Genomic DNA, 61,353 nt, shown 5'->3' with positions numbered 1-61,353 from the left:
GCTTAGTCTACTGAGCTGCTTTGCCAGCCCATGTTTCTAGTTCTTGTGCAATACATTCTCTTAATGTGCTAAGGTTATTCATCGTGATATATATCCTCTGACTTGCTGCTTGCATTGTTCTTTCCCATAACTATTTTAGGTTTGCCTGTTTGTCTTTACCTTAATGATTCTTTTCACTGTATTTGGTTATCATTTTGAAAAGATGTTTAAAGATAGTGCTTTTTAATATTTCAAATACTTTTAAAAAACAATCTCATAAAAATATATCACCTTAACAGTACTTCACATATGTGAAATTTCATACCTAAGTTTGATATTATTTTGACTTACTTATGGCTAGTTACAATAAGACCCACAGTGATGTCCATTGGTCTGAGTCTTTTTGTTCAGTAAAGCCCAATGATACTGGGCCGATGGGCTATTCTATGCAAGTAAGATGGCTTACACAAACTCATGCTAATAAGAATTAGAAGGGTTTTGTTTAATGATAATGAAACTTAGAAGGACTTCTACATTTGTGCTCTTTGAGGCTCTGGAAGCTTAATATCCTGTTCAGAGGTTAAAGAGTTTGAATAGCTTGCATAGTCCCATAAAAATCACAACTGACTCCTCTTTAATATATAAAGTCATTGTAAAAATTACATGAACAGAGTGAAAAGTTAACACATGGCATTACGAATTCAATTTTGGAAGTATTAATGAGTTCTGATTCACAGCAATATACACTATTTTTTAACTGTCCATAATTAACACCAATAAAGACTCAACAAAATTGCCTTTATTTCCACACTTCAAAATAATTCTTCAATTTCTTAATGAGTTTAACTATAGTCACAGAACTTCCATGTTCACATTGTCTTCTATGTCATACTGAAAATAAGTTCACTACTTTCCTGGATATTATTACAAAATCTTATTGAAATTCCTGATGTTATCCCCAACTATACAGCAGCACAACCACCCTGTGCCATTTCGCATGATAGCTCTGCAGAGGTTTCACACTTGAAGCATCTAAATCACCAAGAACATGACTCTTCCCTCCTTCATCTGGCTCTATGCTGAATTCTATACTAGTCCTTGGATCAGGTACTGCTGAAAAACAGTAACTGCATCAAGATCACCATGTTTGGGCCCAGGGAGATAGCCCAATAGAATAAGTGCCTCCCTGGTAAGCTCAGGGTCCTGAGTTCAAACCCTGGTACTGGAAAAAAAAAATCGCCATGTTTGTGAACACAATATTGTGCCACACAGAACAACAAAGTTGTTGCATATAATGACAAAGATTACTAACATTATATAAGAGGACAAAGGTGAGGGCATGCTACCTAGGCAAAGTCTCTAAAAAGAGGCTCCTAATATCCCAACTTCAAATAACATTGATGAAATAAAACACACTTATCTTAGATAGCTGCTAAATGAAAGTAGAGCACTGATTAGACTATTATTTACAGCCACAACACCTTTGAGTAAAGTTACAACTGTGTAAGTATCGATGGTTGAATCCAACCCAAGTAAAAAACACTCAAGAAGGCCAAGATTTACAACATAATAAAGTCAAGATTAGCTAACAGACAGTAACCATACTACTGTATTGAAAACTAAATGTAGGGGCTGGAGAGATAGTTCAGTAGAATAAGCACTTGCCTGGCAGGTGCAAGGGCCTGAGTTCAATCCCTGGTACTGAAAAAAAAAAAAACCAAAAAACAAAAAACCAAAAAACAGACAAAAAAGAAAGTTAAATAAAAGCAAGTTAGTCCATGATTCTATCAGGTGTCAGCTGACTGTGCCCACTTTACAAGAACACGCTGAGCTGCACAAACACACGGAAGGCCTCCGCTAGGGGCTCGCATGGAGGCTAATCTTTTTGTTCTAGAGCTTCCTGATGGGAACCACACTCTCTAGATACAGGTACAACGCAGTCAGTGCTCTTTTCATTTATTATTAGGATATAAAAGAATTAAGAGATTATAGGTTTAATTTTATTTGTATAAGGAACAATGCATTCTCCTGAAAAAGAAACATGACATCACACACAAACACGCTTCAGGGGAGGAGGCTATCTAAGAACATTGCATCATTCTGTTTTTCTTCTTTCTTTTTCAATGTATTTGGTACAGGGTCTGCAGGGTCTCACTAGGTAGATCGCACTCACAACGGTTCCCCTGTGTTCAGCCTCCCAGGCGCTGGGATTCCAGGTGCTCGCCACCACGCCCAGTCTCAATCACCGTGTCAGCGCGCCCCAGGGGGTGGCCAGGGGAACGCCAGCCGCTCGCTGCATATGGCATCATCCTGAATGTTAAAGGAAAAATGATCCCTGTTTACTGTTAAAATATGTAGTGTTCAAGTTCTTTAAGGAAAAATTGTAATTCTTCTCTAGGTAAGTTTTTGTGAATTAAGTTTTCAGACCACACTAATCCACATAGTTACTAACAGCTGTTTGATACTGCAACAAGATAACAAGCATTTCAATGCACTTCGCATCCAGTTTATTTATTTACTTTTTCTTCTTCAGGCCTTCAGAAATTAGGGGCCATTACAGCAGCCCGTTTGGTGAGAACCTCTGAAAGCAAAGGCTGAGCGCCTCGCGGTGTAAAAGACCACGATGCGCGGCTCTGCACACTCATCTGGTAGTGACGCGTCCCTCTGCCTGCCGCGGTGATCCTGGAATCTTCAGTTGCAGTCAGTGGTTGGAGGGAGCAGGGGTGTAATGCTTCCATGAGCAGACTTTAAATACGTGTATTCTTGCCGAAGCTCACATTCTGGGCTTCACACTGGTGGCCTTTCCTGCAAATGACTAGGGTTATTTTCATGAGTTTTTGGGGGTACCTTATAAACCTCATCAAGTCACCTTTTCTTTTCTTTTTCCCCCACAAACGCTTTGCTTTTCAAGTCCTCAAACACTGGACGATATGTTATCTAGCTTAGCTATTAGTCTGGGAAAATTCATAGCTAGTTTTCTGATTCACCAAACTGATCTTCTGTAGCTGCCATTCTCTCTTCTTTTGAGCTGTTGAAATTATAGCCACGTTAATCAGATTGTGTAGCTTTGCCAGAGCCTTGTAAGCTGGAAAGGAGCTCACTGTTCGCAAATACTTTCTCATTCCAAGGAAAATTCCAGAGCAGAGATTAGCACACATTTTCTGTACAAGACAGGGGTCATAATTTCCATCGGAACCACGCAGCTCTGCTGTGGCTGGGTGAAATCCGACACAGACGATGTGGAGAGCGGTGAGTGTGGCTGTGTTCCAAAAGAAAATATTTACGCCACTGAAATGTGCACTTCAGGCAATTTTCATGTTCACAATATATTCTTCTTTTGAATTTAAAAATCACTTAAAGTAAAAAAAATCTTCTTTTTTCAGTATTAAAATCTTTAACTTTGCTTTATTCCTTTTTTATTAATTTTATTGAGAAACAAATAGTGGGGCTAGGGAGATGGCTCAGAGGAATAAGCACAAGGGCCTGAGTTCAATCCCCAGTCCTGAAGAAAAAAAAAAAAAAAAAAGAGAGAGAGAAACAAATAACAGTGAGACAGTTTCAAAACCGATTTGTGGGACAATTTCAATAATTAATACATTGCATATTGTTGTCTTTGTAGTGGGCTGACACTGACAAAGGATCTACAAACTGCGATACAGGGCGTCAGGGTAAATCCTGAGGGGATTTGACTGACCTTGGCAGACACAAAAGTTACATTTCTTGTTATATAGGACTTGCTTTATCTTGGTCTTAATCATCCGGCAGAAAAGTATAAAAATGGGGTATAAAAAGTAAAGCCATATTAATATGCTGAGGTGTGAAAGGCTCAAGTGAACAACTTCTGACATTGTCAGTCCTACGGATAACCCACTACTGTTATGGACTACTGGGCTATATTGGATTATTTTGCTGAATTCATGCACCTACAATATTTAAATGTCAATAGAATACTCATCTCTAACAAAACTAAACAAAAAAGGGGATACAAAGGAAGGACCATTTTGTACCTGTATTTACAAAATAGTTAGGATAGATATACAGCTACTTTCTCTTAATTCAGTAGAAGAAAGATTTGTAGTAATAGTGTTTGGACAGGATATAATGTCTGGAAAATCATCTGAAGCAGATGGGCTCTACTGAAATGGGAGAAGGCAGAGAGACCAGTATATGGGTTGCAGCTTGTTGGCCGTGTGAGACCATTCACCATTTCCGTGAGGCTTGCAGAAAGCGGAGACACTTCCTGCTGGCGTCAGCGAATCACCAGGCTTCTCCTGCACGCGGCTACCAGGAAGGTTGGGAAAGGATTTCTTTGGGACCTGGCCCAGTGTGCTCCCCACTTCCCTACTTCTCACTGGAGGGAGAAGCGCACACTCCACTCCTTTCAACACAGTTGGAGGTGTGTGTTTTGGAGTTGTAGTTTATATCAGATGTACCCCTGTACTCATGTACTCTTAGGGGTGGCTTTTGAAAGGTGATTGGACCACAGGATGCTGTAGCAAAGATGACGTTGGAGGGAGGGGTCTGGTTGGAAGAGGTGGGTCACAGGGGTGGTGGCTGAGAGGGTGCATCTCTCTGCCTAGCTCTCTTCTCTCTGTTTGCTGGGTTCCCTGAGGTGGGCAGCTTTCCTGTGCCCAGGTCCTTCTTCCAGGGCTTCTTAGTGCCAGCTGGCTAAAAATTTGAGCCAAAATGAAACTCTCTTTCTTGCATTCATTGATGTAAACCCCTTAGTCCCCCCAAACAGAAAGTGCACTGAGGCAGAGGGAGTTTCAGATGCCCCACAAGTGTTCAAGGAAGGTGACTTTGGACAGAGATGTCCTCAAAGGACAGAGGGGAAAGAAATGCACTGGGGGTGAAGCTGTATCACCAGTGCTGGAGGCTGAGTGCTTGGATTCTGGAACTGGAATCAGATGCTTACAGGGATGCCTACTTTGATTGGCTTAGAGAGGACCCCCAACCAAAGAGAACAACTGTAGAGAGGAGGAACCTCATATAAACAGCTCTCCAGCTGAAACTCATTCCTCTGCAGGGTGGTAAAGCAAACAGACACATGAGCTTTCCACATCAAGGAGTCATTATCATCATCCTTTGGTGGCTTAACCAGTGTGAACATTGCAGGAGGGAAGGAGCCAGCCATGGTGCCCCTGCCATGCAGGTACAATGCTAGTTAGGGTTAGAGCCAGCTGGACAAAGCTTCATCCAGGGCTGGCTCTAGGTGGCCATGATCATGTTGTACCCCAGGCTGGTCTTAAACTCAAGGTCATCTTCCTGCCTCAGCCTCCCAATTCTTGAGATTACAGATGTGTGGCACCCCACCCAATTGGGAAGTGAGGATTTCTACTAATAACTTTTGATATCCTAAAGGGTAGAATATATACAAATGATTTAGAATTCTTAAAATGTATTTGTTTATTCTTTCCAACCTATGTCATTTATTTGTCTATTTTATACTTTGGGATATATTCTGATACCTTTACTCCTCAGTATCCCTAGAGCCTGGTTTCAGCATATTCAATTCCCTTATATAAGATGCTTCAGAGTTTGCATTTAACCCATGCACATCCTCCCTTGTACTTTAAATTATCTCCAGATTACCTGTATATAATACTTAGTACAATATGAATGCTACAAAAATGGTTGATATAGTGTATTGTTTAAGAAATAATGACAGTAACAAAGGCTATATATGCTTAGGAAGATGTGTTGTTTTTGGAATATTTTAAGTTTATGGTTGGTTGAACATGCAGATGTAGAACTTGAGGAGGGGGAGGGAGGACGACTGTACTAGTTTATATTTTGCTGCTCAAATGGTTCCAACTTGGACTATTGACTCTTGTGTAATAAACTATCATTGTGGCCTGCTTTCTTTTCTTCCTTCCTTCTTTCTTTCCTTGCTTTCTTTTGCCTTTTTCCATCTTTCTTTTTCTTTTTAGGTGTTACTGAGGATTGAACCCAAGGCCTTCATATTGAGCTGCCCTCAAAGACATTTTTCTTTTATACTTTGAGGTAGGCTCTTGCTAATTTGCTAAGCTGCCCGTGCTGGGCCCAAACTTGTGATCCTCCTGCCACAGCTTCCCACATGGTAGGAAGGCTTTGCTATGCTTCCCACATGGTAGGAAGGTTCTTGAAAGCCTTCCAATCATGTATCACCATTCCTAGTTTATTTATTTCTTAATTTACAACAATTTTTTTTAGCAATTCTTTACCTCCTGAAATGCAAAGTGCTCAAGGGTCACCTTGTATATTCTTGCTATAATCATAGAGTCATCCATTTCTCCAAGGATATTGAGTTCTTTTCACTGGAAATTAGTACTAAAAATGATATGCTGAGAGCCAGGAGAGTTTTTTGCTACGAGGATATAACAACAGGTACTTTTCAGATAAGATATATATATATATTATAAACATATGTATAATTTATATATATATAATTCATATGTAAATGAATGTATTCATATATATGAAGATGCTTTATTTGAAGCAAATGAGTAGTTACACTTTTATATACATAATATTATCAGTAATCATGTACATGCATATAAAATATATGATATTTCCATGTGAATTTGTGTGTCCCTTTGAAGGTGGCTGCTCAGCATGTGGGGTCAGCTCCCCTCTTGACCTGAAGGTGTCCCCAGGCACCAGCTAGACATCCTTCCTGCCTTGGGCTGCAGTGAGTTGGAAAGCCTCGGCCTCCCCTTTGCTGGAGGGAATTCTCTCCTGAGCTCTCTGCCGTGCCAGCGCATGCACTCTCCTTTGGATGCCTACGTAATGAAGATAGAGATGTGGTCTCATTCCAGAACAGGATGGATTTTGTTACTGTCAAGCGTGTAACATCTCCCACTGCGGCAAAGTCTATGCAGCTCTGCTTGCAGCCCATCATGCGAGATCCAAGATCAGGGTTCCCCGAGCTCAAGGCTCCCTGGCTGGGATGCAAAAGCCCAGGAGCATCAGGTCTGCTGTCAGCCTCTGTGCAACTGACCTCATGCACTAGGGTCAGACTCTACATGTTTGGAAACATTTCTCTAAATTTAGCCTCAGCACTGCCAATATTCTCATCTTTCTCAGCTCTCTTGAGGTCCTTTTGAGTTATCAATACTAGGAATAAATTTTATATGATTTTTTTTTTGGTGGTACTAGGGATCGAACTCAGGACCTTGTGCTTGCCAGGCAAGCACTTATTCCACTGAGCTATCTCCCTGGCCCAAGAATAAATTTTAAGGAGAGATAAAATATAATAAAATAAAATTGTATCGTGAAGAAGCAACTCATGAAGAAGGAACCTGTTAGACATCACAACTCATTCAGAAAGAGATTAAAGACAAATGTATATGGAGTAAAGACATCCTTAAATCTATGTAAAAATGGATAAAGCCAATGTTTTCCATAGGAAGACACTGAATAAGGGTGATGTTTATTAAATAGAGTCTTCATTCTGGTAAGAACTATTTGCATAGCCGTCAGTTTTCCACAGCACAGAGCTGAAAAATGACTCCGAGACAAGCAAAGGCACAAGAACCATAGAAATAGGTAACCTAGAAAGATTTGCTGTAAACAATACATGGTTTTCCTATTACATATAGTAATCTTGTTTCCATTAAACACACACACACACACACACACACACACACATAATTACTACAAGAATCTTTCCAAGGTTGTTGGTCAAATATGGGAAAAGCCAAAAGAGGACTGAATGAGATTTCAAAAAAAGAACGCTGGATACATAAACATAAAAAAAAGATATTGGCCATTTCCAATCTTCTGACTTGGGAATGTGATCCGACTTAGAATATTTGCTCACACCCTGTTGAGAAAGTTCTAAGCGATGACACAGATTCCATCTGTTCCCCGTACTGACCACTAGGTGGCGCTAAGCAGGCGCGAGGCGCTCTGGCAGGATAGGGAGGGGCCACGGTGTTCACGGATTACCTACCAACTGACTGACACATCTGGCAAATTTTGTGGTGGCAAAACAAGTTTTAATCCTGTAATTATGCCATAGTAAAGACAGATTTATATGGAGGGAAGCAGGGGTTACTTTTCCTCTGTGGGCGTTAGCAACAAACCCATAGCGTATGATATTTCTGTGTAAAGGTTCTTGAAAGCCTTCTGATCATATTAGGATGAAGGCAGAAAACATACCAGATAAGAAGTCAGTTGGATGGTTAAACAAAAAGAGATGATTGTGCCGGGTGTGGTGGCGCACACCTGGTGGTGCACACTCAGGAGGCTGAGGCAGGAGGATTGCTGTGAGTTCGAGGTCAACCTGAGCGACATGGCAAGACCCTGTCTCACAAAACACAAAACACAAAAAACAAAACCCACCCTACACCAGCCACAAAGAGAGGATAAACCTCGCTATGAGAGGGCACTACGGTAGAGCTATGAACAGTGGCCTCCGCTGCTTGTATAGCTTAGCAAAAGAAGTGCTTCAGGTCAAACACAACAACTCACGCCTTGGAGCTGTCTTGCTCAGGTGCCGTCAACGTTGCCCACTCCATCCCATAGGTTTTACTTCCTTCTAGTTAATTTCAGGGCAAGGAGAAATGGGTAGCAGGCCATCGATCATTTTATGTCATCTGTATTAGTGTAAAGTGAAAGAGCAGTGGTGAGTGCTGATTGGAAAACAGCTGGAAGGAAGAAAGACAGCGTATTGGTAGGTGCTCAGAGGACCTCAAGAACAGAACTTCTTCCTCCCCTAACTTCCCCAGCTCCTTAGATGTCTTTGCAGAAGGTTATTGCTTACCCAGGGAACTTTGGCTCCACTGCTTCTGCTACTTGACAGTATCCGGACATTACTTTGGGGGCGACCCTTCTCCCAAGAACCTGGTCTGCTGAGGCTGTCAGTTCCCATGCTGCACCTGCGGATACCTGAGAGGCCTAATCAGGCCTCCAGGCTTGAAAGGGGGCATCAGGCCTGAACACCACAGGAGTATTTTCATCATGGCGCCTGTGAGAGGTCATCTCTTAGTTCTTGCTTTCTGGAACCCCACAGCTGCCCTGGTTCCTGTCCTTCAAAGAGCCAGCCTTCCTTTTTCCTTGAAGCCACAAACTACTCTGTTGTCTTCTGGAAAATCCCTATTTGCCTGTATTGGCTAGGTTGGTCTCTGTTGATTGACTCATTCTGTTGATGTCATCACTTGGAGAACACTGACTGGCGTAAGGAGGAAAAGGAACTAGTCAGAAACCCAGCTGTATCACTGTTTCTGTCTGAAGTCTCCATGGAAAGAGAAGGATTAGCCCGAGGATAAGGGAAACTTGCTTTGAAAATGAAGAATAACCAACATTTATAGTCTCTGGACACAGGTCTAAATTTGTATTCTCTTGTCTAATCTTCAAAAAGACCCCATGAAATAGGTGCAATCATCTCTGCTTAAAAGATGAGAAAATTGAGACATGGAGTAATTAAATAACACCACGGTCATGGGATCAGATTAATAGTTCTTAAAAGTTTATTTCTGAAAAAAAAAGAGTTTATTGCCAAACATGATGCACATACCTGAAGTCCCAGCACTTGGGAAGCTGAGGCAGGAGGATAGCCATAAGTTTGAGGTCAGTCTGGGCTACATAGTGAATTAAAGGGCGGCCGAAGTGCGTAGTGAGACCTTGTTTCAAAAAAGTAAAAAAAATATTTTTTATGATATGTAACCTGGTGCCAAGGCCTTGGGTTTGATTCCCAGGGTCGAAAACACAGAAAAAGTTTATCCTATAGAATATCAAATTTTTAAAAATTATACTAGTTTTCTAGGGTCTGTTAAAACAAAGCACTACAAACTGGAAGGTTTTAAGATAACAAATTTATTTTCTCGCTGTCCTGCCAGCTCCAAGAGGAAAACCCTTCCAGCTTCTGGGCGTTGCCGGCAGGCCTTGGCATTTCTGGGGCTGTAACTTCATCACAACCCTCCTGTGTCTGTCGTGATGTGGTAGATTGCCCTCAGAGGGCTTCCGTACTTTTCTTATGAGATGTGTCATATGGACCTAGACCTACCTCCTCCTGTTTGACTTAGTTTCCACTTTACTTATAGATATTCACCTTACTTCCAAATACGTCACATTCTGAGGCACAGTGTCTTGGGACTATTTTTTTTTTGTGAAAGGCTTAATTCAATCAAGTAACAAAAGTGTTACTAGAATTTGTTCAGTTATTGTTATTTTTCAGTGATACTGGGAATTGGGACTCAGCACTTGTCTTTCCCCCTCCCCTTTTCTGACACAGGAACTCTCTCAATTGCCCAGGCTGGGCTAGAACATTTCATCCTCCAGCCTCAGCCTCCCGAGTGCTGCGATTCCAGAGACGCACCACTGTGCTGCTAGAATTTGTTCTCCAAAGATTTCTGCGTTCAGACAACTTTGGGAAGCACAGTACAGAAGTCTTCGCTGCGCTACGCGGTCTTTGCTACTACTCTGTAAGGGCCTGAGGTGCCGAGCCGGGACTATCTGCGCCGGTTTCTGAACACGTTTGGTTGCAGACTGCTTTTCCCAGCTCCGTGGTGGACCGGTGCTCAGTGTGAGGCACGGTTCTCAGGCCGGGAGGAGGCGGTGGCGCCCTGTCCCTCCCCGAGGCCATGCGTCCCCGCTTACCTGCTGTGCTTCCTTGAGAAAACTGTTCTGAGACTGCACGTCCTCATCTCTAAGACGGGAACAATAGCACACTGTTCTCTCTAGGCTTCTTGCAAGGACTAAATTAAACAAGATAGACTGAGCACAGCACAGCCCAAGACCCAAAAATAGACATTTCCTTAAAAGTAGGTAGGTATTTGTTATGCTGCCCAGATGGTTTTTAATTTCTTGGTGGTTCTTACCAAGTATTTTTAGGATCTCAAGAATAATTTCTTTTTTCTTCTTTCTTTCTTTCTTTCTTTCTTTCTTTCTTTCTTTCTTTCTTTCTTTCTTTCTTCTTTTGGTGGAACCGGGAATTGAACTCAGGCCCTTGCCCTTGCCAGGCAAGCACTTATTCTACTGAGCTATCTCCCCAACCCCTCAAGAATAATTTCTAAGCAGGACAATTTCCAATCAGGTTTTCGTATTCATTTTCTTAACCATCATTTTTCTTTTCTCTAGAATTGTTTTCTTCCTGGTAACAACACATTGAGTCTGGTGTCCATACTCTCAGCTGCTTGGGAGGCTGAGGCAGGAGGATTAAGTTGGTGAGATCCTGTCTCAAAATTAGATTTTTAAAAAAAGAGCTGGGAACTGTGTGGAGTGCTGCCTGCCTGTAACCCCAGCACTATGGGAGGCTGAGGCAGGGGGCTCACAAGGTCAAGTCCAGCCTGGCTGACTTAATGACTTAGCAAGAGCCTGTCTCAAATTAAAAACCAACAGAGAAGAAAGGTCTGGGTGTAGCTCAGTGTGTAGTCGGGGCTTCGATCTCCAGTCCAGAAGGAAAATGACCCTGATCAAATAGTGAACAGAATTGTGTTTCTAGGAGCCCCAGAATGAGCAGAGCCGAGCTGCTGGGCTCGCCAGTTCCTTATTCCGATCCCCCACCCCAGTGAGGGGAAGAGGGTGTGATCATGAGATCCGGGCGGCAGAAGGAAATTGTGAAAGAGACCTCGCTGTCAAAAGGGCAGCCCGCAGTCTCCTCCGCCCAGAGGAGCGCCACCTGAGAGGACTCGCCGGCCGGCCGCTTGTCTTCAGCGTGTCCCTCAGACATGGAGCCCAGGAAGGTCAGGGAGGGTTACCTCGTGAAGAAGGTGAGTGCCGGGGCCGCTTGCCTGGGACAGACAGCCCAGCAGAGGACCGAGGCCCAGCCTTCACTCTATCATTTTCTTTCTTTTGTTTTTTCTCATTAGGTTTATTGGTACATTTTAGATATGCATAAAGAGCACATTCGTCATGGGAAGTTTGTACCTGTACGTGACATAGTTTGATTTCTCTTTCCCGATGCCCTCTCTTCCCTTCAAGCCATCTTCCCCTTCCCTATTTACAAAATTTTGATTCCACTTTGACCTTTTATGATGGCCTTTTTCCCTTTTCCTTTCCTTCCTTTCCCCCTTTCCTCCACCCAGTTCTTCTTTCCTTTTGAATAAGTTCTTTCTATTTCATAATATCTAGTGTATATTTTGGTTCAAATTTACTCTTTCAGTTGCTCACAGCACAGAGAGGGTGTGATGTTTACACATGTGAGTCTGACTTATTTCACTCAGAGTGCGCTAAGAGTATTTCTCAAGTTGAGTATAGATCTCAAGTTGCATCCATTTACCTAGAAATTCCTCAAATGTCTCCTTCTTTATGACTGAATAGTATGCTATTATAAGCAAAAATATTCCTTATCCTTTCCTTGGTTGATGGATATGTGGATTGTTTCCACGATTTAGCTATTACAGACTGTATTGCTATACACATGAGTATGCATATGTCTCTGTGGTATGATGTTTTTAATTCTTCCAGGAAAACACACCAAAGGGGAATGGCTGGAGCAAATGGGACCTCGAATCTTAGTTTTTGAGGACTCTCCACACTGAAATCTACCCCTTTCTTCTAGGAATGTTTGGTGCAGGGCTGTTGGGTTGAAATGGGAGAATGCTGCAGAATGGAATGTTGGGGCCGGGAGTGATCGGTATGCACTCCACTGCCTTCTGTTTCTAAAAGTGAATTAATCCAGTTGAAACAGTTTTATCTAATGGGCCCAAGAATTCTAGACTACTTAATCTGGAAGGTAGGATCCCTGGTTAATCCCTGCATGATTTAGAACAGCAGTTTTAGGCACCATATATGTATTCTACAAACAAACGTACAAACTAGTGCTCCAGCTGCAGAATTAGTTAGAGAAACTGTTTGTTATTAAAATGTTCCTCCTTCAGGGTTTTTTGGGGGGTGGAGAAAGGAGAAGGAACTGTTTAAAGATGAGCTGATATGTGCTACCATAATTATAGCTTATTTCTTGGGCTGTCTTCTTAGAATTGATGGACAACAAATCTTTTTTTTTTTTTTTAATGGGCTGCAATCACTTAACACACAACTCAGCAAATTTGTGTAACAGCCTGTCAAGTTGGTAGATGTACCACGTTAAAGACTTGGAAATAGAGCCCCCAACTTACTAAAAAATGCTTAGTCTTATTAATGTGGCATCAAGAAAATTGAACATGGTGAAGGCTGTTGGTCTTTCTTCTCATGCTGGGTGTGTTCTGAGTTGTGAAACTGCCCAGCATGATGAATTCACACATAGGGCCTGTCGGCATCCTGTGGGCAGCACCTCCGTCGACAGCATGTTCACACTACACCACGGGGGCTCAGCGCTCCAGAGATGCACTGGGTCCAGCGCGTTCCTTCAGGGACCAAGCTTTTAACTTCATTGTCACCTCATATAATTCTGCCTTAGGGAATTCATTTGTTGCCCTTTCTAGCCTAAAAGGTCCTACTTTGAAGAGGGTTAAATGGCGTCCTCTCTCAAATCCTCTACCTCTATTTTATTTTATTTTGTGGAACTGGGGATTGAGCTCAGGCCCTTGTGCTTGCCAGGGAAACGCTTATTTTACTGAGTCTCCACATCCCCTTCTATCTCTCTTTTAATTTTAGACTGGAAAGGACCTTTGGCCATTTGTCCTAATGGCTCATTTGAGATCTTGGATCTTAGAGCAAGCTGAGAACCAACCTCACATGACTGACTGTGACAGAGTTGGGCCCAAAAGACACTTTCTGACTCCTGGGTTTCTAACTCATGGCACTGAGCTCTGTTCATACCCAGGATTTTCCTAAAGCAAACTCACTCTGAGGCAATGTTGGCAGCGTTTGCAATGGTGGAGTTATGTCCACTTAGCTGGTGTTCTGTGTGACCAGCTGTAGTTTGAAATGTGCTTTAGAAAAGACACACATTCACACACAGAAGTGTATGTAAGTTCCTTGCAAGAGGCAGAAATACCCACTAAGGGAACCAATAATAATTAACGTCGACTGATTTCAGGCTCTTATCTGTAAAAACAAGTGAGTGGAAATGTTTTCTGCGAAGCTTTTCTTATTTTTATTTTTTAGACATCTAGAAACATTTTGCAATAAAATTGCTGTTATGAAGTTGTAGACTTATATTATAAATTCCCCAACTACAAAAATATAGGATATTAAATCTATAATAAGGGATGTGCTTCACCAGAAAATAGAAATGATAGAGTTGTCAAGGGTAGGGATTTAAATTAATAAAAAGTTTCTAATGGAAGCAATTCTTTCAGATTATGCCCCATGAATACCAATGTAGATGTGCCTAGAAAACACAGTAAAATTTCATATTGAAATTCCCACAAATTGTATCTTCCATAAGTTTTATGTTTATAGTATACATTCTTTTATTATTTGCATTTTTGTCTGGGACCACTTGAAATTCTCTGTTGTAAGAGTTTCAATTTTGGTATTTTGTTTTTGAATGATTTTTTTTTCACTGCTGTAGATCAAATTTAGGGGCTTGCACATGGTAGGCAAGACCTGTGCCACTGGGCTAAACTGGCTAAAATGCCAGTCCTCTAATGTGGCTTTTAATTAATTAATTTATTTAATTTTGTATTTAAGTACAGGCTCTACAGGGTCTCACTACATAGACTTATAGTGATCCACCTGTTTTCAGCCTTCCAAGAGCTGGGATTACAGGCTCGTGCCACCACGCACAGTCTCAATCACCATCTCAGTGCACCCTGTGGGTGGGGCCGGCACGGCAGGCCAGGTATCGAACCCTGGCCCCTGGGTCTGCCTAAGCAGACGCTTTAATCTGCTGAGCTATTTGGCCAGCCATTATAATGTGACAGTTTAAATGACTTTCTTCCAGAAATATTCTTTGAGTGTTGAAGCTAAAAATCTTTGAGCTCTTACTACAAGCTAGCCACTGTGCTAAGCCCTTCAAATATATAATCTCCTTTGATCTTTATAAGGGGAAGTAGTGCATACTTTATCTTCATTTTACAGTGAGAACACAAGTGGTTAGAAAAATTTAGTAATTTGTGATTTGTCAAAGTAGAACCTAGCAGAGGCAAAGTTGAAGTGTGAACTGAAAGTTAAAATGCCAGAAATCATGCTAGCACACTGTGCCATTTCTGTATTGGTTATTTAAGGTGCTTCAGTGGAAAAATATCTGACTTGGAAGAGTTTATGTATTTAAAAGCTTTCTATTAAATAGACTAATGTTCTTCCTTCCAAAGAGGCATAAGACAGCCATTTGCTTGGGGTGCTACACAAATAGGAAGGTACGTGATACAATGTACCACCCAGTGGGAGGTGGGGCTTAACCTAAGCAGCACCCATTTCAGATAAATGTCCCACCAGTGTGGGAAAATAGGTACTAATAACTCCCAGTTCTGCTTCAATGACATAGCTGCGTTCATAATGAGATTTTCCTTTGAATTCCAGCCATATGTCAGCCTATGTAAAGAGAAGTTCCTGAGAAAGGGGAAGTCAAAGAGGTGTCTTTACTCTTTGGGAGGGGTGATAACACAAACAAACTCCAGTTGCCCCCATTCTTGGCCGTCAGTTATGGCTTCTCTCAGCAAAGCTGAACATATACAGGAAAGCACCTTTATTTTGGGCCTCTGTCACACTGTCCTCAGATGATGGACTCTGAGCCCACAGGCTGGATCTCATTCATTTTCTTCTGCTCTCAGTATCCAGCTCGTGTCTGAAGCCTAGAAACTGCTCTCACAATCGTTCGTTATCACAAAGTTTGAACAATTAGAAAAAGAGGATCATTTCAGATAGCATATACGTTTTAATTAAGCCATATAAACAGGCTCCTAAGATTTATTACCATTGTTTTTTTTTTTTTTTTTTTTTTTTGGCTTGAAGGCGAGGCCCAAAGGTTGGCAGAAAATGTAAAACTAAAGGGACATAGAGTTTCTTCGAGGCTGATGCATAAGATCTCAGGGTAGAGATGGATGCTGTGTGTTTCATCCAACTTCTCATGTGTGGCTCCCCAACCCCATACTGGAGATTAAACTCAGGGCTTTCACACTGACATTCCTATCCCTTTTTATATTCTTTTTAAATTTTGAGATGGGCATGCCATGCCATTCAACTGTCCAGCTGGGCTCAAAGAGCATGCATTGCTTGAATTAACCTATTGTCAAGTATTCTTGGATACTCTCTTGTCAGGGAATTCATTATTTTCCTCTGAATTATGCAGAAAACTTTTTCTCAAAAACCTCTATCTCGCAAGGCTTTCAAACAATCTAGGCAGCACAACTTTGAAGACAATTCTGAGCTGCTCCTCTGTTCCTTTTTGGGCTAACCCCTGCCAATTCTTTCAGTAATTTCAGGAGAGATGGTGCCACCTTGACATTCTCTTTTGAACAGGCTCCAGGTTGTCTGCAGCTTTGAGGGTCCCTGGACTCAGTGTCATTCTCCAGGGCATCTGAGATGCATAGACTTATAGGAAATCAGTATTTAAAGAGTACTTACAAATTGCTACCTTTTGATTTCAGCAAATCTACATGGACAGTTTTATTTAATTTCCCCTCAATTTTAAAATCATGATTAACAACATTGTTGCTTGTCAGACATTAGTAAATGAGGTTTAAATTTTTTTTAAACAATACAAAATAGTGAAAAAAAAAAGCATTAGAGATGTCATAAAATTTCATTAAACGAAGTAATAGGAATTCAGCCATGGTTGCTGTATTATGTGATATTCAAATTAGTTGTTTAGGTTACCAGATAGAAACCTGCAAAATTAGCTAAAAAAAAAAAGTTATAAGAAATTTAAAGAGGGGGCCTGCCCCTTAGCTCATTTCTTTAAGTGGCTGCTTCAACAAAGCAGTCAGGCTCAGGTTGCTGTGGTTCGGTCCCCACAACTCAAGCCAGCCAAACCTACCCTGAAGGCATTCGGGGGGGGGGAGAGAAAGAAATTTAAAGAAAAGAATAAAAAGAAAAAGAAATTAAGCATTAGCTGCTCCTTTCAAAAGGCCAGCAGAAAGGGCCAGCGAGATAGCTCAGTGGTCTAAGTGCCTGCTTAGGCAAGCACAGGGACCGCAGTTCTATTCCCAGCACCACATGCCACGCCTGCCTGCCCCCCAGGTACACTGAGCCGGTGACCTCACCACCAGGGGTGGTGGTGCACACCTGTAATCCCAGAGCTGGGGAGGCTGAAAACAGTGGACCCTGTACGAAATACATTAAAAAAAAAAAAAAAAAAAAAGACTAACAGAAATCAGCAGCACAATTATCCAAGAGATTGCTCCAGTTACATTTTTATGAGGTGTCAGGTCAGGATTTAAGTTTAAGCCATTCAGCCCCAAGGCTCTTGATTGCCTCTGGCTGTGTTCTATTCAAAGTTAGGGTGCCACCTGCCTTGTTTTAGATCCTGTACCAAGCGATCCCGTACCATCTATTCAGCCCACAGTGCACAGGGCTTTTCTTCTTTTATTTATTTATTTTTAATTTTAAAGAGACACAAATGATAAAAATAATGATACAGGATTTTAAAACAAGAGAATGGGAGATTAACAGTGGTTATTCTATTGTATGTTACCTTTAAGGTAGTTACTCAGGTGTCAGCCTGCAAGTTGGACAAACAGTAGAAGTACAAGCCGTTCCTTTCTTTCCTGACAGCACACATTAACCTGCTAACTCACAGAGTGCCTCCCCCTCCCCTGTATACTTATTTCCCCCAATCTTCATCAATACATTTTACAAATTAAAAAGAAAAACGTATGAAAGAAAAACACTGCGTTGTATTTAATTTCAATTTGCGTTTCTTTGATTGCTGTTGAAGTAATACATTTTTACATGTTTTTGGAGCGAGGCCATTCTTTCTTTTAAAAGTTGCCTGTCTGTATCACTTGACTGAAAAACCTGGGAATATATTTGTATTTCTAATGAATTTTAAAAATACTGCTGAGCGTTAGTCATACTATGATATAAGTATTCATGTATTGTTATTCATTTTTCAGTTGTTGCAGCTCATTTTCCATGTGCAGAATTCATGTTTTATGTATGGTTAGGTGTTCTGTCCTTTATGATTTCTTCTTCAATGTCATCTAATGTCAGACTCTGGTTGCTAAGTCCTAGCAGTCCTGTGCTGTGACGAATAGTGATTCACCAAAAACTTTAAATCTGGATCAGGACCTAAAACCCACCCATTGTGAATAAGTGTTTTGGTGTATGATGGAGGGGAATGGATATACAATACACACACGTGCACACACACACACACACACACACACACACACAGAATATCCCTATTGTAAAAATCTGAAATGCTTCAGATTTGAAAAATCTGAAAGCTCTGGATGCTGATGCTACACCACAGATGCAAAGTTCCACACCATGAAACTATTTCATGCACAAAATTATTAAAATATTGCATAACATTACATGTAGGCTGTATGTATAAAGTACATAAATATAAATGAATTTTATGTTTTTGGAGGTTCTAGTCCCAAGATGCATCATTATGCAAATATCCAGGACTTGAAAAAAATCTGAAACCCTTTTCATCCCAAGCATCATTTTGGATAAGGGTGACTCAGCCTCCAATTGTCTGTCTGTCTATCTGTCCATCTGTCCATCTGTCTATCTATCTGTTTACCTACCTATAATCTCCATTAAAATAAGATTTCTGGCTAAGAGGTATAAAGAAATTGGCACAGATTCCAGAATTACCAAAAATTATTCAGAAACCAAAATGAAGATGATATGTGAAGAAGGGAAGAGGGTGTAAAACCGGAAGTCAAGACACTTCGATTCTACTCCCAGTTTTATGTTAAGCAGGCAGATGTATTAGACCGAGTCACCTAACAGGCCCTTCATTTTTAACTTATATGGCAAAAATGTTGTTAGGTGATTTTACATGTCTTTCTAGCTTGGACACTGCATAATCACATTCCAGATTTTTTTCTTGGATGATCACCGTGTAGGGTAAGAGCAGAAGGAGAAAATACAGGAATGGCTGAGAGGCTTCTGTATGGAGAGCTGGCGGCACAGCAATTTCTGAGAGGCACACAAATCAGAGTGAAGTCTGTCATCCTACCCTACCCTCCTAGCCTGAGAGAAAATTCCAGCCACATCTACCTCCCTATTGAGCACAGTGGTCCTGCATCCCACCCCCCACGCCTCCTCCAAAGAGCCAGCTGACAGTGGCTAAGGCTATCTGCGAACAAGGGAAGCACAGTGGTGAACAGAGGCTTGTACTGAAGGAACTGGCAGGCCTCTACCAATTTCTCCCAATTCCAAGGCCAAAAACCCTGAGTGACTATGACAGGTATCAATCTTAGAGGGGCCTGAAGTTGAATATTAAACTTTAAGCCTGAGTGATTTTAGCAATCATCTAGTACAACTTCTATTCCTAAAACTCTGTGAATGCATCCTCTTTATCTTATTTCTAATTACTTTAATTCTCACTGAGCAAATTTCCCTAAACTTAAATCATAAATTTTAACAAATCATTGTGTTGAATGTTGGGAATTTATCCATTTCCTCAATTATTTTAAAAAAATTCATATCCTTAGAAAAATTGGGCAGCAACCACCCCTAGCCATACACCTAGATTCATCAACCAACATGGGCAGGCACATTGTCTCTCCCTCACCCCCATCTGTATAATCACACAGACACACACACACACACACACACACACACACACACACACACGTAATTGGAGTGTAAGTTACAGATGTCATTCTATCTCATCTCTAAATACTTCATCATACAACCTCCAAAAACAAGAACATTCTCCTGTCTGAATGTCATTGTCACGCCCAAGAAATGTAACTCTTCTTTGCTTTCTTTCTTTCTTTCTTTCTTTCTTTCTTTCTTTCTTTCTTTCTTTCTTTCTTTCTTTCTTTCTTTCTTTCCTTCTTTCCTTCTTCTTTCCTTCTTTCCTTCTTTCCTTCTTTCTTTCTGTGGAACCAGGGATTGAACTCAGGCCCTGGTGCTTGCCAGGCAAGTGCTTATTGTACTAAGCCATCTCCCCGGCCCCAATCTATCTCACATATTGAAATAACTTCAAATGATTCCATAATATCACACATAGCTGCCTTATAAGTTCCTATTCAATTAATAAAATGTGTTTTGTTAAATTGAGAGAGGTCACTAAGATGGAAGAGTTCCTTTCTATAGAAACAACCTGAAGGGTGACGTGACCCTGTCATTGTGTATCATGGCCATAGAATGAACTCCTAGAAACTTTACATAGTCAAGCCCCAAGAACATTATTTCTTTTCCTTTTTTTGGAGACAGAATCTTGCTATGCAGATTCTCTATGTAACCCAGGCTGACCTTGAACTCATGACAATCCTCCTGTCTGAGCCTCTCAAGTGTTTACACATGTGTATCACCGTGCCAGTCTGGAACATTTCCCTTAAATTTTAGGATAGTATAATACACCAAAGCTTATAAAGCATGCATGTAATTTTACATATTTATGTTGTATACACAGCACACCGATCTCTTTGCCAGCACACCATAAGTAGTCCATCCGTCCCCTTCCTGCTGTATACTCCCGTCCTAGGTAACCTCTATCGTAACTTCTCATCAGTTATGCCTGTTTCTGAACTTCACTTAAATAGAGTCACATTCATAAGTATATTTAAAGCCTTTTTTTCACTCAACAGTGAAATTTATCTAGGGCGTTACAAGAAGCAGTGGTTCATTAAACTGCTGACTTGTATTCTGTTGTATGAATTTACTGTTGCAGTACGTGTTTAGGCATTGCGTCATGCAACTTATTCATTTCCTGTTGATAGGCATGTGATGCGTTTTGCGCTTTTGGTTACTATGAACAGAGGTTCTATGAACAGTGGTGTAGGTAACCTGTTCTGGGACACACGTTCACTTCTCCCAGGTGAATGTCCCCGTGTGAAAGTGTTGGTGTGAAGAGCTTTTGTGTGTCTAGCTTCAGTACAACTGCTGAGCACTCTTCCAAGTAGGATACAACATCTTACACTTCTATCAGCCATGCCCAGGGGCTCCTGTTATTCTACCTCCTCGCTGAGTCTTGTTCTTCCTAAACTTTATAAATGTGAGGTATTTGCTTGCAGAAGTATCACATTGTTATTTGAATCTGTCTTTCCTTGATATGAGAGTTGGTATTGTAACACTTTATTAGCTTTTGGATACCTTCTTTGTGACATGCCTATGTAATACTTTTTTGCCATTTTAAATGGAATATTTTTGTACTTTTCTTACTGATTTGCAGAAGTTCTTTATATTCTGGGTATGAACCTCTTTCAGGAACAGGAAGAAATTTGATTACAATGATTCTGTATTTTGACATAGTGTCTATTTTTGAAAAGGCAAATAATCCAGTTACAACTGAATTAGCTTTCTGTCCAGACAGATTAAAAAAGGCACTGTGTTTTAGTTGAAAAAAAATGTCTTTGAGGACCTAAATAAAGGAAATGTCTAGATGAGAGCAAAATGATAGTCCCATTTATCTTCTTTGCATAAATAGTCTTCCTTTCGGACAGCTGGGCCTTTATTTAGAGGCCCTTTGTATTTTGAGATAAGCAGCAGGGTCTGCTGGAAGCTGAGTGATAATTCTCTTTTGTGGTAGTCATGACAGGGCAAAGAATTTTACATTCTTCCTTTTCCAAAACTGCCCTGAAATATAGACCATAAAGGAGAATTCCTTCATTTAGTTAGAATGGATAATTTAGTACTAAAGGGGCATTTGGCATTACTCCAAATTGAAAATGTTTTAAGTACAGTAATGATTTTCCCCAAGAGCCCCATTGATGTGGGTAGGGTCTTTGCACTACAGGCTGCTTGGTCAGTGTTTTTCACACAATTTAGCCACACCAGCATATGAGACTGTTGTCTGGGTTTCTTCCTTTCTTTTTTCTTCTCCTTCTTCCTTTTCCATTTTCTCTCCCTCCTCTTTCTCCTTCTGCTCCTCTGCCTTCTCCTTCTTTTTCATTCCTCTCTTCCCCTCCTCCTTTTGTACTTGGGATAGGCTCAGAGGTTCTCTGCTATTGGGGCACATCTCCAACCCTTTTAATGTTTAAATAAGGTCCTGCTAAATTGCCCAGAGTGGCCTTGAACTTGTGATCCTCCTCCCTCAGACTTCCAAGTAGCTGGGATTATCGGTACAAGTCACTGCCCGCACATGGCTGGGTTCTTCTGGACATCCATATTCAGAGAACATCTCACTGGACTGTGGGGTGGAAGGACCTGTGGGCACGCACTGCCAGTGTGGCCTCTGTGCCCCCAGGGGACACAACAATGGGATTAGGACACTTTCTCAGTTTTCCCAGGTTTGAGAATTCACTGTTACACAGTTTGATTTGCCGTTTGGGATACCGTCTATTCAACCCTGAGTGAACTGAACACAGCGGACAGGCATGGAAGCATGAACTAACCTATAGGAGATCAGTTTTCACACGTGAAGCAGAGAATAGGTCTATATTTTATTCCTTTGGTAATGACCCTGTGAGTCTATGGGCTGACTACAGATGTGAATACATTGTATCTTTTTTTTTTTTTTTTTTGTGGAACCAGGGATTTGAACTCAGACCCTTATGCTTGCCAGGGAAGCGCTTATTCTACTGAGACATCTCCCTGGCCCAATGCGTTATATCTTAATTTAAAAACAAATCCAGCAAAAACCCCTCATCTCCTGTGAAGCTGCTTTCCTGAGCAGCTTGAGCTTACAAGTGTGGGTCACCTCTTTCCACAAGGACCAAGACTGTGCTGTCTGTTGAGTCTTAAATATCTGAGAATAATTTCAGAAAACATGGTTGTACAATCACTTTTTTCTACTCTTACAGTAATCATTTCTTTCTATCATCCCCATTTACTACTCCTTATTCATCATTTCATAATGTATTTTTAAATTACAATCATTTATACTATAAATTATTTATTAAAAACTTGGCAACATCGTTGTGTAGTAGGTTTCTTCCCTCCAGAAACACACAGTTTGGTGCCAACTTATCACTAACAGAATGTTTTTATACAGTTTGCATGTTAAAATATATATATGCATAATATATGTGCATAATGTATGTATACGTTGTATATGTATAAGTACGCATCATATACATGTATGCATATTTTATCCATTCTATCAGAGTGATACTTGCTAATTTACTGAAAGATAGAATTATCTCCCTATTAATAAAAAGAAAATAACTGGTTCAGAAATTAAACATTTTAGGATTGGCAAGATAACTCAGCAGACTAAGCACCTATTTAGAAAAGCGCAGGGGCCAGGGTTTGATCCCTGGCACCACATGCTGTGCTGGCCCTGCCTCAGGATGTGTGAGCCACCACTGAGAATGTGAGCTGGCGCACGCCTATAATCCCAACGCTGCGGAGGCTGAATACAAGAGGATCACTATGAGTCTGAGCTGCCTTGTGAGACCGTGTACCAAACGCATTAAAAAAAAAAAAAAAAAAAGGAAACGAAACATTTTTTCCAGGTGCAGTGGTGGGTTCTAGTACTCCTAATAGAAAACTGAGGTAGGAGGATTATCATGAATTTGAGGCCAGCCTGGGCTATATGGTGAGTTCAAGTTCAGCCTGAACCATGTAGTGAGACCCTGTTTTTTTTTTAAAAAAAGTTTCCCCCAGAATATATAAGCTGCTAAGTAGTCAACATTAGGCTCAAATGTAGGGCAGGTTTAAGGTCCGTCTCCAAGTCATCACACCTTCTAAATGCAAACTGGCCGTACAATGGTAGGTCTAAGAGTGCAGGTCTAAGAGTGACCCCTGAACCTCTCTGCACTGAAGAGAAACTAAAGACAGATCTCTTGTTTGCTCATACACGTTTGTCGGAGCCCCCAGCTTTCCCATTTGTTACTGGGCAGTGCAACTGGCTAATACTCTTGAATGTCTTCCTCATTAACACAGTGGTGGTAATACTGGTTTATTGACATTTTCCAGGAATTTGAGGGAGAACGAAAGAGCAACAGTATTGTGTTAGAAACCTAAAGCATTGAAGACATTCAAATGTGGCCATCTTTTATATTTAATAACACAATCTCAGGGCTTAAAAGCCCTGTTCCCATTATTTCAATTAACATGTGTAAGAAGCCTGTGGAGTAGTTATTTTTAGGGTGGGGAGCAGAAGTTAGGAAAGGCTACAGGCCTTGCCCATCTGAGAGGAAGGGAAGCTGTGGAGGCTGAATTAGCTCAGCCAGCTTCTCTAGGACTCTGAGCTCTAAGACTCAGCTGCCTCACAACATGTCTGGGGCACTTACAAGTAAAAGCAGAGTTGTGGTGTGACCAGATCTTATTTATACCCATCTTTGGTGAGTCAGACAAGGTGGTCTACAAACCATAATTTGTGTAAATGCTGCTGAAGCGAGCACTATGAACCATAACTTGAAAAGCACTAGGAAAGTAACTTTCCACACTAATTTCAGAGCATTAAATTTTTTCTTTAATTCTGACAAATACCCCTTTCATCAAGATTTTCTAGCACACACACACACACACACACACACACACACACACACACCTTTCCAATAAAATGAGAACAATGGTCATTGCTCTATTTTTTCCTCTCTTCAAAATAGGAAGTTAAAAACTAAAAACACGAGTGCAAAGAGATATGAACTAGAGGCTCCCGGGTAGGAGCTAGTTACAGAAGCAAAGTTTGATGCTGGTTCTGGCACATAGCAGTGGGGTGAGAAGGTGCTGCTTGGTGGTGCAGAGCATGAAAAGGGAGGGGTGAGGAAATGATGGCAGGAAAGGGTCTAGGCACGGAGGAAGTAACCAATGGAAAGCACTGGTCGCTCTTCTCAGTAAAGTGTGATACATGCTAACGTCCCACAATTTGGGCAACAATCTTCGTAGGCACTGTTTTAGTGAATACTCACTGCCCTCGGTATCATGAGCCTATGAAGGACTTAATGATGTCAGTGCTGTAGAGGAGAGAGGACAACCACACTGAAAGACATGTACATGACTATATAAGGCAGCACATTAGTTCCAGAATGTGTGGCCCTGTCAGTCAGAACAGCAGGAAGTGACCCTAAGAGCAAGGTGGGTGGATGCATTTGGGGATGGCTTCATGAATGAGGCAGCTACACTGAGCTTTTAAGAAGGACAGACATTAGTCAGGAAAGAGTGAGGAGATGGATTTGGGATAGGGCATTCCAGAGAATGGTGTCTATTCTAACGGTCATTTCTAATGGGATGCAAAAGACCAGGGATAGAAATCAAAATGATATTTCATGAAGCCATTGATTTAAGAGGATTTGTGTTTGAACAACAGAGAGGATATTGCAAAACTTTATTATGGTTTTGTTGGTATTTTTGTGGGTGGACAAGGTGTTAATCCGTAGGTCATGCTAGCCTCGAACTTGCAATCCTCCTGCCTCAGCTACCAAGTGCGGAGATTACAGGCATGCCTCATTATACCCAGCTTGCCACAAAATGTTTTTAAAGCCAACTCTAAGACAACCCAGTGGTGGTGAACCTGTGGCACATGTGCTGTAGCAGGCTGTTCACACTGAAAGCTCTGAAAGGTTCGACATGACTGTATTAGAGACTATCTCCTGCTAGGAAGAAAATACAGCTTAGAAAAACCCCCAACCATCTCAGCTATTCTTGTTGTCCTTACAGGGGAATGTGTTTAACAACTGGAAACCCATGTGGGTGGCACTGTTAGAAGACGGCATTGAATTCTATAAGAAGAAAAGTGACAACAGCCCCAAAGGAATGATCCCCCTGAAAGGAAGTACTGTGACTAGCCCTTGTCAAGACTTTAGCAAAAGGATGGTGAGTTGACGTCACTGGCCTCAGTGAACCTCCTGTTACAACCTGAGCCTTTAGCACACTCGTGGCCTGCAATGAAGCAGTGTTCCTGGGAGGAGCCCCTCTTAGCACCACCAAACATTCTGATGTTTACATTTCTTTTTGTTGGAACAGGTTTGAGGCCAGTGTTCTGGTTGGTGAAGGGCCATCCCCTTTGGAATGGTCATTTCTAATAGGATGTGTTTGGATTTTCAGTTCGTGTTTAAGATCACCAGCCCCAAACAGCAGGACCAGTACTTCCAGGCAGCTTACCTGGAAGAACGAGATGCTTGGGTTCGGGACATCAAGAAGGCCATCAAATGCCTTGATGGAGGCCAGAAGTTTTCCAGGAAATCCACGAGGAGGTCCATTCGACTGCCAGAAACTGTTGATTTAGGGTAATTGTTGGTTCTTTCCACCCCTTCACTTTTTACCCTTGTTCCTGCTGAAAGGGAAGAACACAACAGATTCGGCTGCAAGGTTTGTTTTAGCCACTTCTGGAAGTTTGTGTTCCCTCTGTTGGGTTGATATGGGCACTTGGTGAACTAAGATGTTTCTCTGGGATGGACAGATAATGGCCCTCCAAGCCCTAGGAGCTAAGAAGTAAGGAGTCTAATTCCCTGTGGTGCATACTTAGGGTTCTAGCAGCTGGGAGGCTGAGTCAGGACCATTACCATGATCTCAAGGCCAACCTAAACTACATAAAAGATCCTGTTAGGCAAGCCAGCCAGCCAGCAAGCAAGCAAGCTTCAGAATCTGTAGAGAGAAAAGAAAAAAAAATCCAGGCTGGATGTTTAAAATATTCAATAGGAATTCTGTTTGCATGTGGTTGGGAGGGTAAGAGTCCCTGAGAAGGGACTAGAGACACCTGCAGGATTCAGACCAGATATGGGCTGCTGCAGGAGTAAAGTGTGTATGTTGAGCTTAGTGGTAAAGCTTTTTGGTAAAGACCCAAGAGAAGATACCTGGCCTAGCTACAGCTGCTCATGGGGTTCATCGAGTCATCATGCTCCTGGCCAGAGCTGTCACAGCTAAATGACGATGACGCTCAGACTATGTGGGGCCACAGGATACAGGAAAGTGGCCTTCTGTTTTGTGCCTTAGAATTTCTCCCAAAGGACAAAAATGAGACAAAAGGACAACATGACAATATTTTGCCTTCTTTCATCATTTTAAAGATAAAAATGAGCTTTCAGGAAATACTTTCTTGGAAGCAAATGTTTACAGCAGATGGTCTCTTGAAGATCTTTAAAGAATTGAGGGACTGTGTTAATCTACCTTCTGTCACTGTGACAAATACCTGAGGTAGCAATTTATGCAAAGGAAAGGTTTATTTTGGTTCATGATTTTGGAGGTTTCAGTCCATGGTCAGTTGGGCCCTTTGCTTTTGGGCTTCTGGGGGCTGGACCGGCAGAGCATCACGGCAGGGGCTCACGGCATAGCAGAACAGCTCACTTCATGGCTAGAACATGACAGAGAGAGTCCAGGGTACTGCAGGTCCCTTCACCCCCAGTGACCAGGCTTCTGGCTGGATCCCACCTCTTGAAGCTTCTACTACTTCTGGGTAGCAACAATCTGGGGACTAAGCCTTTAATACATAGCCCTTTGGGAGACATTCCTGACCTGAACTGTAGCAGAGACCTCAGAGATCTAGGATGTATCTACAAAATTGGCCCTGAGAAACTTTAATTTCTGGCACCTAACTCAGGGCAGTGCTCTATCTCAGGCGCCACAAGTGAAATCAACAAAGAGCTTAATGAGGGCCGGGGAGATAGCTCAGTAGAATAAGCGCTTGCCTGGCAAGTGCAAGGTCCTGAGTTCAATTCCTCAGTACTACCAAAAAACAAAACAAACAAAAAACAACCAAAAAAAAAAAAAGAAAAAAAAAAACCAAAAAACAAACAAACAAACAAACAAAAAAACCCCAAAGAGCTGAATGAATTTAAGAGACACTGAATAACTTTCTGCTACATTTTGCTAGTGCTCGGCTGCCACAGAATTACACAAATGTCGATGTTGCACTTTAGCTACTTAGGGCATGATGGAGAGATTAGGCTTAGGAGCTGCACAAAGGTGAGAGGAGGGAAGCTGGGGCTCCAGGCCATGCTGTGTAAGGCGTCGCCTCCTACAGAGAACTCACCACTCTGGACTCCCCACTTACCTACCTGATTTGATCTCTGTGCAGTGCCTTGTATTTGTCCATGAAAGACACTGAAAAAGGAGTGAAAGAATTGAACATAGAGAAGGACAAGAAGATTTTTAACCACTGCTTCACAGGTAAAAGGACTTGTGTGCCTGGAGGGGGTGACTGGGGAGGGAGTGTGGAGCTCTCTGTTAGCAGTGTGCAGGAGGTGTTGGGGGGTGGAGCCTGGTGGATGGGTGGGGTCATGGCATGCAGGTTGCTGAGCCCGAGAACTGAGTTTCCCGGGAGTGGAAACAGAAATCAGGATAGAAAAAACTCTATGATTCAAGATAACATTTTGGAAGTTTCAGCTAAATCAGCCGAAGGAACTTGTAAACCCAATATGTGGCATTATTTTGAGAGTTGTCAGGAATAGACATAGAGCGGGGTAGAATGCATACCTAACAGTGATAAGCAGGGAAAAGACATATAGTATAAAATTCAAATGATGATATTAGGGAATATGGGTTGCCCACTGCAAGACGTAAGATGCTACAGACTTAGGTAGTGTGGTGTAGTGGTTAAAACATGTTCTTGGAGCCAGACTACTTTGGTTCAAATCCTGGTTCTGCAACTTGCAGCTGTAAAACCTTGGGCTAATAATTTAGCCTCTCTGTGCTTTCCATTTCCTGTCTGTAACAGGGTGACATTTGCAGCATGTCCGCCGTGAGGTCCTGAGTTTGATTCCCAGTACCCCCTCCCAAAAAACCCCACCCAGATAATTCATGAAAATAGTCTTGGTGAGACTTGAGGAAAAGCGAAGAGGGTGTGCTGTGCTGTAACAGGGCAACACCCTGTCAGCATGAGCCTCGGAGTGCTTGGGCAGCAGCCTGTGAGCTGTAGAGGTGTCAGGGCTGAGTTCTGGGATCAAGACACCAAGCCATGGTTAGTGGTGAGGGAAACTGACAAGAGCAAGGCAAAGCCCCAGCTGAGGGAACCATACCGGCCTACAGCAAAGGGAAAGGAAGACCTTCCAGTGTGGATCAGGAAATAAACCTGGCCCAGGCTGACTTCCTGGGTACCACGTTCCCGAGTCCCAGGGTACTAAGCTAGCACTTTGTGAGTCCCTTCCATTGGGAGTCCTTGGGTGGATCTTTCATGGAGGGAGGTAGCTTGGGCTGAAGGCCTAAGGTAGAGGCTTGAGATCTGGGCAGTGCTGATGTGTGATAGAGGACCTAAAAAATCGGGTGTCAGGAGACTGGTGGAGGTTGCCTAGCAAGCTGCAGCATGCCCAGCTGAACAGGCACAGATTCAAGACTGGGAACACGCACGTGTGAAAGGCTGGCATAGGCAACTCAGTCTAAGTCATTTGAGCTCTGAGTCTTAATCCTTTCACCTTGTGAGTTCAGTGCATGCTTACTGCCCTGTCTGACCCAAGGGGCATCTGCAAGAGATCGGAAACAGGAATGTGACGCTGATGAGTTTTTCTGTATGGAGAAAGAAAGAAGACTGGTGCTGTGCTGTAACAGGGCACCGCCCTGTCAGGATGAGCCTCGGAGTGCTTGGGCAGCAGCCTGTGAGCCATAGAGGCGTCAGGGAGGCATCTTGTTTCCTTCCGGTGCTCTGACCTGGGTGACCCAGGCCGGCTCTGTCATTGTGCATTTGCAAGGATACACTTTTACGAAGCTTCAGTGTAGCCTGCTCACAAACCAGGAGATGGGCCAGTCTCGTTTTGTCATCTTTGCTCTCTCCTGAGGCGGAAGTTTAAGATAATGTCTCGAGGCTCCTAGTGAGCTGTGACTGCACTAATCACATCATCATAGTTTATTTCAGGACACACAACCCATCATGTTATGTGCTGCTTGAAATCCTGTGAATGTGCCTTCACAGCTCTCCCCGCCTCCTCTGCGTCTTCCTCCTCCTCTGTCTCCTTTCGCCTCCTTTTAACCACCTGGGGGGGCCCCCCTGGGCCGTTGCCCACCACCCCCATCTGTTCACGCAGCTGTCTCCTCACCTGGGCTGGATGCTCTCGGGCTCTCCTTCACGTGCTCGCCAACACCTACTTTTCTCTCAGATCTCAGCCCAGTGCAACTTGCTTTATAAATGTTTTTCCCAATAGAGACCAGTCGTTCCCTCCTCTTCCTTCTCCCCCTTCTGCATCTTCAGATTTGGCCCCAGAGTTGTACGATATTGACTTGTGCCACAGTGATTATCGCTGTGCTCACCCAGCACCCAATTTTCTCCTTAAGATTCCCTGAGTGAATCTGCCAGTACTCTCGAGTGCCTGTTGCCTACCAGGTGCTGCAAAAATGCTCCCTAATTAACTAAATGAGTTGGTAACAATGATTTCTTAATCAAGCAGCGTGTAAAAGTTTCCCAAATCCCTTTACATGGCTCCCTTAGTTTCCAGGCATCTGTCTCATGATTTTTCCTTCTTGGAATAATAGGGAAAATGGGACAGGTGCTCTGTAGCCAGTGCAGGTGAGCAGCTTGTTCCCTGAGAAGAGTTCACCTTTTTTTCTGGTGGTCCCATGCAGGTAGCTGTGTTGTTGACTGGCTGGTGTGCAACAATTCAGTGCGGAATCGCCAGGAGGGCCTCATGATTGCCTCTTCACTGCTCAGCGAAGGATACCTGCAGCCTGCTGGAGATCTCTCCAAGACTGCAGCAGATGGAACTGCTGAGAACCCTTTCCTGGACAACCCTGATGCCTTCTACTACTTTGTAAGTGAAAAATACTATCTGCTGGGGCCTGGTGGTGAATGCCTGTAATCCCAGCACTTAGGAGGCTGAGGCAGGAGGATCTCTGTGAGTTCAAGGCCAGTCTGGGCTACCTAGTGAACTCAAGGCCAGGCTGCACTGCACAATGAGACCCTGTCTAAGAAAAAAAAAAAAAAAAAAGCTACCCAATCTATCCTTGTCTTGGGGGGGGGGTTGCCTCGGGAGATTCCCAGTTGATTTTAGTTCATGGCCCCATATGCAAAAGAAAGTGCTCACAACCCTACAGTAAGCTGTCAGATGGGGGTAGCTGGTGAGAACCCAGGAAGGCTTGAGGTCCTGGAGCTTGCCAACCCCAGCACTTCCCACATTTGATAGCTGTGCCCTCTGCAATTCTGCCCTGCCCACAAGAGTCAGGAGAAAGAAAACAATTGTTTGTTGGGATTGCTTTTTTAAAATTGGTTTTAAAACTTTACTATTTTCAATCTTTATTCTAAGGCATAATTCATTCATAAACCTTTATTAGGCTACAAGTACATGACTTTGCCAGGCAAAGGAGATAAAGCAGTGGGGGATGGGAGCAGGCAAAAATTCTCTCCCTTGTGGAGTTTCTTTTTTTGTTTTTGGCAGGTTCAGCCCACCCTGAGGGCAGGGCTGGTGCAGCATGTGATGTCAGGGATTGATCCGCAGTCCCCTGCACCTGCCTAAGCTTGCCTAAGCAGGTGCTTTAGACTGTTGAGCTATCCCACTGGCCCCTTGTGGAGTTTCTTTTCTAGAGGGCAATCCATAGAAATCACAGGTGTGACCTTTCAAAGGTGCGTTAAGTATGTTCCAATACAGAGTGAGTTTGTGCCTATCACGGCCGACAGTCATCTTGGGTACCCCTGGTGGCACCCTCACTGGAGACTGGCAAATGCTGCCTTTACCCCATATGGGCTTAATCTGGAGCTATGTGTAATTCCAGCAACAGAAGGATTTGGGCAATATTGTTTCTATTTTGGATTAGAATATAGAAGTTAGGAAGCTACTGAGGGCCATCTGACTTGCAAAACTGAAGTGAATATACCAGACAGAGTTTCATTTCACTTTAGGGGAAGTTCCACTGTCAGTGTTTTTTCCTTCAGACATTTTTTTTTTAATGTATTTGATACAGGGGCTACAGGGTCTCACTACATAGACTGGACTCACAGTGATCTGCCTGTTTTCAGCCTCCCAAGTGCTGGGATTACAGGCGCATGCCACCATGCACCCTGAGGGTAAGGCAGGCACAGAAGGCTGGGGATTGAACTCCCAGTCCCCGCGTCTGCCTAGGCAGGCACTTTAGTTCACTGAGCTATCTGGCTGGACCTTTCTTTAGACCTTTGATTTGGCTACTTAAATCCATTTAAATCTGGCTGTTTTTCTAAAATCTAGCTATTAACTCACTAGAGTGACTGCCTTCCTCTTACAATTCACCACCCACTTATAGCTGTGCCAGTCCTAGTTCCCTCTTGATGTCGAGGGTTGAGCTGGACATGTGTGCTCAGTCTCCTCAGAGCAGAAGGAGCTAGGAGGCGAAGGTCATAATGGAGACAGTACTATGTAGTGTCTTATGTATTTAGTCACTCTCATCTCAAGGATGTGTCCGTGAGCTCTTGAGAGGAGAGAACAAAGGCTTGGAAGGCAGAAATGCACTCAGAAAAATCAAGCTAGACTTAGGCTATAGCTTGGGGCATCCCGGAAAATGAAAGAATAGGGACAAACTCACCCCTGAGTGGAAATAAAAAGGAGCAAGATCCAGGAGCAAGCAAACAGAGGAGGGGAAGCTGGCTAATGCAGCACAACCTTGAGGGTTCAGATGGAGAGGAGCACTGCTGACTGAAGGAAAAAGAGGAGCCTGTGGTTGTGGCTGGAGGGGAGAGGGAGATGGAATGGGTGCATGTGGCAACAGGCCTGGGACTGGTAAATCCAGCTTGCTGCTTGGTCTCTCCATAGCCAGACAGTGGATTCTTCTGTGAAGAGAATTCCAGTGATGATGATGTGATTCTAAGAGAAGAATTCAGGGGGATTATTATCAAACAGGGATGTTTGCTGAAGCAGGTGAGTGGCCACCACCTTTCTCATCTAGCCTTCCCCCTTACTTGGTCTGCCTTTTTATTTTTAAATCTAAGCTACCCAACATTTAATTTATTTGGCTAATAAGCAAAGAGAAAATGAAACCCATAGTGCAAAAGATAGACCAAGAGCTAAGTAGACAACGACAGTGGCATCAAGTTAGGAAGACTGAGACAGGCAGGGCAGAACATGCCCCTAGAAATGCAAAAACACGTCTTTCATCAAGCACAGGAAAATAAAGTCCTTCTAATTGGCTAGAGGAAATAAATTGGCAAGATAAAGATGTTTCATGGTAAAATACTGCCATTTAGCCTTCGCTCTTCCCTTCAAAGAGACCAGGAAATAGACCTGTAGCCAGAAGGAAGCATCATATACCTTTGTGAGCAAGAAGGTACTCCTTTAGACTGAGGCTAAGGGATGGTGAGACCAAAAGCCAGGATACTGCTCGGGCCAGCTCCACAGGAGCAGCAGTCAAAGAATGCAGTACTGAGGGGAGGTGTGCGCAGTTACTGGGCATCTACAGGTCCACCATCTGGGCCCTGTTGGCCTGGGAGGCCAGGGCTTAGATGAGCTGATGTTAGCTCCTGGGTGCCAAGGCTAAGGACCGAGAGAATGTGAGGGGTGGAGGAACAACGAGGCCAAGGCCAGGTGTCAGCAGGAAGGCCTGGGAACATTCAAGGTGAAATAAATTGGTATTAGCACAGGGTGTCACCGAAGCCAAGGACGCCTGAGAAGGCTGAAGTCTCACCTTCCTGGCAGAGCTGTGAGCTCTCTTAAAAGCACTGCACAGCGTACAAAGCAGAGAGCTTGGTGGCTGTAAAGAGGCTTTTGTGCACTGTGCATGAGCCCCATGTGACTGAGAGATTTGAATTTCTTCACGTTAGAAAGTCCCTAACTTTCATTCTCACGATCAGTGTAGGTCAAGGAGAGATGAACCCAATCTGTAATTTATACTCAATTAAAGAGACTGCAGGCTTGTTGAGATTAAGTACTGGAATGGATTTTGAGTTTTACAGGGAAAGGGCAATTTAGTGTGAACAAATGACCTTAACATCAAATTTTAGGATTACGAGGTCGTAAGTAATATATATATAGAGAGTTTAGGAAGAGTCCGCAGCCTATTCTAATAGCTTCTTAGGACAGGGTCACCAATGGACTACTAGAGGAAAGGGATAGGAGCAGAGCTGCCCTTCACCGGGGAGCCCTGGATCATTTGCGCGTTGTTGGTTTCCTCGCTGGCTCTGGCACATTCCAGCGCTCTTGGCTCTTTGACTTCAGGTGCTAGAAGGTAGTTGCTAAGAAAAGAGTAACTTGGGAAGGAATTCCGTTACCTCCTTATTTTATTGATTCCTTCTGTGATTCTATAGTGTCACCGTCCAGTAATTAGGTGCAGTACTGGGAATCAAATCCAGGGCCTTGTGTGTGTTAGGCTAGGTATTCTCCTACCAAGAGACATTCCCACAGGAGGCCCTAACCTGGAGGGCCTCTTAGAAAGCTAAGCATTAAAGTCCATAAAAGGTAGGTAACTTCTGGGCTGGACTGACATCGTGTCTGGGCAAAGAACTTAGTAGAGATCCCAAATGGTCCAAAATTGGCTGAACCAGTGTGTTCCTGAGTATGTGTTAGACATAACAAGAACTAGAAGTAAACATATACATATGTTTTCTTCTGCCTTCCTGTACCCAGCCTGCAATTGGAACATCGAGGTAGGACAGCTGGAGCACCCTGGATGTGCTGTGGAGCTGTTAACATTGCACTCCAGGCCAATTAAATCAGAGTCTGGCTTTTGCACTTCCCAAATGATTCTGATACGCAGCCAAGGCTGAGAAATACTGAGCTAGTCTTTTTTCATAAAAGCTAATTTATTCTAGTCTCAAAATACAACCATTTGCCAGTCACTTTAAGGTTTCATTTTTACATAAAAAGCTAAGAATCTGTATGCAGGGATCTCGTTTTCAGAGTGGCCTTCCGTTTGGAGGGACAGTGGGGATGGTATGAAGGAAAAGAAAAACCTACCTGAACTGCTATTTCCCTAGTGTTTCTGACTTCCTAGCTCAATGGTTAGTAGCCTGGTACATACTTACTTGAAGGAATTAACTTTTAAAAAAATTTTTAAAAATTTTAGTACAGGGTCTGCAGGGTCTTACTACACAGATTGGACTCATAGTGATTCTCCTGTTTTCAGCCTCTCAAGTGCTGGGATTATAGATGTATGCCACCACACCCAGTCTCAACTACTGTCTCAGCGTGCCCTGCAGGTGGGGCTGGCATGGAACACGGGGAATCGAACCCTGGTTCCTGCATATGCCTAAGCAGGTGCTTTAGTCCACTGAGCTATCTGGCCAGAGCCCCTCCAAAATTTTTTTTAACATTCCACAAAATGTATACTACCTAACAGCCTGCTGCTGAGCATAAACCATGGTCAACTTGCACAGAAAGGCTAATTGTGAAAAAGGACTCTTGTGTTCCATGCTTCATGGGGGAAACAGCTTTCCACCTGGGGAACTATTTTCCCTTCTCCTATTCTCCTCACTTCTATCTCAGGGGGAAACAGTCTACTCGATACATGGAGCAAGTCTGGTAATGGATGGCCTTGGATTATATTCTGTATAATCCCTCTCATATAATTTTGTCTGGGAATTAACAAATTAACTAGTTATCTGATTTTAACCACAGGTAGGTTCCTTGAGGGAAAGGAGAATGTGCTACATGTTTCAGCTGCAGAGTTCAGTACACTTTTTATACCAGGATAGGCAATAAGCACTTGTAAATTAAATTAGACTTAGGTAGGTAGGTGTTTAACAATTCTTGGAAAACCCAGGCATGCATACATTCCTTAAAATCCTTCAGGAAACACTAAGTGAAATATGACCAGCCACACCCATCTGCATACCATATTGTGATGTCAGCGAGAACCTCAGGGCAACATGGCAGCTGACCGTTGTTAGGTGATTTCTCATCTTTCCGGTTAGCTTCCTCTTCCACTGACTCATGATAAGTGAGGGGTCACCCAGCCATTGTGCAAGCACATCACATGTGCATCTGCAGCTGAAGAGGAAAAGTGGGGCAGCAGCTTACGGTTTCTATCTCTTGAGCCGAGAGCAGGAATCTATACTTATAAGTGTGTGCATCGCAGATGTGCTTTTGTACATGACGAAACAGATAGAAATATTTTCTGCCCTCCCCTGTTACACTACAGGGCTCCTGGCTCCATCCTTCCAGCAAGTAAAAGGTTCTTTGGAAATGGAGTTTCTTGACAAATGCTTTGCCAAATGACATGTAGTTTCAATCTTGCCCGTACAAAGAATGTTGTTTGTAATTTCCAAGGTACCACATGTTGACATGTAGATGAATTCTTCTCTTTTTTTGTTCTGCTTACTTAGAAAACAATGAATCAGGTGTGGTTTTTTAAGAAACAGAGGTAAAACAGATACTGTAAAAGAGAAAGAAATTGTTCAGTGGGAAGGAAAAACTGGGAGGAGGAAGAGGATAGATGTTAGAAGGTAAAAAGATATATTTGGGTATATATGTAGAATAGTTTGGATAATTGTATTGTCAATTTCTGCTCGTCTTTTGAAAGGAGCAGTTAATGCTTAAAAGTTTTTTTTTCTACTCTGATTTCTTTCCTTTTTTGAATTTATTATAACTTATTTGTTATTGTTTTCTTTCTTTTTTTAAAATGGATTGGTTGTTGCAGGGTCTCACTATGCAGGTTGGACTCCTGGTGATCCTCCTGCTTTCAGCCTCCCAGTGCTAGGATTACAGGTGCGAGCTACCATGCCCAGACTGGCCTGCTCAGCCTGCCCTCGGGGTGCAGCATGCGGTGCTGGGGATCGACCTGAAGTCCCTGTGCTTGCCTAAGCAGGCACTTTAGTCTGCTGAGCTATCTTGCCAGCCCTCTTTTCTTTTTTTTTAGTGAATCTTACACATTTATATCTGGTAACATGAACAACTAATTCTGAGATAGCATCATGTAATATGGCAACAATTGTTGAATTTTTATTACTTTGTTTAGGGAAATCTTGTATCATTTCTCTGTCTTTCCTTTATATCTCTATTTTGTATTCTTTAAAAATAAAACGAGAAAAAGAAACAGAGCTTCCTTCATTAAACAAAGTCAGAGGAATTTAAAGAGAGCATTTGAGAAGGGCACAAGTTTCTTGGCAAAGCATTTGTGAAAAAACTCATTTCCAAAGAAAGTTTTAATACTTTCTTTGATTTCTGATATTATTAAAATTATTCCAATTTTCTATGGGAAACTGGAGAGTCATGTTTACTATGACATTTTTAAACCCGCTATAAGCTAATTGAAATAACTTGATAATTCATAGCGATCGCTGACAGATAGAGTACAGCAGCTTCCAAGTACCAGGTACGATGCGGGGTACTAGAGGACAAAGATGAACTGGTGGTAAATGTTGCCCTTAACACTCAATTGTAGATTGCTGACTCGTAGTAGTAATTACTGAGAAAAGCCAAGTTCTACTCTCCTATTTTCACCTCATCTGTTACAGCCAAATTTATTTTCATTTCTGCTGCTGCTACCTAAAGTTAATTCCTAGTAAATTTATGCCTAGACCACTGTAATTGTTTCTTAATGGCCTCTGCTTTACCTACTGTCTTCTTCCTGATGCTTCTTTAATTTATGCACCTGGTGTGTTTTGTACCTTGTCATCATAAAATGGTATTAAAATCATTATCTAAAATCAAATTGTACCTTGTACCCCCCACAAACCCCCCAAATTTTAATCTCACTTTCTACTCAGAATCCATCAGCAGTCATCCCTGCCTTTCCTCTCTTGTTTGCAAGCCCTGTCTGCTTCTCCAGCTTTGCCTCTGCGGCTTCTCAGGCAGCCTCCATTCTATCAGACTAGCCCTATTTACCAGTGTTTCCTCAAGGCTGGGGCATCTGTAACACTGCTTTTGCATTGTCATAGTCTTCACCCATCTGAATCCTGTGTCCCACATGGATAAGTCAGCCTAGGTCTTTATGAGACTTTGTCTGATAGCCAAAATCCACAACTACATATCCTTTATTTAATTACTGTGAAAACAATTATTAGATTTGAGCTTTGCTATTTTATATTTCCACATAGGACACAGATTCCTCACATTGTATGATCACATTTGAAGCCTCTTTAAGCCCTCCCCTTGCCTAATGGAGCACAGTCCCAGTGCATGAAAACATTGTCTTGCATAATATTGAAGCTGCAAGAGAGGCATGGAAATAATTCATCTATTTCATTTAATACTATAATGTGGAACATATTAATTGGCTTCAGTGCTATGTTCCTAAGAAAGACTTGGGTCAGGGCCCGATTCTCCTGAAATTGATGTTTTTTCTTTCTTTCTTTCTTTTTTCAATTCAGCAAAGACTTGTCAGTGATTCTTGGAACTCATCATCTTTGTTTTATGTTGTTCCTGGATACAGGGGCACAGGAGGAAAAACTGGAAAGTGAGAAAGTTCATTCTGAGAGAAGACCCTGCCTACCTACACTACTATGACCCTGCAGGGGTGAGTGATATTCTTTGCTGATTAAATCCATTCAAACAGAAGCCTCTTCTGCATTTATGAGGTATGCATCAGCTCTGCTGTTATTTCCATCTTCTCCTCTCCCCCACCCCTGTTCCTTTCTGTCCCACCCTTCTTTACATTTTTCTATCACTATTCAGTGCAAAGATCTGTCTTCTTAGGCCTTTGAGGCTAGTACCAGCTCAGGAATGGAAGAAAATATCACTAGATTATTCTTTGTTTGATTAACTCAGCACAATTTTTCTTATTTTCCCCAACCTGATATTTTTAGGGGAATACAATCAGTCCAACATGCTAGTCATAGTTTATAATATGCAAATAAGTGATAATTCCTCTTCCAGATTAACTTCTTTGAATGCATTGTTGAAGTAGTCCATCAATTTGCAGTGTTGATAGTTGAAGAGGACTTTTTATTCCATAAAAGGAGCCAACTCTGAAGCATAAAGACAGCTTTTTCAGGGTTGGGTATTTGGTTTTTGCTTACAGTTCAGGGCTCTTTGATTTGCTCCTAGGAAGGCTATTTTCTGATGCTACATGCTAGAAACAGGCTGCTCTTCCCTAATGGAATGTGGAGAAGTCAGTCTCTACTTCCCCTCCATATTCCTCCAGCCTGGAAGTTCAGATTGACTTGTATGCTCTCATGAAGCCTTCCTGATCTCCCTGAAGTGGAGTGGAGATCTGGAATAGATTTCCTTTAAGCTCCTTCCGCTCTTATTTATTGGGGAACATGATATGTATCAGAGAGAATCTGATACATACTTTTGTACCAACAAAATAAGATATATTCATACACTGCACTTTGGACACATAACCAACAACATCTTTCTCCTCTAGGGGGAAGATCCCCTGGGAGCAGTACACTTGCGAGGGTGTGTGGTGACTTCAGTGGAGAGCAGCCCAGAGGGTAAGAATGAACTTCTATGGGAGGGAAGAGTGTCTACTTAGCCTCCCTCTCCACACCTGTACATACTGAACTGACATCAACCCGTCAGCCAGGGATAGCCCTGCATGCATAGTTCTGGCTGAAAACCTTGCAGAGAGGAAGAGTTCCTTGAATTCTACACTAAGAGCAGCCATTGCTCTCTAGACTTTGAGAAATTAGAGTGGCTTCGTGGAAGCCAGTAAGTCCTTAAGCGATGCTGAGAAAATCTATTCTCTCAAAACTGGCTTAGATGGAAAGGTTGTTAGCTCCTGATGCCCTGGCATTCTGAAAGGAGATCTACTTACTAGGAAGTCCCTCCCAATAGGAGGAGCATTTGTGCAGTGAGGCGGTGTGGTGAGTAGAAGGAGCACTCCGGTCCTGGCTAGGTCTGTGGCACTTGGTCTGTTGCCCAGTTTGTCTAGTAATCCAGCTCACCCCTTGAGGCCCCCTGAAGATGAGGGAATACATAGATGAGATACAGTTCTTTCCAGGTTATGAGCTTATGACTAAGTACAGAATAGCCATGTGGCTGCAGATGGATTTCCCCAGACAGGTAGAATAACTAGGACACATGATTATGACAGCACAATCTCTGGTTCTATTTTGCCATTTTGGGTTTATGGCGTTGTAAAGGTAGAAGAAAAGGAAACTGTAGCTTCAAAGGGCCAGTATTTCACTACCTGGGTCTTCCAGCCCTGCCTCCTTGAATGATGTTTTAGTTTTGAAGTAGGAAGTTTTGCATTTGAGACTTTAAGTCTCATTACAGTACTGGTTAGTTTATTGACTTTTAATCTTTCAGTGAGAGCTCTAAGTTGGCCATTGACCAAAACCAGTTTAGACTATAGTTGTGGTAGCAATAAAAGGTCTGTTTATTGTTTTGTTTTTCTGTGGTACTAGAGATAGAACCCAAGGATTTTTAACCAAGCCAGCCAATCTATTATTTATTTATTAATTTTGAGACAGAGTCTTACAAAGTTGCCCAGACTGGGCTCACACTTGAGACCTTCTTGCCATATTCAAGATATATATACATATATATGTTCATTTTATAAATAAATATGTATAAATATATATAAATTAGGGTCAACGCTTGGTTTATGTTATGAGCAGAAGAAATGTACTCATCAGCATTATTAGAAGTTACTCATTACATACTATTGGTGGGCAAAGCGGAGTAACTTAATTATAAACTATAAAAGAAAACATTTCTCTTTGGGCATTTTACTTATGTCTTAAAAATGTACATATGGCCACGCTAAGTCCCCACCTATACAAATATCACATATATATTTGTGCAATGAATATACAAAATTATACAATGTTTGTATGTTTGGAAACCACATTTGGGACCTTAGGGCACCAAAAAGACAAGATAACAAGGCCTGGGCACTTCATGCAGAAGGAGGCAGGTCAGCTGACCACCACATCCTTTCTCCCTCACCAGGCAAGAAGAGTGATGAGGAGAACCTTTTTGAGATCATCACAGCTGATGAAGTTCATTACTTCTTGCAAGCAGCCAACCCCAAGGAGCGCATTGAGTGGATCAAAGCCATCCAGGTGGCGTCACGGACTGGGAAGTGAGGACAGACGTGCAGGTCCTTGTCCCCGCCTCAGGAAGCCTGTGGATCAGCTCAGCCCAGAGCTTGTCCACTTCCGTAATGACTCATCCTGAAGACCCCAGGGTGGGAGGCCTCCCCAGCACATAGCTAACCGCGTGGCATAGTGTCCATGTGCACTGCCCCGCTCACTGCAGCCTTTCTGCCTCTTTGTGTCCCTTATAACAAGTTGTGTGGTCCACATAGGCTGCTTAGCCTTTGTAGGACTTGAGGCCTCTTCTGGAAAGCAAAGGAGGTCCTACCTAGCCGAACACCCAAGTACCCCATGACCCTAACACCTATGCAAGTGAGAATGTCTCTCATCACCCTGCTGGAGTCCTCCCTTGACTAAGTCTTGGCCTTTAGCTGACCTCAGATGTGCCACAACCTGAGACAGCACCTCCCTTGAAGCTGTTGCCAGTCTGTACCAGGAGGCCCGGCGTAAGCCTTTTCTGTTCTGTTCAGACGCCTTGTGTTTGTTATTGGCCATGGGTCCTATAAGGAAACGAGGAGGACACGGTCTTCCTAATCCACTACCCTGCACAGTGACTTCCTGAGAACAGTGGTGCTTTTCAGCATTATACCTTCTATTACTTTTTATTTTGAGAGAATGACCTCAGGGAGCCAGGAGGATCAAAGGTTCTTTCCAAGCCCTGAAACAGCTCGAATCCCAGAATTAGGTGATTGGCTTATAAGCATCAACACTGAAAGGACTCAGATTTACAGAGCTTATGGTGGCCACTGTTAACATTGTCACAATCAATGCTCCAGGTCATGATCCTGTGGTTGTATCTGAGTTTAAAGCACCAGCAGTAGCAGACCTCATTCATTCCAGGCCTCAGAAATAGAGTGTCCTGTCTTAGGTCAAAATGGAAACAAACTTCCAGTTTTCCATCCTGGCCACCAACTAGTGATGTTTACAAAAGCCAGAATGAGAGTATCTGTAAAATTGAGAGTGTGTGTGAAGGTATGTTTTTCTAACTCTAGATTTTTAATTTTGTGGCTCCATTAAGAAAAGGCAAGTAGAAATTTCTCCCTGCTTTTGTTGCCTCCTGTCCTGCCCTCCCTTCTTTCCCCTGTACTACTCCTAAGGTTGCCCCTAATCCCAGCTTATTTTGTCAATGACCTAAAGGTAAAGACTACCTTTTTCTGTAATAGTTCAGCACACTGGCTTTATAGAATACACACAATATTTTTCTACAGTCAATGTAAAATATTTATTAAAATATGGGGTCAACCTTGTGTTCTCAAATAAATATGACTTCTTTTAGTGCCTTTTAGCGCAATGACTGTTTTTCTTGTCATTAATGACTCTCCTTTTGTATGACTCAATTTCATTTACTGAGTAATAACACTGTCTTTCATCTCTCAAATCATTTCAATGGCTTTATGATTTTTTTTAAATAAAATTTTATTTATGAAATAAAATAAAACGTTCTAAAATTAAAGATAAAGTGTAAAGAACAGGAAAAAAATGGACAACCTCTATCACTGATTTTAAATATACACTGACTTGATTTCAGTGTTCAGGCAAGCAAAGCATCCGTTTGGGATGCAGAGAACTATTTCTATTAAGGGGGAAAGTTTCCTGGCAAAGAGCTTCTTTGGGAAGCTGGATAGAACATGCACAGCTTAGCACCACTGCAGCTGGGTGACTGAGGCCCCAGGACTTGTGGCACAGAACTATTCTTTGTACACAGTGACATTCAAACCATTACCAAGCTAGGCATGGTGTGTCCACCTATAACCAGCACTGAGAGGCTGAGGCAGGAGGATTACAAATTCCAGCCCCTCTTGGGCAATTTAGCATCTTCGTTTCTCAAAATAAAAAATAAAATAGGGCTGGGATGTAATTCAGTGTGAAGGTCCTCGTTTTTCAGTTTCTCACACACACACACACACACACACACACACACACACACACACACACAGAGTAATCAACACTTCCTAATGTGTAATAATTCCTGGTGGGGAGAATGTGTTCCTTGACAAGGTTGGTCTTTAGAGATACGGATGTTATATGGATGTTATATGTGAACTCTCTGGCTTAGAAAGCAAGCACAGGCCCCATAAGGCGTAGCAATAGGCCAATCCGCATGGGCCTGAGCCCTGGGTTGCAGACATGATGCTCAGTGATGCGGATGATTCAGTTCTTCTTGAAGAGCATCTGAAGCCAGAAAAAGAAGGTGTTCAGCTTTTATTCAGGGTGCCAGTTAAGAATAGGAAGAAAACAGGTTGTCTAATAATCAATGGTGGAGGAATGAAGAAAGTGTACAAAGGAGGTCACCTTCTCCTTGCATTGTGTGACTGGCAATAAGAAAAAGTGAAGCATCCATCTGAAAAATCTAGCACTTTTTGTCGGGGGGAAAATAGGATACATAAGAAGTGAGAATTTTATACATATGTGAAAAATTCAGTTCCGATTTAAGAACAGATGTTAAGTTTCTCTTGTCAACACACAGAGACCCATACACATATATGGTGGCTAAAATTCTACCACAGAGAATAGCTTCCAAAAGTAGAATGAGGAACTTACTTAAACTGAAATAAATGGCTTCTCAGCGCTTGCTGGTTGATGTTCTAAAAAGTCAAACAAAGCAACATCATTTCCTTGGGACTTTGTGTGAGGCCTGATGCAGGCAGTCCCCAGCAGTCTCAGGGTACATGAAAACAAGTTTTTAATAGTTCAGGTTTTCTTTTGTGTTCTGCTTTTAATAGTTTCAAACCATGCAGGGTCCATGAGGAGAAGCTGTAGAGAATAGTGCAAGGTGAAAGTTACAAACAATTTTGCTGTGCTTTAAAAAAATGAGGCACAAGACTAAGCCGTCAGTAGTTTTAGCCTAGTTTCAGGGCAAGGGGAAGATAAAATGTAGAAGTCACTAGAAAGGAAAGGGGGTGGGAGGAGACAATATTTTGATACCACATTTGTTCCTTAGTCCGAGCTGTGATAAGTTTCAAGGGAGGGTGCACACAGATGTCTGCGGGAGAAGTCCTGTGAGACACTCAAGAATGCAGCAGTTCTGGTGCCTGTGTCCCCCGATCCGGTTCACATCCTCGGTGTGTAACTTACTGCTTTCACAACATCTTCAAGTACCAGCCTCTGGGTTAGTCAGCATTCCCTCTTTGAAACAAACACTCGAGCCCATCAACTTACACAGGGAGAAGGTTTATGCTGGCTCACTGTTGGGAGTTTTCGTCCATGGCTGATAGCAGCCCCATTCCTTTGGGGCCTGTAGCGAAGCATTGCATAGTGGTGGGGCGCTTAGGACACAGGTGACTGTTTATCTCGTTGGTCAGCATTTGAAAAAGAAAGAAGAGGAAGTGGTCAGGGTCCCAACATCTCCTTCAGGAGTCCACCCTCAATGACAGATGACCTTCCACTAGACCTCACTTCTCAATAAAGCCACACTGGGGACCAAGCCATCACCACATGGACCTTTTGGTGATATTCCAGAACTACACTGGAATACACTGGAACAGATTCTTTTTTTTTTTTTTTTTTCTTTCTTTCTCCCTCAAGGCATGACTTTTTTTTTTTTTTTTAAGACAGGGTCTCGCTATGCAGCTCAGGCTGGCCACGAGCTCACTTTGTATGCCAGGCTGGTCTTGAACTCCCAACAATCCTCCTGCCTCAGCCTCCGAGTACTGGGGTTACAGGCATGCACCACCATACCTGGCTTTGTAACAGATTTTTTTGTCTCTAAAATGAAAATAATAATGTGAATAGTGTTGTTAAGAATAAGCAAAGTTATACTTAGAAGTCACCTGTCATGGGTGAGCCCTCAACAAATTCTTTTATTCTGATCCCATGCCATAGAAGGCACATAAGATAATTCAGGTGGCTATCAGTGGTTTTTTTGGTTTTGCTCTGTGTTAGAGTTGCCTGGGAATTCTATCACTGAGCATATGCCTGAGCCCTGACTTTGGGGATTCTGATTTCCTAAGTGTGTAGTTGGGCTTATATATTTGTCCTGCTTTGAGTTGCCTACTGGGCATTTGTAGGCCCAAGTGAACAGTCATGGGTCATGGTAAAAATGGCTTAAATTCTTGCCTATCCCAGAAGAAAACACAAAGGAAGCTTTTTTTTTTTTTTTTTAATTTGGCAGAACCGGGGATTGAACTCAGGCCTTTGAGCTTGCCAGAGAAGCGCTTGTTCCACTGAGCTGTCTCCCCATCCCCTAGGAAGGAAGCTTTTAATGAGTAGTAAGTAAGGGCTCAGCTTTCTGCTTCCTCCTCATCCCACTGTGGCTCTGGCTGATATGATTATGTCACCAGGAGATTGGTAGCATAGTATGTTCACTTCACAGAGAGGTAAAGTGACTTGAAGTTCGAAGTCCTAACAGTGAAGAATTGCCAGTGAGCATACTGTGCGAGTTTGGCTGGTCCTGGGTTAACGCTTTTAGCCTTCTTGTTAAAATGTCCCTCCATATACCAAATTTTTTACTTAATTTGAGTAACAATCCTGTGAGTCAGTCTTATCTTCATTTTTCAACTGAGGATGATAAAGTTAACTTGCTCAAGAGCCTTGAGTGGGCAGTGGAAGGAGACACAGTGCCACACCAGCCTGGCTTCTGAGCCACACACTTAGGCACTCTGCCCTGTCATGGATATACCTGGCTGGTGCCGCCATTCTGTTGTCTATCTTGTTGCTACAGGAGTCCCTTTTACAGTGGCCACAATTTATGTCCTATCAGCTGCAACAACGTTTCCTGTTAGGCTGCAGCAAGTCATGATACTGGGGCCTAGGCTTTGCTATACTTGAAGGGAAACCTCTCTGGTCAGATACAACTAAGGAAGTAGCTCTGCCTTGCTGATACTGGTTTTGAGACTTTGGGGGATATTATTCTCTAACATGATGTTGCAAAACATTTCCTGGGCTGATTAGCATGTGTATACTATATATATATGTATATATTTCTATACTCATATATTGAGTTAGTTTTTCATCCCTCTGACAAAATACCTGACAAAATCAACTTAAAGGAGAAAATAATTTTTTGGTTCACAATTAGATTCACTTCACAAGTTGGGTGGCTCCATTGGTCTTAGCTCTGTCAAGGCAGAAATGTCATGGGCAGAAAGGTGTGGCAGAGGAAAACTGCTGACTAATGACATGAAAGATGGGGGAGAGGGGGAGGATGGGAGGGAAGAGGAGGGAGGGAAGAAGAGGAGGAAGAGGGGAGGGAAAGAGAGAGAGAGAGAGGCACCAGGGTCCCAGTATCTTCATTAAGAATAAGGGCTCAGGGGCTGGGGAGATAGCTCAGTAGAATAAGTGCTTGCCTGGCAAGTGCAAGGGCCTGAGTTTAATTCCTGGCTCTGCAGAAAAACAAAAAACCAAAAACAATAAGGTCTCTGTAATTTACTTTTTCAACTAAGTCCTGTTGTAATAAGCAGGAAAAGAGTAAATTCATTTATTTATTTATTTATTTATTTATTTATTGAGTTAGGTCCTTGCTATATGGTTCAGGTTGGCTTTGAACTTACTTATGTAGCCCAGGCTCATTGCGATCCTCCTGCCTCAGCATTCTGAATGCTGTGATTATAGGTGTGTGTCACCATGCCTGGTTGAAAAAGAATTTTATTTTTTGCATTTGGTACAGGATCTATAGGGTCTACAGGGTCTCACTACATAGATCAGACTCATAGTGATTCTCCTGTTTTCAGCCTCCCAAGTGTTGGGATTACAGGTGTGGCACCACATCCAGTCTCAATCGCCCTCTCAGTGTACCCCGGGGGTGGGGCTGACATGGCATACTGGGGATAAGAATTCTGGCTGCTGTGCTTTGCCTAAGCAGGTGCTTTAGTCCACTGAGCTTGAAAAAGAATTTTTTTAAAAAAATTTTTTTGGCAGAACCGGGGATTGAATTCAGGCCCTTGTGCTTGCCAGAGAAGCGCTTATTCTACTGAGCCATCTCCCTGGCCCCTTGGAAAGAATTTTAAAGGTCAGAATATTTTCATTTAAGGTTAAGGCATGTCTCAAAACTTCAGTAGGTAAGGTGGCATAATTGCTACACCCTCTTCCCTTCCTCTCCTCAGCCCAGAGAAGTGGGCAGAATATTCAGCTGTTGGCTCCAGGAGGTCAAAGTCCAATTTCATTTTGTTTCCATAGGGAAGAGAGGGAGCAGAAAAGGATCTAGAAGGATGAACAACGCTTGGAATTGCCTATTGTCTCATTGCATTCCCTTTTTCCTCTCTTCCTTATCATGGAAGGCTTTCACACAACTGGACACAACAAGGTAGGACTCATATTGATTCTCCTGTTTTCAGCCTCCATCCTGTTTTCAACAAGATGGTGATCTGTGGTGATATGAAGCCCCTCCACGTCCTAGAAGCTAGCTGTGAATAAAGCCCTGTTCCTTCCACCAAGATTAAATGGCTTTGATTTGTTTGGGGAGAGCTTCTGGCCTGAGCAGTTGGTAACACTACTTGTGAAGTTTTCACCACTTCTCAATACTACTATCAGCTATGGACCAGGCCTTTGGCACATAAACCTCTGGGGATATTTCGATGCAATTCATAACATGTATGTACTTAAAACTTTTATTTTTCATTCTATTTATTGTATTCTTTAGGGAAGGGACTGCAGGGTGTTCAGGGTCTCATTACTAGATTGGACTTGTAGTAATCTGCCTGTTTATAGCCTTCCAAGAGCTGGGATTACAGGTGTGTGCCACCACACCCAGTATCAATTGTGGTCTCAGTGTGCCCCAGGGGTGGGGCTGGCATGGCAGGCCTGGGGACTGAACCCCTGTCCCCTTTAATTCACTGAGCTATTTGGCCAGCCCTTTAAAACTTTTAAGTCAGGAGTGGATGCCCATGACTGTCATCCTGGCACTTGGGAGGCTGCAGAAGGAGGCTTTCCACAAATTTGAGGCCAGCATGTGCTACATAATGAGTTCAAAGTCAGTTTGAACCATATAGCAAGATCTGATCTCAAAAAACGAAGCAAAGCAAAGCAAAACAAAATAAATAAAACATTTTTTTCTAATTCTCACCTTTTAATTCTACTGATAATAAGTTCAGAACATATATGACAGAAAACCTGCTGCATGATCAAAAGCCAAAGAGTGTAATAAAAGGAGTGGAGCACTGCCAAGATATGTGGATGACAAGTAAATGCACAAAAAGATGACTCATATGCTCAGTCACTAGGGAAGCACAAATTAAAGCTATGAGATATCATGGAATACTTATCGGAATGCCCAAAACTGTAAAGACTTTTGCCAAGTGTTGACAATGTTGTGGAGGAACTAAAACTCATGCACTGTTGACAGGAAGGTAAAATGGTACTACTATTTTTAAGACCAGCTTGACAGTTATTTTTAAAAAGTTGTTAAACCTATACCAGCCACTCCTAGCTATACATCCAAGAGAAATGAAAGCATACGCCCATATAAAACTTGCATATGAAAGTTCAGAATCTAATTTATAGTAGTCAGAAACATACAATGGCCTCAATATTACCCAAAAGGTCAGCAGAAGAACACATTTCTTATATTCATACAGGAATGCTACCAATTAAGAAAAAGAAGTGAACTACCACTAGGTGTGACACAGATAAATATCAAAATAAGTATGGTGAGTGAGGAAAAAAAGCCAGAAATAAAAGGGTACATGTGGTGTAATTCTGTTGATGTAAGAGTCTAGAAAATGCACACTACAGGCACAGCAGACCAGTGACTCTCTGGCGATGGGGAGAACATAGAAGAGTGGTAAAAGGAGTTACCAAAGGAAGAGGAAATTTTTTAGGGGGATGGACTTGTTCATTTACCTTGCTTGTGGCAGTAGTTTAATATCAAAACTTATCAAATTATACACGTTTGAAACATGAACTTTTATGCATGTCAGCTTCACTTTACTCATTGGAGTCTTTGTATTCGGGCTTGGCTGATCCAAGTGCCCCTCAGGGTGAGTAGCTGCTGTGACTTTCTCTGCTGAGCTCTCCTGTGCTCTATGTTCTTGGCAGGTGCAAGTGGGCTGCATGTTAAAGCACTATCACTCATCTTTAGGGCAATGAACAGCATCTGAGAATAAAATCTACTTACACAAGGATGCCTTAGGAAAGTGGTGTTCCAGCTGAGACTGCTCACTGTTTGAGTGTTAAGCAGACACTTCCCAAATGTTCAGTCTTTAGTTGGCCAGCTTTCCTCAAGCTTTAGGGCCAAGCTCCTGATTTCATAAGAATTGCGGGAAGTTACTTGAGTTGTTTCCTTCCATAGTCCCTACTTTCAAGTCTCTCCTACTGGCCTTTGTTGTGACTTGTATGTTTAAAATTGGTATATAGAAACAAGTTTTGTTATTTCAAAGTTCTGATCAGATCAGTTCTGTTGAGTCAGAAGTTCCACGTAATTGGAGAAGTTCCCTGTAATGAATGGCAGTGCAGAGGAAATAGACTCTCTGACGTATGCAAATCCATGAAGCTGAATAAGCTTCCCAAGAAAGGCCAAAATGGCGCACCCGTATGAGTTGACTGATGAGCTCATGCTACAATGGAAGCAATGTTTGTGTCATGTTTTGACAAGGGAGTCTCCAGTCTCTCCTACAAAGGTACTTCAGACAGACAATAAATCCCCCAAGGCTGAATAATTTTTAATGGTTCTGGATTTTTTTTCTTCCCATAAAGTGGAAGGGAATTCACAATGCATAGTCAATAAACAAGACAAAGCTCTCAGAATGCTGTTACCTGTAACAGACAGATACTGTTACATATCTTGTACTAGTGATGTGAGAATTAAATAAGATGATGTAAAGAACGTGACTGACACTAGCATGGATGTGTAATATATAGCAGTTTCATAAGGTGCGAAAATGAGATTTTTTTTTTTTTTTTTTTTTTTGTCACTGATTCACTGAAGTTTCCAAAAGGACTAGAATCACATAGCAGGTGACAGGTACTCCCACATCAAAGCTATGTAGGATTTGCAAAGAGGTAGCCAAAAGTCTTTCTTCCACCCTTAGCTCTTCTCTCATTTGAAAGATCTGTAGAGGCTGAAGAACTTGAGAGAGAAGCAGGAAGTGAGGGGAGGATTCTTGGGCAAAGCAGCATCTGCACAATGGAGTTTTCCAGTCACCTCCTTGGGGGTAATTGAGGGTTCCTACCCTTATCTGAAGCAGACCAGAAGGGCTTTCAAGAAGACTCAGACCTTCCCCTGTGTCTCCTGAAGTACATGCACCTGAGAGGCTGGTGGCAGATGAATGAAAACAGCCTAAAGCCTAGAGACTGTGACTGGCAGGCACCCAGGGAGCTGAGATGAGGAGAGGTGGCTGCACTGGAATCGGCCTCGGCTCCTACACTGTCAGGGGAAAGGATGCAGAAGTGGGTGTTTGGCAGTGTGGGCCATGGTTGAGTGAACCTATGTGAGGCTTTAAAACTCCATCCAAAGAGGTTTCCTGAAGAGCAGAGATGTGTTCTCAACAAAGGGGATGATTTTGGATTCTCAAGGTCAAAGGAAAAAACACAGGTAGCCAGTCACAGGAAGACACATGACCTCCCTAACCAGAAATAATCTTAACATTGCTAGCATGGGAGTGAATTGGGATGATATCTCTGAAAACTCACCAAGGCCCCCATTGGAGGGAGTAAGTCATAAGAAGAGTTGTAGTAGATTAGGCCCCAAGAAAATGGGACATTTCCTGCCTCATGCCTCCTCTTGGCCCCATTCTACTTCATTTCTAGAAGTGATGATGGCAGCAGGTGTGGGAGACTGCACTCTCCCAAGAAATGAAGGCTTTTGGCCCCACCTTTGCTTGACCTTTACTTCAACCCTATTCACTGTGACATCATATATCCCCTTAAGTGTCCAGAAGAATGTGATTGAGGTAGGCCTAGGCACCGCTGGTCTCACTGATAGCAAGGCGGCAACACTGGGTGAGGATAGCCTCCATGCTGATGGCTGGTGTGGAGGCTCACGCATGAGCCTGTGATATTCCATGGCTAAGACATGACATAACATCTCAGCTGAGGCCATGGGACTCAGAAAGAATTATACATTTGTGGCAGGAAAGGTGTCAACCTTGCATATATCAAGGAGGCCTTTCTGCCTGGTAGCAAATTGCTCTATTTCTCCTTACAATCCAATGTCTGCAAAGTTTTTCTTCCATTCCTAGCACTCTGCACTGACCCTCACCTACCTCCATAATTGATGCCAATAAAAGCCATGGGTTTTTTGACTTGGGGCCTCTGATTCTGCAGGGAGCATTGCTCATCCCAGAGCTCCTCAACTGCAGGATATTCTCTCCTTGTCTTTCTTTCACATCTATGTGTCAGAATGCCAAGTGGGAGACCTGCACCCTCCATGGAGATTTCAGTAGCAGGGTCAAAGGCAAGGGCAAGAATGCAAGAAGATTATTAGGCTCCTCCTGCCCCTTGTCCTGCCTTTTATGAGCATCTCAAGCCTGGAAGCCCTGACTTATAAAGGCAGTCGCAGTGCTGAATGAGGCTTGGGGTATTATTGAGTTGAAAGGATTGGCTTCTGACTTGAAGTGACTGAAGGACTTTTTTTAGTCAAAGAGAAACTGGAGATTGTAATAAAGCTGCCTGTGAGTCCGTGAGGGAGTATGGAAATGTTTACTTTCAGAGAGATGATTTAAATGTATTATAGGAAGAAAAAAAAAATGAGATCCTTATCCTAATCACATCTGAGGAATCTGGCTTGACCAACAAAATGGTTATAGTGGCTTTTGTTAGTGTAGATTTTGCTTATATGGCAGATGTGGCAGCCCTGGGGGTTTCGCGTTGCATTTTTTCCCAGCTCTCTCTCTGGGAACATACTAGGACTATGCTTCCCAACTCTTTCAGTTTGGGTGCTGTCCTGTGACTAGATCTATCCTTAGCATTTCTTTGGTGGTGTAAGACCCTAGGGAGCTCTCTTTTCTCTACCAATGACTAGATTTACGCCGGACGCCTGGAGTAGTCCCTGATAGTGTAGCTGCAGAGCACTTGAAGGTAGTTAGTCTACACTGGGAGGTTTTGTAAATGGAAGAAATATTCCAGATTTCAAAGACTCAGTTTAAAAATGTATACAAGGCCAGGTAGATAGCTCAGCAATCTAAGTGCCTACCCTACAAGCACAAGGACCCAGCTCGATCCCTGGTATCACATGCCATGCCTGTCCCAGAATCCCATGTGCACTGTACCAGCCCCAAAACCAGGAGTGGTGATTCATACCTATAATCCCAGCATTGAGGAAGCTGAGACAGGAGGATCACAACAAATCTGAGCTGTGTAGTGAGACCTTGTACCAAACAAGGAGAAAATTTATAAAATGCCTACAAAGTGCCTTGTCAATAATTTCTTTTCTTTTTTTTTTTCTTTTTGTATTTTTAGGGAAGGGTCTACAAGATGTTCAGGGCCTCACTAGTAGATCGGACTTGTGGTTATCTGCCTGTTTACAGCCTTCCAAGAGCTGGGATTACAGGCATGTGCCACCACGCCCAGTCTCAACTGCCAACTCAGTGCACCCTGGGGGGGGGGCAGAGCTGGCATGGCAGGCCTGGGGATTGAACCCCTGGCTCCTGCGCCTGCTTGCAGGTGCTTTAATTCACTGAGCTATTTGGCCAGCCCTCATCAATAATTTCTTGTCAATAATTTTGTGTTTATTACTTATTGAAAAGATGTTATTCAAAATAAAGTAGATTGTATGAAAGATATTTAAATTTACTTTAACTGATTCTTTTGAATGTTTAAAATATGACTATGGCAAAAATTAAATTTTTGGGGGGCTATGGTAAAAATTAGAATTATACATAGAACTTTAGTTTTTGACTGACTGTATGTTTTTATTGAACACTGTGGTTACTGATGATCATTTCTCTCTCAAATTAGCTAGTTCTTTAGCTAAAAATGTTAATATAGAGAGCAGATTCCATATAGTTAACTGTGGATGAATAAAGGAAGAAATCAGCACCTTCAGTTTTATGGTGGTGTGGTTTGGGTTGTTCGCTACTGCGTCACTCACACCTTAGCTCTCCAGATCCATTCAGCTTGGAGAGTAAAAGGCCACAGAAGAGAACTTACTTTCCTAGTCTCTGGAATCTTCATAAATGTCTATTTTTCTCTTTTAGGCTCTTCGTCTCTATGCTCAACAACGAGAAGTGTAAGAATATTATGGGATCCTCCTTCTCCTTATTGAGCCTTTCTCTAGTTGTAGTTTAGGAGAATGATCTGTCCATTATCATTGTGTGACTGTTTCCTTCACTGTCACTGTCTCAACACATAAGAAAGATAATTTCTGATTATCTTATCTGTGGCCTACCAGTGAGGTGAACTAAGACCAGAAGACTCGTGCTCCAGGGTTTCACTTGCTTTGTGTCACAGTGAGTGAGCTGATTGAGCAGGTAGCACATTATTTCTATTGTGCATCCTTTCCATCGTCCACGTGGCTTTTTCAAGTTGTAAGATGCTGGGATTCCTACCCTTGATCTTAGCCAAAAGGCTGAGAAGTGATGGGGATTCCTATAGTTGTAAGATATAAACTCTAATTAAAAGAGATTATGATCTTTTTCCAGATTTTTCCACCTTAATATCAGAATGGATTCAATCCCCAGTTCTGAAAAAAAAAATTAGAATGGGATATGTTTGTGTTTCTTTGAGGGTGTTCTTTTGATTCTAAAACCTACAGCTTTTTAGTAGGGTATGAAATCACCTTTGAAAATATGAGGGATGGACATGCATGACATTCACCTTGTCATTTTAGGAACTTAGTATAGTCACTTCAACAGTTTTCTGACTTTATCTGGACAATCTCTGGGAGACAGTAATAAACAGGATTGGCTGGGTTGGAGTTTCTGGTTTCAACTAAAGTTCAGCAACAGGCCATGTTAGTAGATTCTCCCACCATTCACCAGCTGTGTGAATTTGGGTCATTTTCTTGCTTTTGGGTTTTTTCCCATTATATATTCATATTGTGATTCCACGGGCTCATTCTGAACACAGTGTGGAGGCTGTTTGAAGCTGGAAGTCCCTGTTGGAGACACAGAAGTCATTCCTGTTGTGATTCAAGTAAGAGATGACTTGAAGGTCACAGTAGTGAAGATGAAGTAGATAGGAGTTAAGCACAACTGACAGCTCCACAAGTATCTATGGAGGATCTCTCATAAGGCAGCAATCATGCGAGATGAAAGATAACTGGGCATTTTTATCTGCCTTCAAGAACAGCTCCTTCCTGGGGAGTAGAAAGTTTCTAAATTGAAGATTTCAAAACTCGTTGTTTGCTGTGTGCTATGTATGGGTACAAATTTCCTATGGTGAATATGACATTATGTATATCTAAACTGTACCACTAAATTTAATTTTAAAAAATAGAAAAGATCCTAGGAGTGCTGATATTGGAGCAAATTTCTGATGGATGGATAGTACTCACTAGGCAAAGATAATGAGAGGTAGATTTGAAAGTCACTTAGGAGGAAGAATGCCTAAGGAAAACAATAAGATGATTTCTAAGTTTATGACTTAGGGACTTGGAAGATGGTCATTTTGTTGATGAGTATAAACAATAGAAAAAGAACCAGTAGAAATTTAGTTCTCTTTCCCATCTTTCAAGATGGTGGGTGAAAAAACTGAGAAGCCAGACACTAAAGAGAAGAAACACGAAGCCAAGAAGACTTCTGCCAGTGATACTGGTAAAAAGGGTAAGGTGAAGGCAAAAAAGTCCAAGAGAGGGCAGCCCACTGCAGCCAAATTGCAGTCCTGGTTAGAGGAATTGGTAGATACTCCCAATCTGCCATGTATTCCAGAAAGGCTTTGTACAAGAGAAAGTGCACAGCTGCTACATCAAAGGTTAAGAAGAAAAAGGAGAAAGTTCTTGCTACGATCATAAAACCAGTTGGTGGGGACAAGAATGGAAGTACTGGGTGGTTAAGCTTCTAAAAATGCCTAGATACCACCCTACTGAAGATGTACCCCAAAAGCTCTTGAGCCACGGCAAGAAACCCTTCAGTCAGCATGAGAGGAAACTTCAATCTAGAATCACTCCTGGAACCATCTTGATCATCCTCACCGGGTGTCACAGAGGCAAGAGAGTGGTCTTCCTGAAGCAGTTGGCCAGTGGCTTGCTACTTGGGCCTCTTAACCTTAATCGTGTTCCTTTATGAAGAACACACTAGAAATTTGTCATTGACACCTGTACAAAAATTGATGTCAGCAAATGAAAACTGCCAAACACCTCCCTGATGCTTACTTCAAGAAGAAGAAGCTGCAGAAACCCAGACACCAGGAGGGCGAGATCTTCAACACTGAGAAAGAGAGATACTGGATTTCAGAGCAGTACAAGGTGGATCAGAAAGCAGTGGACTCAGATTTTAGCAAAAATCAAAGCTGTTCCTCAACTTCGGGCCTACCTGCGATCCATTTTTGATCTGATAAATGGAATTTATCCTCATAAATTAGTGTTCTAAATTTCTTACTAAGAACCTAATTAAATAACTGATATATTAAAAAGACAGTCAATTAGTGGAAAGGATGATGAATTTGGATAGGGAAAAGCTGAATTTAAAATTTCAGTTTGGAATCTACCAGTGGATGCCCCTTAGGAGTTAGAGACCTATAAGATGCTAGCAAAGGACAAAAGTTAACATGGGGCATTAGATTTGGGAATCATGAATGTGTCTGTGGATGTTAGGAGTGATAAGAATGGGTGGGAACTCCCAGGGCAATAGAAAAAGCCCATATATTCAGTCATACATTCAGTATTGAGAGTTCACTACATGGTGATTGAAAAAATGTGAGAGCAACCTGGTGCTGAGTATAATTTAATAACAATTAAGAGGGTAGATTCTTCTACAAGACATTTAATTATTCAGAGAAAGAGAAATAGATAAAAACTGGACAAGATAGAAAAAAAAAGAGTACTTATTAAGGATGGGAGAGACCCTGTGGAGTTGAAAACATAGTTGGATTTCACCCACACTTGAAAAACATTTTTTGTCTATGCAAAAACTAACTTACGAGCCTTAATTGATTACATATAGCTGTTAAAATTGTGAAAAATTGTAGGAATTTCTTCATACTTATTAATATAGTCATTTCATTCTCCTATCGCTTATATAATTCTTCTGTCCCACATATACTAACTTAGAAATTTATGCTTCAAAAGAATCTGTACTAATCTAAAGCTCTCTTGAGTTAGGTGCTACATAAGTGCAGAAAACTCAAGACCCAACCAACCATGTGCTCTGAGGTTTCACATATTCTTATGAAAATTAATTCCAGTGGACTATATAGATGATTGCTGTAATGGCATTATGCCTGCATGTCAAGAAAATACTTTTAAAGGAAAAAAGTGAAGCTGGGTATGGTGGTGCATGCCTGTGATCCTAGTTATTCAGGGTGTCTGAGTAGGGAGGATCCCAAATTTGAGGTCAACTTGGGCAATTTGGTGAAATCTTACAAAAAAAAAAAAGGGAGGGGGAGTTTAAGATGTAGCTCAGTGGTAGAGCACTTGCCTAGCATGCAAGAGGTCCTGGGCTTATGCCCCAGTACTTAAAAAAAGGTTAAAAAGTGGAAATGTTAAGGATATTGAAGAAACCTAGGAAACTGACTTGATGTTCTGCTTTTGGTAAAGGAATAACTAAAGATTTTTGTGCTTTGCCCTTATGTCTTGTAGGCAATGGGAACCATCAAAGGGGCCTAGATAGTTGGCTGAAGATATGGGGGAACTAACTGAGGGACTATAGTATTGCTTTTATCTGTAGGGGAATTAATAAGCGCTACAGTAGTAGAAATAAAGATGGACAGAACAATGTCATGGGAAAAATCTACAGGTTAAATAAGATGGTGAATGTTAAAAAAAGTACTCTTGAATCTTTGTAAACAGCCCAACTCCTTAACAGAAAAAGAAAAGTCACAAAGTGGTGTATTTGGGACATGAATTTGAAGGAGTAGAATCACTCTTCTCCCTGGATTTCTGAGGCTCTTCTTCAGTAGACTACAACTCTTCCAACTTGTTTGCTGCCTCTTTCCTTATGCATCCTCCTCTTATCCTGGCAGACAGCTCTATGCTATCATTTTCCTAATTCTGCTTTTTATTTTTATTATTTTGTGGTACTAAGCCTAAAATGCTAAGCCTAAAATGCAGACTATTTTTAGGCTTATCAACAAGGAAGTAAGAGCTGAAGTCCTATGACACATGTTCATCAAAACAGAATATGTAGCTCAGTGTGGCTCTGTATGCCTGTGATGCCAGCTACTTGGAGGACTGAAGCAGAATTAGCACAGTTTCGAGTCCAGCCTAGGGAGACTCTGTCCAAACAAACAAATAAATAAATACAAACAAACAAATAAATAAATAAATAAATAAAAAGAGCTGAGGATGCAGGTCAATCCTCCTTTGATTCAATCTCCAGTACCACAAAATAATAAAAATAAAAAGTAGAATTAGGAAAATGATGGCATAGAGCTGTCTGCCAGGATAAGAGGAGGATGCATAAGTAAAGAGGCAGCAAACAAGTTGGAAGAGTTGTAGTCTACTGAAGAAGAGTCTCAGAAATCCAGGGAGAAGAGTGATTCTATCAGAAAAGGGAAGTGGTCAACAATGTTGAATGCAGAGGTTAAGGAGGCGGAGACCTTACAAAATGCGGTGAGGTTGGTCATGAAAGTGTCATGGTGACCTTCAAGGCAGCAGTTTCAGAAGAGTGTTGAGGTGAAAAGATATGGTACAGAAAAAAGGCAGGGCAGTGAAAAGCAGCAGCCATAGTTACAGAGCATTCACTTCTGGAGTTTGATAGAGTAAGTTGTAGAGGACTGGTTGTGGTTTCCAGGTATTTTAAGATTATTCATTTGTTTCAACATTTAAAGGGCCCATATTTATTAGACCCCACAGGTATTTTAGAGATCGAAAAGGAGGAAGGGGACAGAGCTTGTGATAAAGGTCTCCTGACATCTGTCTAAAATAAGAGATGAGGTCATTTTCTGAGGATAGCTGGGATGAGAGAAATTGCTCAGAGTTTGAGGAGAAAGGAGATTTGGAGCAGACATTGTGGGAACCCTGTAGAGAGTAGAGAGTATCAATACGCATGTAGTGCAGATTGAGAAAAGCCCTGACCTTGTATTATTAGTCTGTTTGCTGTTACTAATGAAATACCTGAGACAGGCTACTGTGGAGGGAAAGAGGATTATTTAACCCAGCATTATGGAGATTCAGAAACATGATATCAGAATCTGCTCGGTTCTGGTGAGGGCCTCGTGGTAGGTCACCACAGGGGAAGTTGGTTAGAGGGAAAGTGAGCATGTAACTAGGAAGGGACCAAGACGGGAATTCAGGGGTCAGACGCAGGCTGTTTAAACAACTGGCTCTCTCAGAAGCTCAGGGGCCCTACAAGACCCCCAGTGGCCTAAGTACGTCTCTCTTAAAGGTTTCCCATCTCCTACTATCACAGTGGTGACCAAGCTTCCAGCGCGTGAACCTCTGGGCATCATGTCTAAAGCATGACAACTCATTCAGAAGTTCCTACTGATGTGAATGCAAGAACAAGAACCCGGTGAAGCGCTCAGGGTGCCCAGGGTGGCGTGGAGACCCCAGCATTGGGTTAAGCTGACAGATGAGCCGAAGGACCCCTCGGCATCCGGGGAGTGAGGCGAGAGGATCCAGAAGAGGGGTGGTGAGGTGGGGTAAGCTCCTAGTGCAGGCAGCACGCTGGGTGTGCCTGCATGAAGGCGGGGAAGTGGGCAAGTGCAGCCGGGCGCGCCTGTCTCCTAGCTACTCAAGACGCGGCGGGGAGGATCTCAAGCTTGCGGTCAGGCTGGTCAGTGTAGCAAGAATCTGTCTCAGCAGAAAAATAAAAAAAGAACCAAAGGTATAGCTCAGTGGTGAAGTGCTTGCCTAGAATGACAACACGAGTTCAGTCTTCAACACTGAAAAAAAAGCAAGCAAGCAAGCAAGCAAACAAGCAAGCAAGCAAGCAAGCAAGCAAGCAAGCAAGCAGAACATGTCTTCCACAAACTACTAGCAGCAGCAGTGTGTGGTCCCGCCCAACATGGCGTCCAATGAGACATATTCCACTTAGTAAGAAAGAGACCCATAACCAGGGGATCTGTCACTTGCTTCTTCATCCCTCTTTCTCCTTGAGCCTCTCCATAGTCCATCAGGTACCGAGTTCTTCATTTCTCTTTCTCCATCTCCATACTTCCGGGGGTAAGCCTGAATTCCACCATTTCTTAATCTGGATTATTTTAAAAGTCTCTTAATTGTCTTTTTCTGCCCTGAATAGGACTCCAATTTATTTCTTTTGAAGAGAGTAAAAATTTAAAAAACACTAAGAAGCATACAGAATTTCAAAACAAGATGTTAGGAAATCAACAATAGTTGCTACATTGCATAGTGATATCTTCACAGATTACCAGCTATAAACCTGCAAAGTTGCTTAAAAATAAAAAAAAAACTGTGCCTTTCAATAAACCCATAGAAATTACTACTACAGTTATTTTAACTATCACATATATCCTTCCTTCTGTCTTCCTTTTTTCCTTTCCCTCAGTTCAGTTGTTTGTTCCTTTTGAGATGTTTCTTTCCCTTTCACAAAATCTATTGTGTGTGTGTGTGTTTTTTTTTTTTTTTTCAGTTTCTTACACAGGGAGGCAATACAATGTTTGAGCAATAGAAGTAAGAGGAGTGACCTAACTCATAATAAACTTTTCAAACTTAACTAAATTTGTGCTAATAAAGTGATGGGAGCAATGTTGGAGGAACTAATTATGTAGTTAGAAGGTTGGAACTTTCCAAGAGGAGAGAGGGGCTGGAAATTAAGTTTAGTCACCACTGGCCAGTTATTTCATTCTTATAATAAGATGTCATAAAAACCCTTAAGTGGGGCTGGGAGATAGCTCAGTAGAATAAGCGCTTACTTGGAAAGCACGGGTCCTCAGTTCAATACCTGGTACCACAAAACAAAACAAAACAAAACAAAACAACCCTAAGTGATGCGTTTGGAGAGCTTCCTGGATGGCGGATGCTGGGGAGAGTCAGGAGAGTGGTGTGCAGAGAGGGGACCCAAGCTTCCAGCTCCTTTCCCATGCCTTGCCCTGCGCAGCTGTCTTTCCATCCGGTCGCCCTGAGGTGGTGCCTTTATAATAAACTGGCAGTTGCAAGGAAAGTACTTTCCTGAGTTCTGTAAGATATTCCAACAAATATTCAAATCCAAAAAGGAAGTCATGGGAAACAGCAATTTACAGCTGGTCAGGCAGAGCACAGATCAGAACATGAAACTGTGATGGGTGTCTAAAATGGGGTACAGTTCTGTGAGGCCTGACTCTTAACTTATGGGGTCTGGAGTGACTCTGGGTGGCTTATGTCATTATTGAATTGTAGGACACCAGATGACATGGGAGAGAAAGCTTGTGTTCTAAGAAGTATTAGAATGAATGAATATAAACCTGTTTTAGCCCTTGTAGGAGTTGTAATGCGTGCAGTAGAAGGTTGCAGGAGGGAAACTTACAGAGTGCTTGAGTGTTCTATAGCTTGATCTAGAAGGAAGATACAGTGTATTCATGCATTAATATGAAAGAGACAAATATGACCTACACTTAAGATTATTGTACTTTTGCATCTAATTGCGTATCCTATAAAAGTTTTGTATTTTTTATTGCTGTTGTAACATATTACCACACACAAAGCAGTGTAAAATTGACACAATTTATTTTAAAGATTTTGAGGTCATAAGTACAAAATACCTCTTAAGTATTGGCAAAGCTGTATTCCTTGATGGAACTTTTTTGGGAGGGGACCATTTTCTTGACTTTTTGAGCTTTTTTTGTTTTTTTAGTACTGGGGATGAAACTCAGGATCTTGAGCTTGCCAGGTAGGCGCTTAAACCACTGAGCTATCTCCCCTGTCCTTTTTTGAGCTGTTAAGGGCTGCCCATATTTCTTAACTAGGGAACCTTTTTTATTTTCACAGCCAGCAAAAGCCAGGCAGCACCACTCTGCTAGGTGTAATGGTTTTGCCTCCTTTCCCCCCGCTTGAAGACTCAGGATTATAGTGGACTAACCTGTGTATCCAAGATAATTTCCTTACTTAAATTTGCAAGTAGGTGCACAATGGTGTTTTCCCTGCTGTCCTAAAATGGAAAGTCTCCCTTTTCTAATTTTACTTACTTATTTGATATTCCAACAGATACTTATTGATTGTCTTTGCTTACTAATGTTGAGAAAACAAAGTGACAGAAAGCCACTAATAGCTGCACTTAATGACAGGGATAGTGCTCAGAAATACCTCAGAGGGTGATTTTGTTCTTATGAGTGTCATAGAGGGTCCTTGTACAAATTAAGACAGCTGTGATATCACTAGGCAATATAAGTTCATGGGGCCACTATTGTATACTGATCCATCATTGATCAAAACAGGATTATTTGGAACAGAGTGTGTAACCCATCAGCAATTCTGCTTCCATCTTGTCCTTCCCATCGAGGTCAGATGGCTAGATTAGGTTTTTTATTCTCAGGAAGACAAAAGAATAAAGTGTATTGAATTGTAATGCTAGCTTGTTATCTGCACATTGCACCCACACTTGCGTGACTACCATCATATGTTCATGCCTCTGGTCTAGTCATTCTCTCTCTAGGGAGATATTTTCTTCAAGTCTGCTATCTGACCAGAAATTGGAAAATACTTTCTTTTTTATTTATTTATTATTATTTTTTTGAAAGTATTTTCACAAAGATTTCTCTTCCCATTCTCTGTCCCCTTCCCTTTATGTGCATTTGCCTGTGGAATTCCTTTGTCAATTGAGTCAGCAAAATTGCAAATG

The 61,353-nt window shown here is 42.2% G+C and overlaps 1 protein-coding gene across 1 annotated transcript; it reads left to right on the top strand.

Moving 5' to 3' along the window:
• Positions 1–11,549: 11,549 nt before the first annotated feature.
• Plek (pleckstrin) lies at positions 11,550–41,889 on the top strand. Its single transcript, XM_004636136.2, has 9 exons — positions 11,550–11,672; positions 25,462–25,617; positions 25,849–26,030; positions 27,818–27,909; positions 30,292–30,476; positions 32,445–32,549; positions 37,996–38,079; positions 38,932–39,001; positions 40,464–41,889. The coding sequence occupies exons 1-9, from the start codon at positions 11,631–11,633 to the stop codon at positions 40,598–40,600; spliced, it is 1,053 nt and encodes a 350-aa protein (XP_004636193.1). The 5' UTR covers positions 11,550–11,630; the 3' UTR covers positions 40,601–41,889.
• The last annotated feature ends 19,464 nt before the right edge of the window (positions 41,890–61,353 follow it).

This window comes from Octodon degus, unplaced genomic scaffold (assembly GCF_000260255.1).
Source record: "Octodon degus isolate 3935 unplaced genomic scaffold, OctDeg1.0 scaffold00078, whole genome shotgun sequence".
Lineage (NCBI taxonomy): Eukaryota > Metazoa > Chordata > Mammalia > Rodentia > Octodontidae > Octodon > Octodon degus.
Note: the sequence above shows the minus strand (reverse complement) of the source record. Positions and strands in the feature narration are given on the sequence as shown.

Coding starts and splice junctions, on each gene's coding strand:
- Plek (XM_004636136.2), top strand. CDS start 11,631: ATGGAGCCCAGGAAGGTCAGGGAGGGTTACCTCGTGAAGAAG. Junction 11,673..25,461: donor AGGGTTACCTCGTGAAGAAG/GTGAGTGCCGGG, acceptor TTGTCCTTACAG/GGGAATGTGTTTAACAACTG. Junction 39,002..40,463: donor AGTGGAGAGCAGCCCAGAGG/GTAAGAATGAAC, acceptor CTCCCTCACCAG/GCAAGAAGAGTGATGAGGAG.